We start from the raw sequence: 72089 nt of genomic DNA on the forward strand, positions 1-72089 counted from the left end.
GAGTGTTCTGGATAGGAGAGTTGAGACCGGTCCAATTGCAACTCACTTTGGTCCGGCTTGTGCACAAACTATGTCCTGTTTGCCGAAACTTTAGTCACATGCCCATGGCGAGCGAAGTTACTACAAAAGAGTTATGGCGGATAAATGTAATAAAACAATGATAACGGTAGTACGTTACTGTTAGGCAAAATAAGTAAGAGATTCTTAATTAAAAAACAAGTAAAAAGAGCACGTTATGGGTGAAATTGCAAAGACAAGAGAAGAAACAATAGCAATAAGTGGTAAAATCAAAGAAGTAAAAGATCAATTTGTTGTGTTCAATTGTGTTACGAGGCTAAGGCCAAGGAAGGAACCACTTCCTCAACGTGGATAACCTCACAGGATAATCCTTCCGTAAAAATCATCCACTTTGAGGGAATGGGCTTGAATGGCTTGTGCCTAAATGAGTTTTTTATCCTCAACAAAAGGTAGACTTTTAGATGGAGAGAATGGATTGGCCTATTGGTGCATGTCTGCTGTTCTACACTCTTTCTTTCTTTTCTTTCTCTTTTCTCTCCATTTTTTGTTACTTTGATTCTTTCCCACTCCTTTCTTTCTTTCTCAATGCTTGCTCGTGTGGTGTTATGGTGATGGTAGTGCAGTGATTTTCCTCTAAAGGTTGCTATGGTTGTGGTTGTGTTACTATCCACAACAAGGACCCTTTAGCCTTTAACCACTTTTGTTCGGTTTAGGGTGTTCCTCCTAACCACCCACTAGTTTGTCAGTTGTCCAACCACCACCACTTACCTATGTTGACTGTGCCACTCCCCATTACCAGACAAAAACGACTATTTTGTTTGCTTGCTCACCGTAACATTCTCTCTTACTATCCCTCATGGTATGCACTTAGTGGTTCTAACTCATCCTACTTTCTTTTGGGTGGTATGTCAGCCCAACAGGACATCACCTTTAAAAGAATATGAGCGAGAATCCCAGAATAGGCTTTCCCTTCTCCCCACCGCCAGACCATACCCTGTCTTACCTCTGGCCCATGATCTACTACTCTTGTATTGGCTGGGTATAGGTTGGTAGTGCCTAGGCCTAACGCGTGCTCCACTTCCTGTGTACATTGAAAGCTTGTCTGCTGCTCATGCATTTGCCATGGTCAGAAGGCTCATCTGTGCATTTTGCCACTCATCCTTGACCTCTTATGGCGTGAACTGTTTTCTGATCTTTCATTCTTTATTGGCTTGCTCCTTTCAAGAGCTGAGCCTTGCTTGATTGTGGATTTTTTCCCTTTTAGCCTATTTTTTGCTCCTTCCGTAGTCTTATTGCCATTCCTGCCATATCATTTTGCCATTCCTACTGTGCTATTATTTGACCCGTGTTTGCTGGGCCTCTTTGGGCCTATTGCCTTCTTTCAATGACTCAATATGGTCATTGGATTTATACTCATACTATTTTGGGTTCTCTTAACCCATTACATTACTCGTGGGCTCCTTTGTCCAATTTCTTTCTTCTTGAGCATCCTTGGCCCATTTGCTTTCCTTGGGCATCCTTGGCCCATTATCTAATTTTGCATTCCCATGGGCTTTTTACTAACTCTTTTGGGTTTCCCTACCCCAATTATTTTATTTTTCATCCTTGGGGCTCATAGGCTTTTCACTAACCCCTTACTTTCTTGCTTCATTACCTCGGGCTTACTGTGGCTCATTCTTACTTTTCTATATCTCATAATATCCATGGGTTTACTACTTCTCTCTCTAGGCTCCTTTAGGCCCATTTGCTTTCCTCAAGGCCCATTTATTTACTTTATGGGCCTATAATCCATTGTTCCTTCCATTTAGGCTTAATGATTTTTTCTATTAATCTACTAACTCTACTTTGCCCATATTGTTGGGCTTCTTCCTGCTACTGGTTTTCCAAAACGAGCATTAACAACTTTATAATTATATAATTGTTCATATAATTGACTTGATAATTATATGACTAGTGTAGCTTTAAGTCAAAAAAACAAATTAGTATCTAGTAAATATAATTTCAGTTGCTTTTGAGACCAACGTTTGAACTTTTAAAAAAAAAATGAAAACTAAAATTTGGGTAGTTTCTAACCAATTGTCTTTTGAACTTGTAAAGAAAGAATAAAAAAAGAGTAAATAAATAATATTTAAATGAATGAGAGTCTATTGATAGTGTATTTAAACAAGTAAGTAAGTAAAAGGTAAATATAACTATTCACTCTTCAAAAAATACTAAAAAATTTGAAAAACAGCTGGAGATACCCTTAATGTCATGACCTTTCAATACTTATCTTTGTATTAGCCCATTTTGTGTAAATAATCGTGTATTGATTGTGAAGATTGATCCATATAGAGAAGGAAAATGGGTAATGAAGCCTAATTCATATTGAAGTCCATTTCACGATAGCGATAGACTATCAAGTTACAAGAAATATAAGCAATAACTTCATTAATTTACAAAATTTTAAGGTTTTTTTTTTTTTTTTTGGAGAGAGTTTTGATTCATGACGTTCGCTTGTAATGATAGCTTTTTATCATTAGACCAAGATAACAATCAGTTTTTGGTGTAGGAAGGGATTGAACCCTAGATCTCTTATTCAACCATCAAAGACTTTACAAGTTGAGCTAACTAGAATCCACAAGAAACTTTTAGTTTTGCTTAAAAGATACAAATGATTTTTAAAGGTACCTAAACACAATGCTTGTAACTATAACATTATACTTAAGCGATTCTATATTTGTAAATTGATAAGTCATACGTTAATAACATGATATGGAATTATAATCCCAAGAGAAAATGGCTTCGCTACTAGTTATTCCAGTACAACTTAAAATAGAGGAAAATGTAAAAAGAAAAAGTAGTATTAAAATTTAAAATACCAATACAAAATATGAGATATTGAGACAAAATTATAAAATGACTTTTTTTCTTTCTTTTTGAGTTAAATGATAATATCATTGAGAGGAAAACCACACAAATAAATAAACTAACCCTCTTCTAAAAAAAAAAAAAAATCAACCCTTTTAATTTTTTAAAACATAAGAACAAAGATTTTTTAATGAATTATTTTCATTACTTTCTAAAAAAATTTTAAATGATTCTTCCATCCATTGGTGTTTTGAAAGCACAAGGAGAAGGGGTTCAAAAAAAAAAACATTGATTTTTTATTCACCAGAAAATATTTAAAAATTTGTATTTTTTTTAGAAAGAAAAATCAGTATTTTTTTTTTTTATTTTATATTTGAAAATCAGCATTTCATTTGAGACGTCATTTTGTTTTGGGTTTATATCAAAGAAAGTCACACGTGCAACGGCTAGTCTATATATAATTTATAAAACGGCTAGTCTTTTCAATTTCTCTCTCTCTCTCACTTTCCTTTTTTTTTTTTTTTTTTTTTTTTTGACTTTTCTCTCTCTGAAACGGACGGGTTCAAAGATTTTCCCCAGAAAATCTGATCATCTCTCTCTTCAAACGGGTTTTTAATTTTGAAATGCTTAATTTCTTAATTTTAATTTAATTAAAATTTTCCTGTTTTTGCAGACTACTGATGGTGATGAAGAAGAAAAGGGTTTGAAGATTTTCTTGGGTGAGGGGGTTTTCCATGCTTTCGCTGGCCGATGATGCCTATGTCAGAGAGGAAGACTAATGGGTTTTTTTTTTTTTTTTTTTGGGTGCTTTCACATGGTTTTTGACTAATGGTGTTTTTTTGTGCTTTCATATGGTTTAGACTAATGGTTTTTCTTTTTTGGATTCTGATTTGTTTGCAAGTTCCTGTTGATCTGGTTCTTGTTTGTAATGAAAAACTCCTTTTTGGATTTTCTTTGGTCTCTTGTTTTTTGGAATTTCCTGGTTCTTGAATTTTATTGATTTTTATTAACTAGACTTTTAAATTTTGTATAATTTTGAATGCCTTTCTTGGTTTTTAATTGGTGTGGAATATCCTTTCAAATGTATATGGACGTGAATTAATTTTCATGTTCCTGATGTATTAAAAGATTTTTCATTTACTTTCTATGTTTCCCCTCTGAAATTTGTGGCATGAACAACAACAATATTTTTCCAATACTAGTACTCTATACATACAGCTTTGTGGATTTGATGTATGGGTATTGGGTTTTTTTGGGGTTTACACGGAGAGTGGCTTTTGGGGCTTTGTCTTTGGTTTCCATCTTGATATTAGGCATGTTTTTTCATTGTGGGGTTTAGGAGTCTTACCATTATTGACAACATAAACATGATCTTCAGCTTCAATATTTTACTAGATTTTCTGTGATATATTCTGATGGATTCCTCAGATTTTTCAATAAAATTTTGTAGGTGATTTTGTTGTTGGTAGTTAATGTTTATTTGTTCATCACAATAATCAACTTAATTTTATTTTTGATTTTTTCTCTGATCTCTTACTCTCTTACATATTTATTCCCATTCTGTGCAAAAATAAAGAGAGATGCTTGTTGTCTACCGTCTTCAACTGATACGGAGATGCTGTTTTCTGTTGCAGGTTTTTTGTTTTCAAACTTCAACGGTTAAATAATTCATACAAAAAAGTTGATTTGTATATTGTTGTGTTTGGAACTTGAAGCTTTAAAGGTCACAAAAGGGTCTAGTGGTATGAATCCTTAAAAAAATGGAAAACAAATGTAACAAAGTGATCAGCAAGTTAAGGGAAGAAAATATAAATATATAGAGAAAGAGTGAGGTGGAGTCAGATTTGTGCTTGTGGGTGTTACTGATTTGAGAAATATTTTAGTGTTAATAGCCTGTTGGTTATGTCTCCTTGGCTAACTGGGTGCGCCCAGGCTCCGTGGGCTTTGCCGCTGACCAAGGAAACAGCCTCTTATTTGGCTCTCTTGGCATTGAAGAGAACCTTTTGTTTAAAAATTGGACAAACCCCATCTTGTGTTTCCCTTTATCTCTTTCTCTCTCTTACTCAGACTCACTTCTTTCTTTTGCCTCGGTTGTTGTCAAAGATTCTCATAGTCATACTCATACCCCCACAAGCATATATCCTCACCCCTCTTTGAGATCCTTCTTTGATCCCCACACTCTGGGAGTATTCCTTTCAATTTCTGGGACTTCTTTGATTGGGGTTGTTTTTATTTATGTTCACTTATTGGGATGTGTGGTGGTGACTCTGATGTATCTGATTTAGGCATTTAGTACTACAAGTTGAGCGTTGAAGAAGGTTAGTTTTAGAGGTATAAGAGGGGCTGTAGCAAGTTGATCTTTTTTTGCTTATAAAGATGAAGTTTATGAAACTTGGATCAAAGCCAGATTCCTTTCAGACTGATGGGAACAATGTCAGGTGAGAGATCATTTGGTGCTCTATTACTTTTCTTTTGAAACAAGATTTAAGAATTGCTGATGCTGCTATTTTATGTTTGATGCATTTCAGTTGGTCTTGCATAAGCCTGTTATAGATGATTTTTGGCTCTTTCAATTGTCTCTCTCTTCATTAAAATTTCTCTCTATGATCTCTTTTGTATTAGATTTACCATTATTCTTTGGTAGATTTGCGGCTTAGCGCGTATTGTTGCAGTTTTATGGAAAAGTTTGAATTTTGAGTTATATTCTCAGATACATATACTGTGTAGACAGTAGATATACTCTGCCCAGGTAAATAGTTGTTTGAGGTTTATTTTCTGCTCTCATTGGGGACTGCTAACAATTTTGTCGCCTAATTGAAATTAGGGCTTATTTGAATGTTGTTGGGTTTGAAAGTTCCTGTTAGTTTATTGTCATTCTTTTTGAGCTTTCCCATTTTATGGCCCACATTTGTACTCATTTCCTGTACTTTTGATATTGAAGTTGAATTTTGATGATATATTTCTCTTTGGCATTTTGAGGTTTGAAGATTGGTGCTCTATCTTCTTACTTCTAACTTCTAACTACATTAGGACATTAGAAAATTCGCTGCTTTTATAAATTTCTAAATTTCTATAGTTGTGCTAAATTTTCTTCTGAAGATCTTGACTTCACGGTTTGGATCGTTTGCTGCAGGTTAATGTGCAAGGAGCTTCACTACTAATGTTATTGCCATTTATCTCACACAACCACTAAGCCCCAAGTACACCTAACCTAGAACCCTCTCTATCCCAAGTAGACCTTATATAACCAGGTTGTTGCAACAGGAAGTAGAGTAGTACCTTTTAATCTAGTCATGCTATAATTGTTGAACCAATGTTATTGTCTTGTTTACTAAATAGGTATCTGACAAGCAACTTGCTCACTGGGATTATTCTAGGGTGGATCAAGGACAAAGATAGTTGCTAGTATGGGTTTTCATCCTAAATTCTAGAAGAATATATCATAATCTGGGTGTGTATATATATATATGTATATATATTTAACATGATGTTATAAATATTACTCTGGAGTCTGGACGGTGATTCATCTCATGATTTCTTTAGGGGTTAGTTGCACATCTCTCTCTCTCTCTCTCTCTTTGGATGATTAATTGGCTTGTGCTATGGATAAATAACAAATTTTACTGGCAGCTTTTATTTTCATCTTGTTGCCTGTGGCTCTAGTAAAAATTAGTTGCCGGAAAAATTACTTTCCAAGTTATGTTGGTTGTCTGATATTTGGGAAGATCATTCTGACGGATAAATTTCGAGCTGGCTACAGAAGCTCAGTGGAATGAGCTGAATTGATCTTGCGTTAACATTGACAAGCCAGATTTGTATTTAAAGGAATAGTGCAATATGGAAGATAGCTTGGAATGCTGATTTAGACTACATGTTTCATGTTTTCAATAAAACTACACTAAGGACGATATCAATTAGCCAAAATCCTTCATTTTGAAGCTAATTTAGTGAAGAAAGCCTAGATCGAAGGCATTGAATGACAGTTAAATTAGTTAAAATATCAAAAGGCCTTATTTCAAGGTTGTTTATGGATTATTGAAATGATTTATTTTAACAATTTTCTGTACATATCAAATTTTTTCTATTGAATTTTTTATGTTAAAGTACTCTTAAAAGGTACCTTTTTGTTCTTGTTTAGAGTTATGTTGAGTTATGATAATTATGTTTTTTGTGCAGCCAAATAGATCTTTCTTACAATAATTTGTTATAGAGCTCTGCACCACCTTGTCGAGACTCTTTGTAAGTCTGCCTGCTTGAGTTTTACAAACTTTTCTGTCTTTGTAACTGTATAAGAGTGTAGGGCAGGGAAAAGAAAGTAATTCCATCCTAATCACACATTTATATATAAATAATGGTTGTGTGTTAGAGTAATTAATGTAAATAAATGCTGAAAACACTTGTTGAAATAACAATAACCTTTCCTGTTTTCTGAAACTAGTTGGTTTTCATCATTGTTTCATAAATTTGTTCAAAAGCTTCTCTGGATGGGACAACTTGTAAGCTTCAAACTTAAGAAATTTCAAGGACCATTTTTCCCTCTTTTTCACTTTGGTTTCTGATAACTAAACTGATGCTCTTTACCTACGTCACTAATTAAGAAGACTTCATGAGTGCCTGAATGAATCTTCATGTTTAAAAGGTAAATTATATATCTATTCAAATCAAATTATGAGGTATATGCTGCAGTTATGTTGTTGGGCCCTCTTCTTGTACTTTATTTTTAAAATTAAGAAAAAAAATTTTTAAATATTCATCTTGCGCAAGATTTCAACATAAATGAATCAACAGGATGATGTCAAACTCATTTTTGTTTTATTGTGTTTGTTTGTATTTGATTGTCATTAATGTGTTGCTGCTTCTATGTAGATCAGTATTCATTACACAAATTGTGGTGGGAAAAAACCCACTGTTGCAAATGTAGAGTATGAAGATGTAGCTGGTCCTGTGAAATTTTATTATGTGGAGAATTGGGGATTCAGTATCACTGGATGTCTTTGGGATGTTGACACTACCTCAAATGACTATTTAGCAACTAATGAATCCATATTTACAATGGACAATTTCCAAATATGCACAAAGTGCACGACTATCTCCTCTTTTGATCACATATTATGCCCGCTGCTTAGTGAATGGATATTATACTGTGAAACTTCACTTTGCAGAGATAGTATTCACAAGCAATAGATCTTCTTACAGTCTTGGGAAGCGGATATTTGATGTTCATATCCAGGAACTCTCACATTTATTTTTCTCTTTAGCTTATAGTCGAGGATTTGATTGATTTAATTTGCTGCAGGAAAAACTGGCATTGAAAGATTCTAATATTGAAAATGATGCCCAAGGGCTTGATAAAGCAGTCATTAAGAATTTTACAGCTGTTGTTATGAATAAAATTCTAATGATTCGGTTTCATTGGGCTGGGAAAGGAACAACAGCTGCCCCCAAAAAGGAGGGATATATGGTCCTCTTGTGTCAGCCGATTTGTGGAATCTGTTAAATGTATTGGAGTTTGATAATCTTATTGTTTCCAGCTTCTTCCATGCTTGGATTATATTGACATACAATATAATCATAGCAATTTAGTGGAAGCAGAGCCACATAATTTTCTACAGTTAAAATTTATAAAGAACGAATAAAAACGAGGTTATAGTACATATAGATGGAAGACATCCAAACATTTTGTCATCTTCTTTTTAATCACTGTTCTTAGCTAATTTTCTTTTCTGTAGATTTCAGTCCCCCTGTTGATGGCAAGATTGTGGTTGGAGCTGTAGTTTCGGTGCTACTCCTCATTTTTATGATTTTAGGCATTCTTTGGTGGAAGAGCTGTATAGGAGGGAGGATATCAAGGGAAAAAGGTAATCAATTGTGAAATCTTGATATATATATTATAAAGGACAGTATTCATTTTCTCCAACAATGTGAAGAAAAATTTTCCTAGGGCTTATAAATTGTTGCTGTTCAATATTTTATTTTATTTTTGTCTACTTCCATAGATGAATCAGCATTCCAAAGTACACCATGCAAAGCAACTGAATGATTGCTGGATTATAAGCACATGACTTATCTTGGGATGAACTGCATAGTGCCTTCTAAAGGCTTTTGCTTGTCTTCTTATTCTTTAAGAAGATACCTAACTACTCAAGAGGCATGCACCTATTTGGTTAAAAATTTGTCTTGTTATACTGTAAGATGCAGCCTGACGTCTAGCTTTTACAGAGTTAAGAGGATTAGACTTGCAAATTGGTTTTTTTACATATAGACAAATAAGGCTGCTACTCTTAACTTCAATGCTGCAAAAAATTGGGGAAGGTGGTTTTGGATTAGTTTACTAGTTATCCGACAGCTATTTTTCTATTATAGAATGTGTGTGTATGTGTTTCATCTTTTGCCTTTTATTCTCCTCTTGATCCTTCGGATTTGGAGACATATTATGAAATACATATTTGAAAATATATATTTCTCAATTCCCAATGCAGGGTATACCATTAGATGGTACTACAATTAAAGTCATGATTTTGTGACTGAAATAGGCATGGAATCTGGTTTACAACATCTGAATCTTGTTAAATTGTTTGGATGTTATATTGAAAGACAACAATTATTGTTGGTGTATGAGTATATGGAAAACAATAGCCTTGCACGTGCCTTGTTTGTTAAGCTAATGTTTTATATCTACAATGCATTTTATGTTCATAATAGAAGGATGGGGAGAAAATGCTTTTGATGAATTTTATTGATTGGGTTCTGAATGTCATTTTCAGGTCCTGTAGGTGGCCGATTAAAATTGGATTGGCCTGCAAGGCAGAAAATATGTGCTAGCATAGCAAGAGGTCTGGCTTTCTTACATTAGGAATCAATACCGAAAATTGTTCATAGAGGCATCAAATCTGCTAATATATTACTTGATGGTGACCTTAATCCTAAGATCTCTAACTTTGGTTTGGCCAAGCTTTATGAAGAGGAGAATACCCGCATCAGCACCATAATTCCTGGAACCATGTGAGCTATCTTCCTCTTTTTTTTTTTTTTTTTTTCCTGTTTCATCACCTCTGCAGATCTTGATTATGAGTTCATGTGAATAGATATTGATCTTATGGTCTCTAGTGTGTGCTGCTGCGCAGAATATGGTAGTACTTATTTCAATGAAGTCCTTGCACAAAGACAAGTATGTAAAGAATGAGGTAAGTATGGGCCATGGTACATTTGACAATTTAATTTGTATGTGTTTGGTATCTACGTGTGATACATAACCATGCTTATAGAAAGTCTTTGCAGCATGGTTTCACATCAGATAGGGTTCATGCTTCTTTATCTATAAGACAAAGTGACACCCTTTAATTTATAGTGTTGAAGATTTTCTATACCACTTTACTCATCTACATAAATATATAAACCGAAGCTTTAGAAACTTTTACAATTTTCCATGTCAGCACAATATTTAAATAAAATCTATATATATAAATATAAAACCGAAGCCTTTGAAGCTCTCACAATTTTCCACGTCACACAATATTTAAATAAAATTATTTTTGTTTAGTCCAAACTTTTTTTTTTTTTAGAGAAACAAACACACACACACACACACACACACACACACACATGCATAAGGAAGAGGGAAAGATGTTCTATCACAAAGGCATACCGCAACATCACTCAAAAGCCATGGTAACTTTTAAGGGAGGGTGGGACAAGTTATACTACACACAACACATTCTCTTAAGCAATGTGGGACAATTACCTTTTTTTTTTTGAGAAACAAACGCACACACACGCAAAGAAGAGGGAAAGGGGTTTTAACACAAAGGCACACTACAACTCCACTCAAAAGCCATGATAACTTTTAAGGGAGGGTGGGGTAAGTTATACTACACACAACACACTCTTTTAAACAATATGGGACAATTACTCATTTTTTTTTTTAAGAAACAAACACACATACACACACATACACACACAAGGAAGAGGGGAAAGGAGTTCTAACACAAAGGCACACCATAACTCCACTAAAAAATTATGGTAACTTTTAAGGGAGGGTGAGGCAAGTTATACTATACACAACACTCTCTTTAAGGAGTGAAGCGCTATCTCTCTAACAAGTCCAACTTAAACTCAAACTCAAACCCAAAAAAAAACCCATACTTCTAAGAAAAAAAAACCAAAATCACAATAACAAAAAATCTCTCTTTCTCATATCTCTCACACTACCATCTCCTTCCCCCAAAACCCAAAACTCAGATAATATCTCTCCTCATATCTCTCAAATGCTATCAACTACTTCCCCCAAATCTCACCTTCAAACTTTTGAATCCAGCTTTGATCTTCAAAATCGGGATTAACATGCTAAACTAGAGTAGTGTACTGCTTTTCACTGATTTTCCTTTGTAGTTGTCTGCCAATGTCATTAAAAAAAATGGGTGGTTGTCAATTTCTTTACGTTTATAGGTTTATAATATTATAAGTTTATATTATTCTATTACTGTGTAGTTGATTTCTTTTTTTCTTTTTTAACGGAGATTTCCTATTGCCATGTTATTAAGTCATGAGAGAATGTTATAAATATCAGATATACGTGATAGTGTTGCTTATTGTAAATTAATGTATTTGTCTCTGGTTTTGAGATTTGCTTTATTGTTTTATTTTTTATCTCATCGTATTTGCTTAGTAGTTTAAACTATTATTGTTCATGCTTTTTTTTTTTTTTTTTTTTTTTTTTTTTTCTTTCTAAGTTGACTAAATAATTAGTTTATAAAAATCAATATAAAGCAGACTTTGTTAAGTTAAAGTTATTCATTAAAAAAAGTTAAAGTTAATTTATGAAATAAAGCATTTTTTTTAATCTAACCCAACTCATTATGTTTTCTATTCCAACTTATTGCAACTTTTTATTGCTCTCTTAATTTACTTGGGTTGGTTGAAAATTTAGTTCATGTTCATGTTGTTTAATTTGGTTTTGTGTGGAACTTTGTGGACCTTAAAACCCTATATCAAGACCAATTTTGGGGTGTGCTATATCCATAAAGGCATAAACGTGTATAACCAATAAGTCATTAGTTGAGATGCTATTGGTGTAAACATGTCTAAAAAACTGTTTACAATTTTACAATATCAGAATAAACAGTAAGATTGTCTATACATAGTTTAATTCCCAGTTTATACTCTGTTTGTATTAATTTGAGACCATTTTTTAGAATTCTCAGTTTATGCTCTGTTTGTATTAATATGAGACATTTTTTTTTTTTTTTTCATTTATTTGTGTTTGGATTTAATTTAAGTTTATGGGCTGTGTTTTTGTTAATTTTAATTTAAGTTTGATTAATATTTTTCATTTAGTAATTTAATGTTTCATATCAAAGATACAAATTTTTGAGACTGGAATCTTAATGTACAAGAGGAAGAAACAAAGAATGTTTGAATTTTCGTACAATATAACTTTTCCCTGCATTGCACGGGTTAATGACTAGTGAAATATAAATTCATGTCAAGTTTATTGTAGAAGAGAAATTTTTCAGGTTGCAATGAAGCATGAGGAAAATTTATAAAGTTACCCCCCCCTAAATGTTGCTCCTGCTCTGCCTCTGTATGCAAGAAGGAAAAACTATTTACAACATTCTTTTATTTATTTTTATTTTTTTTAAAATTTTTTTAGAACATGCTGGTCTAGTTACAACATTCCTTGAGTAAGCTCAAATCTTAACAAAGTACATTTTTTTAAGGAAATCTTCCCAATTATCAAAGAACCACCTGTATCAACATAATAAATTATTGGGAAAAGTATTGATTTTTTTATTGTTATAAAAATTATACTATTTATTGTGCACTAGATAAAACCTTTCTATGGCATACTTAGATATAAGATCTTTGCTGTTTGCTCAATTGCATGGCTCCTGGTTCATGTAACTCAAGCACTTTGATCTACTTTACCAAGTTTAGAAAGCATAATTTTTTCTATTTTAATTTACTTGTTATTGTCGCTTATATTGTCTTGTCATAATTTGTAGTACAATGAAGTTAAACTCAATTATGGTGGCTTTGTTAATTGCATGATTGCATGCATAACCATAAATTTGATAATCTGGTGCTTGGAAACTTGACTGATATTGCACTTGCTGATTTAGAAGTTCATAGGAACATACTACTGAACCAATTATCATAGCTTAACTTAATGTATGTCTTGCAAAGGCTATATGGCACCAGAATATGCACTGTTCAGATCAGTTTTCCTTGCATGAATTTTGTCTAAATTTCAGTTTGTTGAGGAGCTGTAATATCTATGGACCAATCCCTCCTAATATTTCAGAAATGAAACAACTTCAGATTTTGTATTTCTCCTGTCCTTTCTCTTTTTCCCTTTTTATTTTTTGCATCTTTTACTGAAAAATGTGTGTGAAGTCCTATAATTGGATAGAACCCACTTATATGACCCATATTAGAGCATTATATTAAGTTGAGTTGTAATATATGAAAGATTAGGGTTAAGCGAGAACAATGAGGAAGAAAAAAAAAATATAGAGAGAGAGAGAGAGAGAGTAGAAAAAAGGATTGGGTTTAATCAATCAGTCCCTCACATTAGCACATTTACATTCAATCTGGAGCCACACATCAAAGCCCAGCTTGAAAGCAATTATTGAAAGGAGGCATGAGCTAACAGTTTCGTGAGAATGTCACCCACAGGGAGTGATAATTTGTTGCTGCGGCAACCAATCCTGAATATTTCATAAAAAATAACCATGCCATTCAAGACTAATCATTAATGAATATGACAAAGGAAAGTAATCCATTTAAAGTAGAAATCTGGAAGGATCCCATTTATTCATGTGGGCTACCTTAAAGACCCAGACTGATGACTATGAAAACCACTCGAAATTGAACTATGATGATGCTTCCTTAACTGACATGCTTCACATTCTAAAGTCTAGACTGATCACATGACCCAGAATGTTAGAATGGGCAGGCCTGAGTTTGGCCAAATGAAAATATGCCTATAAAAAAATAAATATAAGAAAAGTTAAGCTGAAATGGGTGATGCGGTTTTAAAATCATAGCAATATTTATTTGAGGAAGTTATGGCCCTTCTGGGTAGACATCATTCTTCTGTAGAGTAGCAAATAATTATATGCTTTGTAGCTTAGTTGGCCAAAAATAAATTTAATCTCTACGGGCTACACCTTGTAGTTTTAGAAGTACAAGTAAGCATGACAGCTGACATCTATAAATGATGCCCACTTTGGCCCATTGCATCAGCTGCTATAAGATACCTATGAATGCTGCCCACTTTGGTCACACTGTTTGTGTGTCATTGTCTTGGCTAGGTATAGAAAAACAGTGGAAAAATTCTAAAGTTGTTAATAAAACCTGTTACGAGATGCACCTCCAATGATTAAATGAAAAATTTTGGAGTATATCTGTCTTATCTTTTTTCAGTTTTTATTCTTTATTAACACCTTCTACTTGTGCACATCTGGTGTTACAAGTTTTTTGATGTTCAGCAGTACAGTCATTTTGTAAACCTTCTTCTCTGCTATGATGACATCTATATTGTCACATTCTTGCAGAGGTCTCAGCTTCAATTGATTGGAAGGAAATATTCCAGATTTAAGAGGTCTATCAAAGTTGGACTACATGTAAGCTTCACAACAAACCCTCAATCAGGTTCAAATATAGAGTAAATTCACACAAACAAGCAAAGAGCTAAAACATAAAAAGATATGTAACACAGTTTTGCTTTTGGCTGATGTCCATGGGTTAATGTGCAAGGAACTTCACTAGGAATATTATTAGCATTGCCATTTATCTCTCTCCCAACCTTAAGCCTCAAATACACCTAAAACTAGAACCCTCTCGTATTACCTTTTAATGTAGTCATGCTATAGGTGTTTGACTAATGATATTGTCTTGTTTACTAAATAGGTATGTGACACGCAACCTACTCAATGGAAGTATTCCAGCCTGGATCATGAGCAGAAATGATCACTAGTATGGGTTTTCATCCTAAATTCTACACTTTTGCCTAGTCTGGAGAAACACAGTTTTTTAAGTTTTTAACATGACGTTATATACATCACCTTGGACAGTGATTCATCAAATGATTTCTTTTGGGTGTCGCGCACTCTTTTTCTTTTTGGATGAGTAATTGCAGATCTCAAAGAAGCACAGGCTATTGCAGAGATAACAAAATTTCTGGAAGCTTTTATTAGTGTCATGCTACATGTGGCTCTAGTAAAACTAAAAAGTAGTTGCGAACACATTTTCATTCCAAGTTATTTGGTTGTTTGATATATGGGAAGATCATTCTGACAGCTAAATTTCTAGCTGGCCAGAGAAGCTCAGTAGAATGAGCTCAAATTGATGTTGGATTAACATTGGCAAACCAGTTGTGTAGTTTTAGAAATTGTGCAATATGGAAGATAGCTTAGAATCCTGGTATAGACTACATGTTTCATGCCTTGAGTCATGCTACTACTTATCAATTAGCCAAAATCCATCATTTTGTAGCTAATTTAACTGTCATTTTTTAATGGCAAATAATTAATTACGATCTCAAAAGGAAATATTTTCAATATTATTATTTCTGGAATATTGAAATGATTTTATGTTGAATTATAATAATTATGTTTTTTTTGTACAGCCATATAGATCTTTCTTACAAAATTTTTTCAAAATCTTTCTCCCATCAAAATTTGATAGTTTTCATGTTTGAAGATTACCCATCCAGAATTTTTGTTATTTTCCATTTTGTATTGATTATATATATTATTAAATGTTTGTTTCTTCAACTACAGTTGATAGACAAGGATCCAAGCAAGGCAATTTCCCTGTTCTGGTCTGCCATAAATGCTAGGGACTGGGTTGATAGTGCCTTGCAAGACATGGCAATTGTGATGAAACAATTGGATCGATTTGATGAGGCAATTGAGGCTATCAAATCTTTTCGTCATCTCTGCCCTTATGATTCTCAGGAATCTCTTGACAATGTGTTAGTTGAACTCTACAAGGTAAAACTAAAACCAGTTTATCCAATAAATAGTTTCTTATATTTTACTTGCCATTCTTTGTCATTTGTTGTTTAGCTAGTTACATATATTTCATCACCTTAGAAAGGTTGGGTGGGTGAAATGCTTGTATCAACTATAAAGGTTTAGGGATAAGATACTAGATCTTGTTGTTGTAGAGATGGGAGACATATGATTCATATGTTGAAAACTCTAACTTATGATTCATAACATGACATGATTGCAGGTAATTAAGCTTACTGGAAATTATAAGTTGACACCTATTTATACTCATTTAAAAAAAGTTGATACCAATTTTTATAACGCTTACGGTTGATGTAACCTTTTTGGTCTTGATGATTTGTTAAAGTAAGTAATGAATAACAGAAAATTTGAATCATATAGTCATTATTATTTATTACTAAAAAAGAATACCGAAAATGAAAATTCCAAATGATTGTGATTGTTGAACTTTATTTTATTTTTTTATTTTGAATTTCAGAATTGTGATCTTTAAAGGTTGTGATTGGATGAAGAATTTGAGAAATTCTTAGAATTTCCAAATTGAAGGGATTTAAATTGATGGAAATTTTAATCCCATTAATCTAAATCTCTATTGTTTAGATAAGTATAATTAAGAATTTAGAAATTATAGTAGTATAATCTTTTCGTTGATGATCATAATGGTAGTGGCAGTGATTTGGTGATGATGGTAGTATGGTGGTGGATGTTATGGCAAGTGGCGGAGGTGGCAACACATGATGGTGGTGGCATTGGCGGTGGTGGTGATGATATTGGCATTAGCAACAGCAGTGGTAATGATTTGAAAAGAAACAATGGGTTGTTTGAGATAATTATGGTGGTAGAGATTTGTACAATGATTGCTTCTTTCACGATTTTTTCGTTTGAGGCTTTGTACATTCCTCCATGGAATTTGAACTTGGGCAATGGATATTTGAAAACCAAGTTTACTCTATTGTTAAAGCAAACAAGGGAAATCAATGTTGGAAATTCCAAAATTGCAACTGAGTAAAATCCTATATAAAAATCTCTCATTATTGAAATTCCAATTCTGAAAGTAACTAGACCTAAAAGAACAACCTTCAACACCAACACCACTATTGTTACATGTTTCAACTCACCATAATACTATCAGCCATACCACTCTGGCCCTACTGCCTTTATCATATGTTTGTACTCCACCTCTTAACTACCACATCGACTCCCTCTTGCCACCACTGCCTCTGCCTACTTTGTAGTGCCAACCAATCGGGCATCAATTTATAAGTGTGCTGAATTTAGGTTTGTTCTCTTTAGAGTGCTACTCCATGCTGGCTGTTCCAGTTATGTTAGAAGTTCTTGGAATGGACTCAATGGTAACTTGTTTAGCATGTTGCAGACCACATCTTCTGGTAATTTTAAGATCACCTTATTGTAACTATACTTTCAGCATTTGACATGTAAGTAGAAAATTTATGGCATTTGCTTCAAATTGAGTATTTTTTGCATATGCCATTGATTGTTTTTTTTTTTTTTTTTTGGGGGGGGGGGGGGGGGGGGGGGTGGTGTTGCTTAAGAGCAGAGCACTCTAATTTGTATTGATGCTGAGTGTTTAATTGTCAACAGTTCAACAGTTCAGTTTGAAAAAAAGATGGGAAAACAACTCTATGGCAAGGATAGGAGAAGAATTAATTCCAAATCTGGCTTACGATGTGACATGACCAAATAAAAAGTCAGATGACATATTACATAAAATTAAAAGACATAACATAAGAAAGTACTTAAGTTTAAGACACAAAAAAGCAATTAAAAGAAACCAAGATTGATCACATAATTGAACATATGGATGTCTAGGCTTCCTTTTAGTATTCCTCTTTGGATGATCAAGTGTTTGTAACAGGTCCTCTTCCATGTGCTTTGCATCAGATACCTATAAATGATGCCCACTTTTTAAAAAATAATGGGAATTCTAAAGTTGAGCTACAAAGCACTTGGTGAATGATGTCCACTTTGGTCACTAATTATCTAGACAAGGTAAGAAAATAATGGAAATTCTAAAGTTGTTAATAGGACCTATTATAAGAGACATCTTCACTAATTAAATTACCATTTTTGGAGTATTTGTTGTGATATATTAAGTTTTTCTGTTTTATTTTTTGATTAATGCCTTTTACTTTTGCACATTTGGTGTTATAAGTTTTTCGGTATTCAGCAGTACAGTCATCTTGTAAACCTTCTAGTTTGTAATTATTATTTTTTTGATAAGTAAGAAAGATGTATATTCAAAAAGCTACCTTTTGCAAAAAGAGCATAAGGCAGACCAAAGATTACAGAAAAAGAAACGAAAAGACAAAGAAAAAGCTAATTACAAAGGAGAGAACTAAGGAACAAAGGGAGAGAATCACTAGAGATGAGTTCCCAAGTCCTAGACCAGTCAAAAGAGAACCACTAAAAGAAGCAAGCAATTGGTCATCGGATTTTGCCATGTGCTCAAAAGTCCTCCAATTTCACTCCCTCCAAATACACTACATTAAGCACAACGGAACTAACTTCCAAATGCTAGAAGGGTGCTTTCCAAACCAATTCCATCAACCAAAAAGAGTATCTGCAACCAATCTTGGCAAGACCCATGAAATTTCAAAAGATCTAAAAACCAAGCTCTACAGCTAACAAGCTTTTTCACAATGAAGTAGCAAATGATCCACCGTCTCCCCATTACAACAACACATAATGCACCGGTCAACAAAATCAAAGCCTCTAACCTGCAAATTGTTGCCTGTAAGAATCTTATCCCAAGCTACAGTCCAAACAAAGAAAGAAACATGCCAAGGAGCCTTAGCCTTCCAAATACCTATCCAAGGAAAGATAATGGGCAAGGGACCTCGTAACTTATTATAAAAAGAGTGGATGTCAAAATCCCCATTCTTTGTCAACTTCTATCTCATACGGTCTCCATTCTCAGTTGGGGGTAAATTAGATCCTAAGGTACGAAGGAATTCATCCACAACACCCATCTCCCAATCATTTGGATCTCAAATGAAACGAACATCCCAACTTCTCCGTTCCTCTATCCCTAGCCGTTCAAGAGAAGAGTGCACAGATGTCTCATCATTAGTAGCAATCCCATACACAACTGAGAAGATCGGTTGGAGTGTTAAATCCCCACACCACTGATTTGTCCAAAACTTCACTCTATCCCCCACCCCTACCTCAAACTGAATATTTTTGCTAAAAACCTCCCAAACCATCTGGATACTTCTCCACAAACCACACCCATATACACCCCTACCCAGCTTGGAAGTCCATCCCCCTACTCTTCCCCAATCTTCAAAGCTACAACTCTTCTCCAAAGCCGTGTCTCCTCAACCCCAAATCGCCATAACCATTTCCCTAGTAAGGCTTTATTAAAAGTAGTTAATTTCCATACTCCTAAACCATTCGCCATAGGCACACACCTTATCCCACCCCACCATATGTGTCTTGGAATTCCCCCACAAGAAATCCCTTTGCAACTTCTCAATTTTATTAGCCACATGCGTAGGGATAGTAAAAAGAGATAAATAGTAAGTAGGAAGACTAGATAATGTGCTCTTAAGCAACATTAGTTTTCCACCTTTTGAAAAATACAACTTCTTCCACTCAGCTAACTTTCACTCAATCTTACAACCCAAAATCTCTGCCAAGGCATGCGCATTATTAACCTCCCCTATTGGAACCATCTCACTCTTCAAGACATTAACCTTCAAGCTTGTGACAGCCTGGAAACAAAGTAGTAGTATCTGAACATGTAGGATTTGCTCCACATCTGCATCACAAAACAGAATTGTATCATCTGCAAACAGAAGATGCGAGACATATTCCCCTCCATTCCTCTGTAATTATGACATCTATATTGTTACATTCTTGTGGAGATCTCAGCTTCAACAGATTGGAGGGAAATATTCCAGATTTAGGTGGTCTGAAAACACTTGGGAGTTCTTGTAAGCTTCACAACCAAACCACCACTAAGCAGGTTCAATTGTAGAGTAAATTCAAATAACCAACTAATAAGGAGCTACAAACACAAAGATATGTAACATGGTTTGGCTTTTGGATGATGCCCATGGGTTAATGTGCAAGGAGCTTCACTACTAATATTATTGGCATTTATCTCACACAATCACTAAGCCCCAAGTACACCTAAAACTAGAACCCTCTCTATCTGCCCCAAGTACACCTTATATAACCATTTGGGTACACCTTGTATAACCATTTCCTTGCAACAGGAGGTAGAGTAGGACCTTTTAATCTAGTCATGCTATAAGTGTTTAACCAATGTTATGGTCTTGTTTACTAAAAAGGTATCTGACAAGAAACTTGCTCACTGGCATATTCCAGGGTGGATCAAGGACAAAGATAGTTGCCTGTATGTGTTTTCATCCTAAATTCATGATTTCTTTAGGGGTTAGTTGCACATCTCTCTCTCGCTCTTTTTGGATGATTGATTGGCATGTGCTATTTCTCCAAATTTTGCTTGAAGCTTTTATTTTCATCTTGTTGCCGGTGGCTCTATTAAAAATCAGTTGCAGAAAAAATTACTTTCCAAGTTATTTTGATTGTCTGATATTTGGGAAGATTGTTCTGATAGCTTAATTTCGACCTGGCTACTGTGCAATGAGCTTGAATTGATGTTGCATTACATGTTTCATGTTTTCAATAATACTACTACTTTTAAGGACTATATCAGTTAGCCAAAATCCTTCATTTTGAAGCTACTTTAGTGAAGAAAGCCTAAAATGAAGGTGTTGAGTGACAGTTAAATTAGTTAAAATATCAAAAGGCCTTATTTCAAGGTTGTTTCTAGAATATTGAAATGATTTCTTTTAACAATTTTCTGTCCATATCAAATTTTTTATCAAAATACTCTTAAAAGGTACCTTTTTGTTCTTGTATAGAGTTATGTTGAGTTATGATGATTATGTTTTTTTTGTGCATCCAAATAGATCTTTCTTACTGTAATTTGTTAGAGAACTCTACACCACCCTACCTAGTGGTGCCAGCCATCATCATTAATAACTTGGCCTTTTGGCCAACATCCATGGGTGAATCTGTCTGCAAGGGGCTTCACTTTGTATGCACCCAAAATTAGAATCCAATCCATTTGCTTTGTCTTTTAGAATGAGGTAAAACTTTGGTACAGTTCTTTAAATGGAGTATATTAGGGTAAAACACATAGTTACATTGTTTGAATTTAAGTGTTCTTAGAAAAAATAACACCGTTTGTGCTTTATTGATTACGACAACTATCTATTTGAATTGAATGGGAGAACTTAATATATTGCTCCTATGGAATTCAACCTAAGTTTTGCCCTTTATAATGATCCTAAAATGACCTTAAATAACTAGGTCTTTACTAGAGAAAATAGAGTTGGACCCTTTAATATAGTGTCCGATTGACATCCTCTTATTTTAGCAAGAATATTTTATTAAATCCATTTTTTAGCTACAAATGAACTAGCTTTAAAAAAAATTAGAATAAGCTTCTGTGTGTGTGTATATATATTTTGTCTCACCTTTCAACAAATCAGCTTCCGGAAAATACTGCTAAACTCACTAATGGTCATGCTAAGTGTTTAACTGGTGATATTTTTGACAAGTAACTTGCTCGCTGGGCCTATTCTGGAATGGATCAAGGGCAAAGATTCTAATTAGTAAGGGTTTACATCTTAAATTCTACTTCAATTTTGCATTGACTTGTATAAACAAATAGATTTTTAAAGTTACTACCATAATATTATGAGTAATGATAGTTACACTCTCCTTATTACACACTCATCGTACACACACTATGACATGATTGAAATTGTTTTTAAAACACGATTTCACAATTTTAGTTGAAAAAATGCCCTGAAACCCTCTGAACTTTAAGGTAATGGCCATTACACCTCCTAAACTTTTAGTTTGGCCAATTTTCTCCTTAAACTTGCCAAATAGATACTTCCCTCACTTTGCTATTAAAATTTAACAGTCAACTCACATGGAATGCACATGAAAGAAAAAAAACACTAGAGGATCCGATTGAGAGGGAGAGGGAGAGAGAGAGAGAGAGAGCTAGGGTCCAGTTTTTTGAGAAAGAGAGAAAAAGTGAAACTGACCAAAGAGAGAGAGGATCTTTTGGAGTTGGCCACCGCCGTTTATGGATTCAATTTTTTCCTATTCTGCACAAAACTGCCTTGTGTGGATTCGTCGTCCCTCTCTGCAGATCTACCTTTATTTGTTTGTTATTTGTGCTCTCACCACTCTTCAACAATGAATGTGGTAGAATTGTTAAAGAAGATAGAGGAGAGGGGTGTGGCCATCAAGGCTTTTGGTTTATGGGAATTGTGGTATTTTGTGGTGGTGTAAAATTTTGGGTCAGTGACTAGCTTGCAATTCAGCAACTGCAAAACCTGCACTTGCCCAGTCAAATGGATCTACTCTCATTCCCTTCAGATTTATGTCCACTGTACAACACCAATTGAGGAGATGAAGTTTTGGCTATGTAGGTGGAGGTCTTCTTCTTTTGGTTTTGTCAAATAAATGTCCAAAATAATTGTGTCATTAAAACACATTAACAATGTAATTTGGAACATTCTTGGTCAATTTATCTAGAAATCTGAATTTCTATCTTTGGGATTTATTTTCCTGCCCTTTTTTGGTTACTTCTACATCTTTAGAAGTACTTACAGTTTGGTGGAGAGTTGTCAGATTTGTTGGGGGTGTGGGCTATAATCCTCTCTTTGGTCAGTTTCTCTCTCTTTCTCAACTGAACCCAGCTCTATCTCTCTTCGTACCTTTCTTCTTTCTATTTTTTCTTTCACATGATGTGAGTTTTCCGTTAAGTATTTAACAGCAAAGTGATAGAAATATCTATTTGGCAGATGTGTGAAATTCAAAGAGTAAATTGGCCAAATTAAAAGTTTAGGCGGTGTACTGACCTCTACATTAAAGTTCAAGGGGTGTGAAGTGGATGATGACCCACCCAGCTGGTGCAGCAATTTTTTTCATGTGAAGGAGAATTGCGGATTCAGTAGCTCTGGAAGTGACAGAACCACTTTCAACCTTACTTACTCAAACTCACTCTAAAACTCCGCCCTCTCTCACTCTCAAACTCACTCTCAAGCCGTTCGTAGCCTGCCGTTCGTCTGCCGTTCGTAGCCCGCCGTTCGTCTGCCATTCGTGCTCTCTCTTTTCAGGTTCTGGGTTCTCTTCTTCTTATTTTTCTTTATGCGATTTTTTGATTTGTGTGATGGGTATTGTAAATTTGAGTTGTTTTCTGTTTTGGGTTCTTGAAATTTTGGGTTTTTGTAGCTCAGTGTTAGTGGTAGCACATCTCATGAAAGAAATAGAGATTCACTGCACCTAATAATCTTTTCTCACTTTCTCCTCTAATTTCTTCTTCTGTTTCTTTTACTTTAATGTCTTGGCATTTCAGGATTTTTTGTCCCTAAAAAATCTGGATTGGGTTATATAAAATACCAATAAAGCTATCTGATTTCCATGGACATTCAGTGTTTCCCCCTTAAGTAACTGTCCTGTGTTAGGCAGATGATTTAAAAAGCCAAGGCTTGGCATGTATATTTAGAGAAATTTATTTTTCTTTTTTGGTGAAATATACAGGTGATACCTTGAATCATATTTGTTATTGAGGGCTTATTCTGAACTAATTGTTGATGTCTTTTTGCTGGGTCCATTTGTTGTAATTGTGTTAGAAGGCTTGTCCGTTCTGTTTATGGGAACAGGTTATTGAAGAAATTCTAAATTATTTAAGTAGTTTGTTCTGAGATTCTTCAAAATTTGGTGCTTATTAACTCTTTCCGTAGTGGTATATCTAATGACTCATTAAAGCATATCTTCCCATTTTCTAATGATAGCAACATCTTTTAAAGAAATAGAAACCTGGTTATGCAGTGATTCATATATGCATTTTTTTATGCTTGTTTCTTTTTACTTTATTGGGTATGCTATTTCCAATTTTGGTTAATCTATTGTGATAGTTTATAAAGTTTTTTGTGTGTTTGTTTATGTTATTAAATATGGGGTAATTGAAAAATGTTTAATTGGAAATGCTAAAAAGTTTTGGAACATTATGGGTGAGTTATTGTAGGACTAATGTTGTATAGGTTTTTTCACCTTTTAGTTGCTCATAGCTTGTTGAGAGAATAAGAAGGGTTAAAATTTTGGGAATTGGAATGAAAAATTTTGATGTTTAGCTTAGCTGAAATCATCACCCTTAGATGGAGCAGGTCCATACATCAAAAAGAGTTTCTTACTAATAAGAAAAATTTTGATGTTTTCCATTTTGACCAATGGGTTGTCTGGAATTCCTATAGTTTTTTACTGACTCTGTGCATTTGGTAATTCGTTGAGCAGGATATATGTGAATTAGGGACCATTTTTGCTCCTGCTTGTATCGGTCATAGTTGGTATTTGTTGGTCGGTTTAAATGAATGAGAAAAAGTCATTATTAGATGGTATCTGATCATATGAAAGTTCCAACACACCATTTTAGGATATAACGATCAAATCACTTAATGTGCTCATTGACCATGAGATTTCCATAGTGCAAAGTGGGTTCTTGTTAGCTTTGATTATTACTGTTGTGTTGTCGGTTTGCTTAGATTATAAGTTGTGTGATGGCTCTGCGTTGTGTACTTGTATAGTCTTGTCCGAAGGTACTCTCTCTTTCTTCTAAGTGCTTTCTCGTTTTTGCTTCTTAGACTCCTCTCTCTCTCTCTCTCTCTCCAATTTTAGATTTATGAATTTCATGATTTGACCTAGGGTTTGGATCTTTTTGGGTTTTTTTTATTTTTTTATTTTTTTATTTTATTAATTGTGTTTTTTAAAAAAATGATTGAATTTGATGTAATTGGTTTTGCATCATGTTTGAATTTGTTGGTTTGTTTTACAAGTTGATGATTTAGTGGTTTTGCATGATTTGCTATAGCTATTGTCTAAGTTTAGGTTTTGGGTTTCTGGGTTCTTTTCTCTCGGCCAAACTGTTGAACATATTAGAACATAATAAACTAACCAAAAGTAAAAGTAAGTTAACAAACTCAAATTCTCGGGAAATTACATGAGGTTACCCTCTGTTGGGGCGAATTGTAAGTGGTTCACATACCCTCTGTTTAAGCCTTACAGTGACATTTTAAAGCCCTATAGTGGTGTTTTCCTGCAAATTTTTTTTTATAAGTATCAGGTTTAGGGAGTCCTATAGTGGCGTTTTTAAGTCCTATAGTGACGTTTTAAAGCCCTATAGCGGCGTTTTTCTGCAATTTATGGAAATCGAGTCTTTAAAACTCGATTTTTATGTCAATTTTTTCTCACTTTAAACCCATCATCTTATAAATCGAGACTTAAAAACTCGACTTTTATATTGGAACTCAAGTGGAGGAACACTCGAGATGCTAATTTTCAACATTGTTTTGAAACGTGACAACTAACTAAATTTTTTAATATTTATTGTTATTTAGAAAACAAATTCTGTTCTTATCTAGTTTGTATGCACTTGTAATGTTTAACTGTTATTTGAATCTTCTATATATATATATATATATATATATATATATATATAATTTTGAAGGTGATGGAATAAAAATATATGAACTCTTATCAAACATTGGCACAGAGAAATTGGGGTTTTCATAACCTTTTTAATTGTCTATACTCTTTGCAGTATGGAGCCTCAGATCGATGAGGAGCTACAGATCTTGCACCTCGGTCCGCTTCAGCGTTCAGTGTTGACGCGACAACCATATCATCGATCAGAGGCCATTTGGAATGGCGAGGTGAAATTTCTAGTTTTAACAACCGCTTTAATTTTTACGTTGACTTTGACTTTTAGTTAGCAAGTTCTTTCAAAGTTGTATTTCTAGTTCTAACAACCGCTAAAATTTTTTATTGAATTTGTAGGACCCGGGCCCACTTGTGTGCCGTGGTCGCACTAAGGAGATGGCAAACGTTCAGATGGAAGATAATCAGGTGATTGACATTATCAAATTGCTAAGGTTGGAAGGATTGTTTAGAGCCCCTTCCAAAGAGATCGATCATTGTCTAATATCGGCCCTAGTTGAGTGATGGCGGCCGGAGACTCGTACGTTTCATCTTCCACATGGTGAGATGTCAATCACCCTACAAGTGTGGAGGTGATTTTCGGACTTCCTATAGACGGTGAGGTCTTGGTTGGGCCGACTGCTGTGGAGGATGGGACTTGGAGGCAAGTGTGCGGGGAGTTGCTTGGATTTACTCTGCCGGATGACAATAAAACTTTGGTGGGCCAAAGAATTCTCATCAGCCGACTTGTTGAGGCCGTTGCAACACCACTGCCTCAAGACGCAACAGAGATTCAGATACACCGGTATGCCCGGTGCTATATTTTAGCGCTAGTAGGGGATAAACTTTTCATGGACAAGTCAGGAGATAGGGTGCATCTGATGTTCTTGGAGTTCATGCGCAACCTTCGTGATCCGCGGCAGTATAGTTGGGGTAGTGGTTGCTTGGCCTGGTTGTACAGGGACTTGTGTCGGGCAAGTGAGAAAGGCGCATCGCAGATTGGTGGGGCGTGCACCTTGGTCCAGTATTGGGCATGGGCAAGGTTGCCATTCTTGTGCTCGGGGATAGAGCCCCCACCTGGATGTGATTATGGCCCATGGCCATATGCTCCACTTGCATTTAAGTAAGTGTTTTCCTAATATTTAGTGTGTTATGCAATGTACTCTTCTTAATAACTAAATTGTATTATCGTTCTTATGTTATTTGCTCGTAATTGTAGGTGGATGCGGGTGCCAAGCTCGAAGAGTAGGCCATCCGGCATGGCCTTGGTCCACTATCGCGAGCAATTAGTGACAATGCAGCCAAACCAGGTAATAATATTCAAAAATTCGGTTTGGTTATAATAATTTCCCTTAAGAATATGATTGCTTCATCCTTTAACATATCTTTTGTTAAAATTTTTGTTTTTCCCTTTATCTATGTATTCTCCCTTGTTTCACCTTTTAAGATGCTATGATAATTGTTTTTTGTTTCTATTGTAGATTGTGTGGCAGCCATACGAGGCAGACTTCGGCCACCTTCCTAAGTTCTGCGTTGCAGGGAGGGATACGTGGACAGCGAGGGTGCCGCTTGTGTGTTTTTGCATAGTAGAGAGACTACCCGGATCGTGTCCTTCGACAGTTTGGGTTGGCGCAGCAGCAGCCTGACGATGCTGTCTACGATGATAGACTGCATAAAATTGACTTACGTGGGAAGGTGGAAAAGAATTGGAGGGAGGAGCATGGACCGTATATCATTTCATGGGAAATGAGACGACAACAACTTTGTCATGCACCTCCTCAGATTGGTGAGATGCCCCGCGATCATGCCTATTACGTCTGGTACCGTCCGGTCACTCGAAAGTATGTCGACTGTAACAGCGCTAAATTAGATATAATGGTAATGTGTTCTAATTAGATTTTATTGCCTATTTCGTTTTACTTGAGTACATGTATGAACGTAGAATCAGTTTCTATGAATTATAAAAACATATCTGATTAAAGAGTTTCTGTTACATATAGTATTCTAATAAAACTGTTAGTTTCTAGTTGAGTATTTGAGTAGATTAGTAAGTACTATATTCTAGTGGGGAAATTTTTTTCAGCCAAATACTCTGTTTAGGCCGAGAGCCTACAAAAACAGAGGAAGTGGGGAAAAAAAAAAAATTTCCCAGCAGAACTCGAGTCTTTGAAACTCGAGTTCCTTTGGGCAAATTTTTTTCCCCCAAATGCTCTGTTTAGGCCGAGAGTCTACAAAAACAGAGCATTTGGGGGAAAAAATTTTCCCCAGTGGAACTCGAGTTCCATTGGGGAAATTTTTTCCAGCCAAATACTCTGTTTAGGCCGAGAGCCTACAAAAACAGAGGAGTTGGCTGGAAAAAATTTCCCCAATGGAACTTGAGTCTTTAAGACTCGAGTTCCAGCTGGGAAATTTTTTTTCCCCAAATCCTCTGTTTTTGTAGGCTCTCGGCCTAAACAGAGTATTTGGGGAAAAAATTTCACCAATGGAACTCGAGTTTCAGAGACTCGAGTTTCACTGTGAAATTTTTTTTTTTTCACTCCCCTGAACATACAAAACTGCTGATAGGTAAAGCAGAAACGGGGAAATTGCAGAGAATGTGATCTATAAACAGTCATTGAGAGGCAGAGAAGCCGAGAATGTAAATGCACTTAAATTACATCGAAACGTGCTCTCAATAGGGACCAAACTATAGAAAATTTTACAGTCTCTACATAAACAGGGTTTTACAATGGAAATGCACCTACATCGGAGCAAAAAGGCATTCTTAATATCAACATTCTAAACATGCCCAACCACGCTTAATTTGCAGTTCTAACCATACTACTCAAATCACAATCTTCATAAAGGTACATTGGATTAAGAATTACAAGTACATTCAACAAAAACCAAAAAGTTCACATAGTCAATACAACGTAGTCACTTTTCCTAAGATCGTTGGTCCGCATGACAAAAACGTCATCCATGGAAGCATGCCTGAAAAACATAGAGTAATCACGTTAGGAGACAATATACTAAACAATAGGTAAACATGGAATGAACAACAATTATTTAATCGATGCATAACTTTTTGCCATCTACCTACCTAGTCTGGAACATGACCGCTGGTGGAAGCGCCACGGGACTGCGGACATTTTCTACGGTTATGCCCGGAAACATGACACAGTCCACATGTCTGCTTGGGTTGACTCTCTATCAAATCTGCATCCTCCCTCCGCCATCCCGGTTCTCGATTCTTATTCCTCACCCCATCCATCTCATTCCTTATTCTCGACTTCACTGGTCGACCTTTAGCCCACAACAATGCTGGATTAGGCAACCACTTTGGCCCCATGGGATCCCGCCACAACGACTGCGACTTTGGAATCACAAATACATGCTCATAAGTGTTAAGGGCATTGTTCAAACCATAACATGGGTGAATATATGTGATCGAATCAATATGTAAATAGTCACATACTCTAATTGCATGTGAACAGGGGATCCTTATGTTTTGCCATTTCCCACAACTGCATGTTTTTTCCTGTAACCGAACTTCATAACTGTGGTTTCCCCCTCTTGCGCTACATGTGTTGAGTTGGGTAACTACTTGAAATATCAGCTCTTCATTGCTAAATGGCTTGAGATAATGTTTCTCAGATTTACACTTATTTGCATCCCACGTACGATTGGCATATTCACTCCATTTCTTACCCTCTGAGAACTCAAAATGGTATTCTTTGCGCCGGTCATGGAAACATTGAACAAGTTTGTTCCAAGTGAACTCAACTAATGCGGCAATAGGAAGACCTCGTGCACCTTTTAGTACACCATTGAAACACTCTGATATATTGGTTGTCATTGCCCCAAAACGTCTCCCACCATCATGTGACTGGCTCCACATATCCACAGACTCGCCCATTAGGTATGTGTATGGAAGATAATCTTGATTCTTTTCCTTGCCATCCTTCCCCGTCACCTTCTTCTTATTCCTAATGGCCTCAATTTCCACCTGCTTAATGGACTTCATTATGGCATCAAATTTCATCACCTGAGTAGCATATCCCGCTTTCAACGCCGTTGACTTTAAAGTTGAGTTCTGAAAATGGGTGTTGAAGTTGCTAACAACATGTCGAAGACAATATTTATGAAATACTGGTGTACTTCCATCTTCCCTTCTAGGTCAGTTTGCAATGGCGTTTTTGATACCGAGATGTCGGTCAGAAATTATGCAAATGCCTTCCTTAGGTATCACGTGGCCAATCGTATCTCGGAGGCACTGTAAAAATCACCTCCAACTGGACCCTGACTCACAATCCACAACAGCAAACGCGAGAGGGAATACCTTGTTGTTAGCGTCAGTTGCCATTGCGACCAACAACTTTCCCTGATATTTACCATACAGATGGGTCCCATCAATACTGATAACCGGCTTGCAGTATTTGAATCCTGATATGCATGGACCGAAAGACCAAAACACATAATGCAACAATACGGCGTCATCTTCATCGGTGGATGTGATACGATAGAACACTTGGGTAGTCGGGTCCTGATCAATATATGCCATTAGCAATTTTTGCAACCTTTGGTAAGACTCTTCCCAATTCCCAAACATCTTCGCAATCGCCTTTTGTTTCGCATCCCATACCTTGTAGTAAGAAGACTTCTGCCCACTATATTTCGTCTCTATCATGGATCTGAGATGCTTAACTGGGGTAGTGTGATCCTCACATAACTTCTTATGGATGTCTGATGCAATAAAATTACAACTTATCATTCTACCATCATTTCGCACCCCAGTCGGTATACACGTGTGAGGACTCACATACTCGGTGACCATCCATAGTTTGTGGAGATCGGGCTTCATAACTGCGCAGACATACCACTTGCATGACTCATGCACACATTTTGCACAAAGTTTTTTCGTCGTCGACCTAATGATCGTAAAATGTTTGTTTTCCTTAAGGGCACAAATTGTTAATACGTGCTTCACCTCCTCTTTATTGGCAAAAGTCAACCCTTTGCACAAATCCATCCCCTTTCTCCAAGTAGACACAAATGGCATATCAATATGTGAAGGATCAACCATATTTTTCCAAGTATTTGCAGAGAATGACAATGCAGGAGGTGCGTAGGCAGGGATTGTATTCGTAATGTTTTGGACACTAATGACATTGTCTAAAAGGAACATCTGCGAGCTTAGTAGTACAGCTCTTAGTTCTTCTCTCTACTTTCCTTGTTTTCCTCTTTTTTTCTGATCCCCTCTCTTAGTGGAGCTTCCTATTGATTGGTTCTATATTTTTTTTTTTCCTTTTATTTTACCCATGGGTGGCTCTGTTTTTTTCTTCGTGGAATCAAAATCTTTTGAGTTTTCAGTAGAGGAAGGTGGTATGTTTTACCAGCTGCGTATTTACGAGAGAGGCAGAGATTCTCTAAGATCAATATTTATGGGAAGAGGTAGTGCAAAGAGACTGCTGTTCTATGTGGAAGAACTGATCTCTGGGCAGTCTAGTGGGCAGTTTGAAAGATCTTGCCGTGAGGGGGACAAATGCTTTATTCTTCAGATGGGTTCCAACTCTCACGGAGCTTTCTTATTAATTTCGGAACTCACTCATGGTCGTCGTAAGGGTTTTATAGTGGTGCCTGAAGGAAAGACGGGGAGTGGCTGGAGAGGTTTTGGGTTACACCTGAGGAAGGTGTTAGACCCGGAGTCTCTAGCTCCCAAGCAAGCTATCACAGGTATTTTTACAGATGCCTCAAAATCCTTTGCGTCGGTGGTGGCGGGGAAACGAAATAACAACGGGGGTGGAGGTCATAAAGGGAAGAAAAAAAATGTATTAATTCAAAATACAAATCCTGAGCAACCTGGGGTGAAGAGTCTGTTAGGCTCCAGCCGTAATAACAGTGAGGAAAGTATCCTTGGACAGAGGGAGCCTCCTGGGGTGAAGATTTTGTCAGAATCCAGCTGTGTTAACCGGGTTACCTGTAAGGATAGTACTCTGGGTCAGAGAGATCAAATTGGGGCGAAGATTTTGTCAACGATAGATGGGATTGAAGATAAAGGCATTAAAGCTGAGTTGACTTTGGATATGTGGTTGCGTTTGGAGTGTGGGTTAGATGGGAATTGGGTTTTAGTGTGGTTTGAAGTTAAGGAAGTGGGCCTAAAAGTGGTGCAACCTAAAAAGCCCACTATTCAGAATGTTCAAAAGGTTAATACCTCCGGCCCATTCAAATATGTTAAGCCCAAACCTGTTTGGAGGCCTCGCCAAAGTCAATCTTTGGCAAACCCAGTCCACAGGCAGTGGGGTAATACTGAACTTGTAGCCTTGGGTGTGCGTGAGTCTCGGGTTCTGCCTTCGGGACAAGTGGTTGCAAGCTCGAGTGTCAATGGGTCGTCGCCGATGAGAGTTTTGGACACTCCGGTGACCAGAAAAGAGTCGGCGTCAAGGTGTAGTTCTGTTTTAGGCTTTCCTGACTCCGGCAAGGCTGTCTTTTCTGGGTTCTCGGGCTCCGGTGCCGAGGAAACTCAGGGATTAGGCAAGTGGGATGCTGGGTTCACCGGGGATTTGGTGATTACCTCGGCAGTGGCTGGTTTTCAGCCTCCGTTTATGAAAGAGGGGTCGCCGTTCTTGTGTCGGCAACCTTGGGTGGATCTCAATAGATTTTCCCCCCTCTCAGGCTTGGGTTTTGGTTTGGAAGCTGAGGTCGGGGAAGGGGAAGCTCATGAAGAAGAACGGAGTAATGGATTAGTGGATTGTGATGGGGATTTTCAGCCAGAGTTTGGGCTGCAAATTCTCCCATGGGAAGCCAGTGGGGTGGATGACAGTGGTTGTGACTCTAGTGAGAAGGATAATTGGGTGTTGGATTGTGAACCTTTGCCTCAATGTGAATCCTTGCCTCTAGACTCTATCGAGGGAACACAGGTGATGGAGTCTGGGCCACCTTCGTATTGGGTATCTCAATTGATGAAAAATTTTTGTAAAATGGTGCTTCCCTATAGTGAAACATGAAGCTCAATGTTTGGCTCTGTTTCACATCCTGGAACAGGAATGTCTCAAGGTGAATGATGCTGGGGTGTCTAAGCGATCTGCAAACTCAGGGACGAGAGGTCTCAGGGAGCTTAAGGGGCTTATTTCTTATGTTAATTACGACGGAGTTTCTGCAAGAAATAGGAAGGGGGGGTGCTGATTGTCATAAATGACTCTACGACTATTGTCTTGGAATGTAAAGGGGCTTAACAATCCCCGTAAGAGAGTGGTTTGTAAGAATCTACTAAGAGAGTGGAAGTTTGATATTGTATGTTTTCAAGAAACAAAAGTTTCTTCTTGTGACGTTGTTTTTGTGCGGAGTTTATGGGGTTGTCCTTTTATTGATTGGGCTGCTTTGGATGCTGTGCAGACTTCAGGAGGGGTCCTGCTGATTTGGGATAAGAGGGTCTTTGAGAAGTTGGATGTTATGGTTGGTTAGTTTTCTGTCAGTGTATTATTGAGAGGAGTGGTGGATGATTTTGTGTGGGCTTGTACAGGTGTATATGGTCCTAATGACAATGGTTAGCGGTCTACCTTATGGGATGAGTTATCCCAGGTGCGTGCTAGGTGGCCTATGGCTTGGTGTCTTGTAGGTGATTTCAATATTATCAGGTACCCTAGTGAAAGGATTGGCTGTGAGTCTTTTAGCCCTGCCATGTTCGCATTTTCGGATTTTATTGAGAATAATTCTTTAGTTGATTTACCTTTAGAGGGGGCCTCCTTCACTTGGTTTAGAGATTCTGGTGTCCCCTCTATGTCAAGAATTGATAGGGCATTGGTTTCTCTTGATTGGGAGGAGCATTATGTCAATGTATCCCAACGGGTACTTCCCCGGGTTCTTTCTGACCATTGCCTTCTTTTGTTGGAAGCTGGTATTGTTCGGCGTGGTCGAAGTGCCTTTAAATTTGAAAATATGTGGTTAAAAGTTGAGGGTTTTGTTGATAGAGTTAAGCATTGGTGGGATGGGTACAGTTTCGCGGGCTCTCCAAGCTTCATTTTGGCTCAAAAATTGAAGGCTTTGAAACCAAATTTAAAAAAATGGAACATGGAGGAGTTTGGTGATTTGGCTTTCAAAAAAAAGAACTTGCTGACTGAGCTGATGGGATTAGATGTGAGGGAGGAGTTGGTGGGACTTTCAGATGAAGATCAGATCTGTCGCCTTCAAATCAAAGGTGACATAGATCAGTTGGCTTCTCTTGAGGAGATTTCTTGGAGGCAAAAGTCTCGAGCCTTGTATGTGAAAGAGGGCGATAATAATACTTGATTCTTTCACAGATTAGCAAACTCTCATAGAAATGCTAATCAAATTAAAAGGATTAAGGTGGATGGTGTTCTTTATGAGGATGAGCCTGACGTGCGCTCTCAGTTAGTTCTTTTCTATCAAGGATTGTTTAAGGAAACTGAGGTGGGGCGTCCCACTATGGATGGGTTAGATTTTGCTTGTATCGAAGAGGGTGAGCGGTTATCGTTAGAGAAGGAGTTCTCGAAGGAGGAAGTCACCCAGGTATTAAGGGAGATGGAGGGGGATAAAGCCCCTGGTCTTGATGGTTTCACCATAGCTTTTTTCCACACTTGTTGGAGTGTGGTGGAAAAAGATGTTATGGATTTTTTCTCCTATTTTCACCAACACTCGGGATTTGAAAGGTCTATGAATGCTTCGTTTATCACTTTAATTCCTAAGAAGTGTAATGCCATTAACATTAAGGATTTTCGTCCCATCAGTTTGGTGAGTAGCGTGTACAAGTTGCTATCTAAGGTTTTGGCTAATAGGTTGAGGGTGGTTTTGGACAAGCTCATATCTGAGACTCAAAATGCGTTTGTTGGCGGAAGGCAGATTCTAGATTCAGTGCTTATTGCAAACGAATGCCTGGATAGCAGGTTGAAGAGCAGAAGTCCAGGGGTGATATGCAAGCTTGATATTGAAAAAGCTTATGATCACGTGAACTGGGAAGCCTTGTTTTATTTGATGGACCGGATGGGTTTTGGGATGAAATGGAGGGGGTGGATTAAGGCTTGTGTTACGTCTGTCCGTTTTTCTGTCCTGGTAAATAGATCACCTGAAGGTTTTTTTGGATGCTCGCGTGGATTGAGACAAGGGGATCCACTATCCCCGCTATTGTTTCTCTTGATAATGGAGGTTCTAAGTAGACTCTTGAAGAAGACAGAGGAGTGTAATCTTATTCGGGGATTCCATGTGGGAGGTGTGAACGCTGTTGGTGTGCATATTTCCCATCTGTTATTTGCTGATGACACTATCTTATTTTGTGATGCCTCTAGGGAACAGTTGCTGTCCATAAGGTTGGTGATGTCTTGTTTTCAATCTTTTACAGGGTTGAAGGTTAATATCGGGAAAAGTGAGATCGTTCCTGTTGGGGAGGTGAATAATATAGATGTTCTGGCTAATATTCTTCAATGTAGAGTAGGCAGATTGCCTATGAAATATTTGGGGATGCCGTTGGGAACTTCTTTTAAGACAGCTGCGATATGGAATCCTATTTTGGAGAAAATGGAGAAGAAGCTATCTGGGTGGAAGCGGCTCTATTTATCTAAAGGTGGTAGACTCATGCTTATAAAGAGTACTCTCTCAAGTCTCCCTACGTATTTTTTATCTCTTTTTACTATTCCTAAAGCTGTGGCGGCTAGATTGGAAAGTATTCAGAGGAATTTTCTGTGGGGGTCTTCTGAGGGGAGTTTCAAGTTTCCGTTGGTGGCTTGGGATAAGGTGTGTTCTCCCGTTGAGAGGGGCGGTTTAGGGATAAGAAATGTGGTGTCTTTTAGGGAATTGGCTATGGAGATTTGGTCATGAAGCTACCCATCTCTGGAGGAGAGTTATCTCCTCAAAATATGGTGAGGGTCAAGGGGGGTGGCGCACTAAATTCTACGGGAGGGCTCATGGGTGTGGTCTTTGGAGAAGCATTAATGAAGGGTGGGAGAGCTTTTCTAAGTATCTGTCCTTTGAAGTGGGTGATGGTACTCGTATCCGCTTTTGGCATGATAGGTGGATTGGTGAGAATTCTTTAAAAGATCGCTATCCTGCGCTTTATGCATGTTCAGCGGTCAAGGATGCTTGCATCTCTTAGGTTTTGTAGGCTCCAGAAGGGGGTTCTGTTAGAGTGTAGAATTTAAGATTTTATAGAGCGTTTGAAGATTGGGAGTTGGCTGCTTCTTACTCTCTTTTTCATCTTATCCATCCTCGTATTCCTCGAGGTGATAGGAGAGATACTCTTCGCTGGGGGCTGAAAGGGGATGGGAAGTTCGACACCCGGTCTTACTACCATGAGATTCGGGGTGCCTCGAATTCTTTATTTCCTTGGAAGGGTGTTTGGAAACCAAAGATTCCTAAGCGCGTGGCTTTTTTTCTGTGGACTGTTGCCCATGGTCGGATCCTCACTTTGGATAACCTAATGCTTAAGGGTCATCCTCTAGCTAATTGGTGTTGTATGTGTTGCTCTGATGGAGAGTCGGTAGACCACCTTCTTCTTCATTGTCCTATTATTCATTCCCTATGGGCTTTCATGCTTCAGGCTTTTGGTATTCATTAGGTTATGCCGGGTTCGGTGGCGGGTTTGTTATCTAGTTGGCATCAATGGCTTGGGAAGCATAATTCGGAAATTTGGAACTTGGTTCCAGGGTGCTTAATGTGGATTGTGTGGCTGGAGCGAAATCGTCGATCTTTTGAAGATAAAGAGAAAACGTTGGAGGAGTTAAAGATTTTATGCCAACGCAGTCTAATGGAGTGGTCTCATTGCTGGGGTTTTACTTAGTTTCCTGACTTCTCTCTTGCTATTGTGTTGTGTAGTGTTGTGCTGTGCTGCTGTTTTATTGATGTTGTGTTATGTTGTGTTGTTGTTCATCATCATGAACATCTTGTACTTCTCTTTTCTTTTTTTTCCTCTTTAATATAAGTTTTCTAATTACCTATCAAAAAAAAAAAAAACATAAGGTTCACTACCATCCAATGTCTGATCGTCATCAATGTCCCTCTCAAAGTCCCCAAGGTCTCTGCCGATCGTGTCTTCATACTCATCTCTATCCATAAAATCTTCACCGTTAATGGCAATATTCTCATCAACATAGTCGTCATCATCATTGTTAATGGCAGTAGTCTCATCAACATAGTCATCATCATCATCATCATCATCATAATCATCATCATCATCATCATCACCATCAACATGAACATCACCATCGGCATGAACATAATCATCCTCTACATGTGTAGAATACTCATATTGAGCATCTGGAACCGTAACCTGTAAGCTTGTAGTCGTTTGTTGGATATCCTCTTCCCAAACTGCACGCGGCTCCAATTGTATGTACAACTCAATGTTAGTTACTTCAGCTATTCTTTCCAACTTGTCAAACATGATCTTTACATGTTTGTCTGTTTCTATCACCATATACTTGTAATTAATCCGATGCTTTAAGATTTCGTTTGACATACGATAAGTAATTTGTATGTTGTGTATAACAGGATTCTCACACAACTCTTCCATGATAATCTTCTTCAATTCGTCAAGGGTCTTCAACCTACGATCAATTTGGGTATAATAGGTCTTTATACCCAGCCCTTCAAATGGCAATCCCTTGTTCGCATTGACATTCTTAAGCGGACCACCGTGGTATAGGATTATATCAATTTCAGGCATTGTGAACTTGTTCAAGTCAAGTTACTATGTTAGTTAGTTGATAACAAGAACACAATTTAACAAGAACACAATTTAATCAACTAACACACACAGAAAATTAAAGCTAACGAACCATCCAGTTATTTCACCAGTACATGCCCACAGGTCCAGACAACAGCAATAACCACCCAACCTTAGTTGCAAAACATTGGAGTCGCCTATTGATACTCAACAAACTAATTAAGGTAGATCTTATGTAAACATATGGTTCTGATCCAGACTCTAGAACAGAAATATAAGTTACCACACTCAAAACCTTAGACCATCGCTTGGCAAGTAATATACCATAATACAAGTTAAAAACATGGTATGAGCATTACTCTAAACTGTTTATGATTATTCATAAGGCTCAGTCATGATAACAATTCCAATGTTAAGATTTTCATCGAAGACAAAAAACAAATGATATCACCTAATTCCTTTACCATAGTCCGTACAATTCTAAATAAAACTTATATTTCTTAGCTTTCAAACAAGCCTTAGTTTTCCACTAACATGATCAACATAAAAAGATCAAATAATTCTCAAATGTCATTTCCAAATACCAAATCGTTTCCAAAATGACCAATTCTTATACTTTTTTTTATTTTAATAATGATCAATTCCTTATACAGTCATGTATTGTAGGTAACTACATTTTAAGAATTACTTTCAGGAGTATGATTATGATACCCATTCATTCCATTCAATCACTACCCATTTCATACCCAAAATAATGATGAATAAAGTCAAAAAAACTTGTAACACACAAAATGGGCAAATAAATACTCAAAAAATTAACACTAATAAAACAAACTTCTATAACACACAATATAGGTAAATTAACTAAGTTATGTCAACTATGTACAAAATAATTAGTCAAATTCTTTAACCCACACCCATAGACAACTAATACCCAACTACAATGACAATCAAATTATGCAAACCCTTACCTGAGATATCAATTTGTTGAGAGGGAAGAGCAGTGAGAGAGGCAGTGTGATGAGTGAGAATGAGAGGCAATGTGGTGTAGGAGTTATGGGTGAGTGAGAGTTAGTGAGGGTAAGAGTTAGTGAGGCTGAGAGACTCAGTGAGGATACTCTGTTTTTGGGTGAGAAGGCTGTGTAGAATGTTAGAAAGTGTGTTATACGGGCTGAGTGTTAAGAGTGTTCTGTTTTAATAATTTTCCCCCGTAGAACTCGAGTCTATAAGACTCGAGTTACTTGCATTTTTACCCACACTTACATCTACGAACGTGAAGTGCTGTAGCTGTAGTTGGTAATTTTATTTTTAGGATCTCGAGTCTTTAAGACTCGAGATCCTTGTATTTTTATTTAATTTATTTAGTACACTTGAAGTTGTGTAGTTATATTTAGTGGATCTTGAGACTTTAAGACTCGAGATCCAAGAAATAAAAATTACACAACTTCACCTGCACAAAATAAATTAAATAAATTTGGTTAAATAAAATTTGTTTAAAAATTCAAGGATCTCGAGTCTTTGAGACTCGAGATCTAGGTGGCAACTTTGTCCACATCAGTCGGAAGAAAATAACGGAAAGCGAGTATTTAAAGGTCGAGTTTTTAAGTGGATCTCGATTTTCCAAAACTCGAGATGCTATTTTGTAAAATTGTTTCAAACGTTGTCTAACTTACTACATAGAAAGGCTGAAGAAGGTTAGTCTGCTCAAAACCTCGTCAAGCTCAAGTTGTCCATCTGCATTTTTAACAGGGAACGTTCATTGTGACAGTCAAGCAGTCCATTTGAAAGAAGACCAGACTCATAAAAATACAGGAATGGCAAAAAATACAGAGAGAGCGGGAGATAGAGATAGAGAAGAAGATAAGATGAAATGGCGATTCAATCTCTTGGTATGACAACATCTTTGAAGCTTCAACAATGGCAGTAAGTACCCAAAAAATTTTGGGGAAGAGAGAGAGAAAGAGAAAGGCATCATACCTGAGTCAACAATTTCCTTCTCTGCACTGGTGAGATCAATCTCCTCCTTGCTGAAAAGAGAGAGAAACAGAAACCCACACAAAGTTCCAGTGAGCAAAGAGAGAAAGTTCTAGTGAGCAGAGAGAGAGAAATGCAGAGAGGGAGTGAAAGAGAGAAAGAAAGATGGAGAGTATGGTGGTTTTTTCCTATTTTATTTTCTGGCGAGGAAAAAGCGTCACAAGGACCGGTGAGGGTACTCTCTAATGTTAAAATTGTGTTAAAATTGTGGGAAAAAATATTAAGATTAATGCGTGAGTTTTATTTTTAATCTTTAACTATATATTTGCTGAAATATTAAAATGGCTATGCTGATGTGAATGCTTTAAGTTGGGCATTAGTGAGTATTAAAGATGGTGAGGTTGTAAAGAAGTGTTGAGACTTGAGATATTAGAGTCCAAAAGTGTGGTTATGACTTGTGAGCCATTCTATGTTTTTCGCAAAAGGTTTAGAATGTGGAGTGATTGTGACACTCGGAGTGAATGTGGAGGAATGTTAACCATTGGCCTTGGAGTTCTCACCATTATTTGATGGGTCCACTTGACTTGGTTCCCCTGCCACACCTGACCTGTTAGTATACCAGCCACTAGAGCATCATGCATCTCCTTCATTATTTTTGGGTCCAACTCCTACTCCACTACTTTGCTGGTTTTCTCAAGTGTGGTTCCTTGTCTGACAAGTTGTATTTATCTTCATCAACCTACGCTGCTCTAGCGTGTTATGATTTTACATCTTGCTCCAATTTGTTCTCTGCAACTTGTACGTTCCTCTACGATAATTGCATGCATTTGTCAAGCCTTGCTCTCCATTTGGAAATTCTACCCATTTTAATCCAAGCTCTTTCAATTTTACACTGAAGTCTTTCGTATGACCAATGAGACCACATTTTTTACGTAGCTTAAAGCAGATTCTTTCATACATACCCTGCATGACGCTTATATACACCTTCCAACTTGAATTGTCTTTTTTATTCTTATCCAATTTGGATTTGTAAGATAAGCATGAGTAGAGCTTGTATTCTTTTTGCATGGTCTTTTGCCACTCTAATTTCCAAACATATTATGAAAGGAATATATCATTCAATTTCAATTATATTTCAGTATTTTATAGACTCCGAAGCCTTGTATATATAGTAGTCCACCAATAGGCCCATAAATGTAACGGGTGAGCCCATAATCCCATTAAGCTAACCATTTTAGTAAATAGATAAGCTAGTTACCATTAAGCCCAATAAAAGCCCATTTGGGCTTCATGAAATAGGTGCACAATTGGAAAGAAAGTCTGAAATTTCAATGTGGACCCATGCAGTAGCAACGATCCAAGTTGGGCAATGCCAAAAATATAGGTTTTGACTGTGGCCACTCTACAACAATTCTCTCGTATACTTCTACCTACCCTAAACGGTCAATAAGAAGTCCAAAAGATTTGTTATACAAAGCTAAAACCATTTTTAAATTCAAAGAAAAAAAAAAAAAAAAACTATAACCATTTTTTTTTGTTTTTCTTTCTTTTTTTTCCTAGAAATATTGTTTTAAAGATGGAAATTTTCGTCACTCAAATTTTAAGGTACTTTAAATTTATCCAGAAGGATAACATATATATTAATTATGTTTTTGTTTCCGAACCATTTCCATTAAACTTTATAAGCAATTCTATGGAAATAAAACATTTCATTTTTTTCATAACTTGTTGGGTAGTAAATTATGATTGATGTAAGATATATCGATATGCGTCATTTATTGTCGTATTAACGGGTTCTCTTGTAGCTTCCAACTAAATAATCAACTCATTAACTAACTATCCAACAAAAAAGGAACCAGTGGCTAGACAACTGTAGCTTAAAATTAGACGACAGTAGCTTTAGATAACTTTCCAGTTGCTTCAGCTCTTGTAGCTTCATCCTCATGTAAACGATTGTAGCTTTAGATAACCTGCCAATTGTTTTAGCTCTTGTAGCTCCTTCCAATTGTTCTAGCTCGCTTTTAAGAATTAACATTTTAAACAGAATAAAATAACAGCACGGTATCTACCATAATTAACTGTACTCGCATTTTCAAGCAATAATACCCTTACCTTCAATAACAGCAACCTCAGCAAGAACCCATTGTATGAAGTTTGGCTTCTCTAGGGATTGAATTACGAGAGCAGTACAATAAGCCACTAATAGAGTTTGTGAATTGATAAATTCTGATCTTCATGGATGGAACCACAACCTCATTCACCAGCTATTCCTATTCCATCGAGAGGATGTTGTTGCTATTCTTTGGTTACCCTTGAGCTACAACTATTCACCGAATGTTCTGTTTTGGCTCCATACCAAGCACGTCTAATTGGTTAGGTCTGGCTATCATGTAGCTAGGCAATTAACGAAGGAAGATCGTTGGGTGGGGTTCTCTACAAAAATTTTTGGCAGTTTTATATGGAAGAAGATTTGGAAGTTGCGGCTACCAAACAAAATGAAGGTTTTCCTAGGGAAGGCTTGCCAAAATTTGTTGCCCACAAGGGATAACCATGAGAAGACAAGTGGTTGATGATGCTCTGTAGGCGATCTACAGAAACATGCCTCCATGCCTTATGGAAATGTGGTTTGCAGAAATTTGGAACTTATCAAGAAGACTTGCCTATGCTTGTGGAAAAATTGCTGGATCGACTGAGTATTGATGATTTTGAACTCTTTATAGTACAAGCATCGATGATGTGGCATAAACGAAATGGGGTAGTGTATGGTGGCCACTGGCCAACTTCTTGTCTAGGTCATATTGTTGGCAATATACAGTCCTTAGTTTTAACTTACAGAATACAATTAGACACATATATACTCTCAAATACTAATCATATTATATAGTTTACGAAATTAATGACACTTTACTCATATAAGGCTTAATTGTATTTGTTTTTTAATTGATAAATTTATTATGTTCGTATCGTATTTACTCATATAAGGTTTAATTAATTGTATTTTCATATTATTAATAAGGTTATTACTCGTATAAGGTTACTGCATGTGTTCATAGCGTGATGAGGTTCTTATTGTTTTTTCAGTTCACTTTAAAAACTATGATTTAAACATGCAATTTTTCTTAAGCTTCTTGGGATAGTTTTTATTAAGGAATTATACCTCATGCAGTTTTTTTTTTTTTTTTTTGGTGTGCAGCTAAAGTGTAACATTTTAAAACTACAAATAATTAAAGTGTGTATCTCTGTTGATTATCCTTTCATAAATTTCTAATTCAGTAACAGTTGCTTCATTCAATGTTTTATACAATTATACATTGTTTGAAATTTCATTTAATGTAGCCTGTACTTAAGGGGTGTTTGGTTTGTCATGATGTTATGTTAAATCATAATATTACATTATTGTAATTTTATATTAATGTAATCTCAATATAAGAATACAACATTACATTGTTTAGGAATGTGATGAGATTAAGATGACGTGATATATTTTTGTAATTTTAGATTGATGCGAACCTCAATCGATACGCTTTAAGACTCAACAAATAATATTAGAATATTTGCCCAAGAAAGCTAAAATTTAGATTTTGATAGAAACCCCGACCCAACATTTACAAATGAAACGCAAACCAAAGGTATAAGTACACCCAATGATTATAACAGAATCACGAACCAAATGTATAAAATTTGAACGTCACAAGAAAAAATTCCTGATAAGTTCACAGTTCTTGAAGAACCAAAAGAAGAAGCAAAACCTCACCTTTTTTTTTTTTTTTTTTTTTTTTTTCTGATTTTTTATTCAGTAATCCTCCCTTACAATGAGTGCATGCTATTTATAAGACATGATTGAAAATAGGAAAATATAAAAAATAAAAAATAAAAAAAGTACAAAATAATAGAAGCCTAAATTAAAGTTGATTTGGTTTGAAATTAGCAGCTCCAATATAGGAAAATAGCTAAAAAAAAAAACGTTCTAATAATAGAAGCCTAAAATTAAGGTGGATTTGTTCTGAAATTAGCAGCTCTAGAATAGGAAAAATAGCTATTAATTAGTATGGAGTTGGAAAGTCAATCAGTCCTTAATCCACACCATAAATCATGCTTAATTAAGCCATATTAGCCCTCAATAACTTGGATTAAATTTATTACGCCTTCATCTTCCTTTGGGCCAAGTTTGGAATGTCTTATGTTAGAATTAGCCTAGATCTCTTGAATCAGCCCATTAAGTGTTTCTTTGAACTTCTTGGATCTTGCTTTAGTAATAGGCTCAACTAGAACATGCAATGGATCCTTTAATGCTTGTTGATTCTCATCATAGATTAAGATAATGTTAGAAAAAAAATTAAATAAACCAAAAATTTTAATATCACATTTTCGTAATGTGCATCACATCAATGGTACATCACAGCAAACCAAACACCCCCTTAATATAATGCCACTATATTTATATTTATACATAAATAGTAAAATTTCCTCTTGTTTTAATGTGTAAATCATTCAATAATCAACTAATTGTTACAATATAAAAAAATAATAAGATTAGTGGCACACAAAAAAATCATCTTTATTTGGCATGTTGTGATTGATTTTTAATAAAATTAATATTAGAGATAGAGTTAATTATATGTAAGATATATTGTACAAATTACAATTCGTCACTTCAACCATTTTTTCTTCTTTCCACTTACTACAAGTTGGTAATGGAATTCAAATCCAAGTTCTCTTCTAGAACTAAACAACAATATTGAATCACAAATTTCTTACCTTATCATATCAACAAGTTGTGAAATTTTTTTTACTCTAACAAGTTTGTAACCAAATGGGTAGGAACAAAATTATGCCACTTTATTTGGGAAAAAAAAAAAGACTCAATTTAAAAAAAAAAAAAAAATCATTAGATTTTATTCTCACCCCCCTTGAAATTCGTAATCTGCATGTTGGGACCATTTTTACCCACTTGGTTATTATCCTCTCTCTCTCTCTCTCTCTCTCTCTCTCTCTCTCTCTCTCTCTCTCTCACACACACACACACATAGAGCACTAATTTTCAAATAAAATGAAGAGATTTTTTTTGGTTTTATTAACTTTAATTTTAAACCTCTATTAGATGTCAGGAGTTTGAATTTTATTACTCACTCAATTTTATGTAATGAAATCATTGCCATATACACTGACACGGTTGCTTCAACAATTAAAATCTAATTGGTATTAAATTCTAATTTTATTATTTATATCACCTTGGTCGATTTCACAAACTAAAAAAAGACTCAATTTCTTTTGTATTTGTTTTGAAAAAAAAAAAAGACTCAATTTAATAAAAAGTCTTTACATTTTCTCTTTTATGTGTATAGCATGGTACCCAAAAAAAAAAAAAAAAAAAAAGAACATGGATGAACATAATACTTTTTCAATAGCTTGCATGTGTTACAAGTTTATGTTTAGATAAATGTTTATTGTAATATTTTCACCAATTTCTATAAGTTGAATGTTATCATTATTTATACTAGTTTTGGCGGCTATAGCAAACCTAAGTGGCTTGGCTATAGCCGTCATAACCTCTGAAATCTCATTGAACGAGAAGTCTGGAAACAAACAGCACAAGGATGCAACTACCTTCATGAATTTACAACTCCTCTCCACATTTGCAGGCACACTTTTGACGGCAAGGATGCTACTACCTTCAAGAATTTACAACTCCTCACCACATTTGAAGGCACCCTTTTGACTGGAGTTCTTTTTGAAAAAATGGGACACACATGCTCTATCCTTTTAATGAATCTCATATTCATAGTTGGGTATGTAGGTGAACTACAAATTCCAGTTAGTTTTGGAATCGGCATGGGGAGCACACTAATCCCCTCTTTGTTGCAGCAAGCTACCCGTCAAAGATTAGAGGAGCAATTATCAAAAAGTAATAAAAAGTCTTTACATTTGGTTGACTAACAAAGTAAAAAGAGACTCAATTTCATTGGTATTGGTTTTGAAAAAAAAAAGAAGAAGACACAATTTAATGAAAAGTCTTTACATTTTCTCTTTTATGTGTATAGCATGGTACCCAAATAAAAAATGAACATGTATGAACATAATTATTTTTTCAATAGCTTGCATGTGTTTACAAGTTTATGTTTAGATAAATGTTTGTTGTAAAATTTGCATCAATTTCTATAAGTTGAACATTATTTGTTTTACTCAATTTTAAGTGTGATTTGTTCCCCTCAAACAGTCAACTTAAAAAGAATTTCAAACTTTTTAATATAGGATCAAAATTAATCCAATCAAATAGTCGGGTTTTAGTCAAAATCAACACTCAAAAGTTTGACCATTCAAACCATATAAATGCTTAATTTAAGACTCGAATTTCCATCAAAATCAAAGGGCAAACAAAAATTTAGTATCTAAATCCCTTAATCCCTAATGCAAACTAAATACAAGACTTTATTTGGAAAAAAAAAAAAAAAATCAATGTTTGTTGTAATATTTTTGTCAATTTCTATAAGTTGAACATTATCTTTGTTTATACAAGTTTTGGCGGCTCTAGCCAGTCTGAGTGGCTTTGCTATTGCTGTCATTACTTTTGAAATCTCGCTGAAGGAATCTACAAATGAAAAGCATAATGATGCTGCTACCTTCATGAATTTACAATTGCTCTCCACAATTGCAAGCATCCTTTTGACGGGAGTGCTTTTTGAAAAAATGGGACGCACATACTCAATCCTTTTAATAGATTTCGTATCCATAGTTGGGTATGTAGGCAAACTACAAATTCTAGTTAGCTTTGGAATCGGCATGGGGAGCACACTAATCCCCCTATTTGTTACTGCTAGCTGCCCCCCAAAGATTAGGGGAATAATCATCAAAAAGTAATAAAAAGTCTTTACATTTTCTTTTTTATGTGTATAGCATGGTACCCAAAGAAAAAATGAACATATATATATATATATATATATTTATATATTTTAATAGCTTGCATGTGTTACAAGTTTATGTTTAGATAAATGTTTGTTGTAATATTTGCGTCTATTTCTATAAGTTGAACATTATTTGTTTTACTCAATTTTAAGTGTGATTTATTCCCTATAAATAGTTAACTTAAAAAGAATTTCAAGCTTTTCAATATAGGATCAAAATTAATCTGATCAAATATTCGGGTTTTAGTTAAAACTTACCCAAATTTGAGAAATCCAATAAAAAAATTATCAAAATCAACACACACAAAAGTTTGACCGTTTAAACCATATAAATGCTTAATTTAAGACTCGAATTTCCATCAAAATCAAAGGGCAGACAAAAATTTAGTATCTAAAACTCTTAATCCCTAAAGCAAACTAAATACAAGACTTTATTTGGAAAAAAGAATCAATTTCATTAACTATAATTTTTAGAAATTGACACAAATATTATAACAAATAATATTCAACTTATACTACACATAATTTAAATTTTTATAAGTAATATCAAACAATAAAAGAATCTACTTGCACTTAATTATTTGCCAAAATTTGAATATATTTAACAAAAAAATTATAAATATAAACATAATTCTATACATAAACATGTTGTTAAAAACATACTACAGTAACAATTGGGCTTGATCTTCTTTCTAAAGAGATTCTATTCAAAACTATTTTATGTCCAAGGTCCAATATTGAAATAATTTCATAGGTTTGCCTTGATTTTGTCTATATTTACAAACAAATAGATTGATAGGTTAAATAAAAGATTTATCACGCAATATTGCATATGCTTTTTGAATCTATTTTCAAAATTGGATTATATCAATTCTTCCTTTTATAAATAGAGTATGGTAAAAAGAGTCATTACTTTTCTTATTAATATTCAAATATAATTTTTTGCACAGAAAGTGACACCTCTTACCCTTCCACATAAAATGTTCCTAATGCCGCACCAACCCATTCAGTCAAAACAAAACAACATATTTCCCTTTCAGTTATCTTCTACAATTTCATCTTCTTCCACTTTTGTACTGTTCCTTCCCTGCAATAACAAACATTCCATTCTTAATTTATGCTCTTTCATTCTTTACGTCTTATTCTTTCTATTCCATTCACTATTGTTTAGATTTCAACTTCCGAATTAATTTCTGATTTTTTTTTCTTTTTCTTCTATTTTTCTCTACAATTACAGAATGCTGTTTCTCTGTGACAGATAAAGCGTCTTCTGCAATAAGAGAATTAAAAGGTCTATTTAGATGCTACCCTCATTTTCGTACTTCAATGTGTTTGGCTGGCTTAGTAGAGGGTTATCTTTTTGTCTATGTTCATCTAAATATTGTATTGTTCTCTTTACATTTGAACTCATTGGGCTCAATTTGGATTGTGAATTAAGAAAAATCTATTTTGAATTGTACATAATCAATATTTGGATTCACTATTACTATTTGTCTTTCACTATATGCTGATTGATGTTTCTAAATTCATGTGTTAATATTTGTGGTCCATTGGTATGCTTTTGAGAACCAACATATGTGTGTTTAAAATCAAGTGGAATTGAATAAGGCTTTACGGTAAGGTGTTTTAAAGGCATACTAGAAATGGAATGCGATAAAATACAACATGAAATCACACAAAGTTGGGTTGTGGCAAGAGAAAAGTTTACACAACAATGTTGAGCATTTTGATATCTATCATTGTACTGAAAATTCTAGGATGGTTGAATTCTCAGTATAATTCTTCGTGAAAAAAAAATTTCGACAAACTTATTTCAAATAAAAGAAAAACTGAAAATATCATCCTTAAAATAGTCCTTCTCACTATAAAATATCATTAACAATGATTTTCAACATACATATTTGATAGAGAAGCGGAAAATAATCCATCTCCAGCTCGTCCAAATGGATCGTCCAGAGCCTACAGTGCAGGCTGATCCAAGAGTTAACCCAGAAGAAGGAGAAATGTTCATGGACAATAGCACCACTCTATAATTTAAGTCTCCCATGGACGACATTCTCGTCCATGAGGGTCGTCCATGAACAATCGTCGGATATCCTTGGACGACCAAACCGTCCTACACCAGAAGGACGAAAGCGCAACACTTAGAACTTTCGACTAAACCCGCAACTATCTCAACAAATCCTTCAAATAAGTTAACTTCCGTTAGCGGTTACAGTTTTATAGCCGTTGAGGAAGTTAACTCCGGACTTGTTGGCTTCCACAAATCCTGGGGAGGTTATTGGACAAATAACCGTCCCAGGCTCCCTATATAAAGGACCGGTCTGAACCCGACAGTGGTAAGATTTTTCTGAGACAATTTTCCCAAATACTTGGAACATCCTTCTCTGCGAGACTAACTTCTCCATTGGAGGGGGTTCGACCGGTCTTCTCCGGTCTCCTCTTTGATTGTGTTTTGTTCCTTGTAGGCCTTCAACCGTTTCGATAGCCCACCGAAGCCAGGTCATCCACCTTACTGATTCGGAGCGATATCAATATTAATTGTCTTTTGCTTTGTTATATCTCATTAATTCTTTAGGCTTTCACAATTTTTTGTACTACTTAACTCTTACTTTCTTTAAAAAATATTAAAATACTACATTTGCATCTCCTAGAGAAATGCATATATGAGAATGTGGATGAAAATATAGTAATTTTTCGTTGAAATTTTGTCCTTCCTATTTTTCGTTGTAATTTTATTGTATTGCATAAACAACAAACGTATAATTGACATATTTCTTGCAAACAAGAATATATCATTTAAGCATAAAATAAAGAGATTTTACATTTATTTTTATTTTTATTAAATATTATCTTTACATCTCTATTAAATGTTGGGAGTTTGAATTTTATTACATGCTTAATTTTATGCAATGAAATCATTATCAAATATGCTAACATGGTTGCTTCAACAAGAATCTTATTGGTATTAACCTTTAATTGCACTATTTATATCATCTTGGTCAATTAAGAAAGTAAAAACAGACTCAATTGCAATGGTATTGGTTTTGAAAAAAGTACCAAATCTAAAAGATCTTTACATTTGCTCTTTTATTGTGTATAGCATAGTACAATAAAAAAATGTATGTGGAATGAATAATTTAAAAAAAAATGAATTGTTCAATAGCTTGCATGTGTTGCAAGTTTATTTTTAACTACATGTTTATGTATAAAATTATGTTTATGTTTAGAAATATGTTTGATAAATACATTAAAAATTTTCAAATAATTAAATGCATTTTTTTTAGATACAATTAAATGCAAGATGAAAATCTTGTTGTTTAATGTTACTTGTAAGAGTTCAAATTTAGTGGAGTATAAGTTGAACATTATTTGTTGTAATATTTTCGTCAATTTCTAAAAAGTGTAGTTAATGATTTTTTTTATTGAATTATCATTTTTATAAAAAAATAGTAACATATTTTGTATGCATTACAGATTAAGATTTGTAGATATTAAATTTTGACTACACCGCCAAGATTTGTTTTTAAAAATTGAGTCTTAAATTAAATGTTTACATGGTTTTAATGGCAGTTCCTTATTTTTTGGTGATTTTTTTAGGACTTACCAAATTTGGGTGAGCTTTAACTAAAATCCATCCATTTGATTTTATTAATTTTGAACCTATAATAAAAGGCCTGAATTTCCTTTTAAGTTTACTATTCAAAAATCACTATTAAAATTCAAGTGAAATATTGTGAAAATAGGAAAACTTGTCTAACTGAAGTTTATTCTATTATTTTTTGAAAAAAAAAAATCAACTTTGTTAATAGAACACAATGATATAAGTATTGCAACTTGTGGTTAATGCCAATAAGATTCTTATTTGTTGAAAGAACCATATTGATGCATCTAGTAATTTTCATTACATAAAATTGAGCTAGTAGTAAAATTCAAATTCCCGACATCTAATAGAGATTTAAAATTAAAGTTCAATAAATCTAAGAAAAAACTCTTTTTATTTTATAAAATTAGTTGAGAGAGAGAGAGAAATCATCTATACTACTATTAAAGGAGCTTCTCCTATTTGGGGTGGACATGTAACTGGCTCAAAAATATCCCTACACCCTAAGTTTAAGTAGAGACAAAATTGAAGGCTGACCCAATAAAAATAGATCTTTAACTCTCACGTACAATATTGCCTACAAAATAATATCACTCTTTCGTTGGTTTTCAAATTCAAATTAAGCTTCAAATTTATTTGGTCAACAATTACACACATATTGGAGTTCAAATTATACTTGGTGTAAAAGTTACACATTTTTTAAGCCATAGATATATGCTTGAGTTTTACACTTTTTTTTTTCTTTTTTCTTTTTTATGGTTGAGAAACTACTCTCTCTTTTTTTCTTTTTCTTTTTTCTTTTTTCCTTTTGATATACACAAGTTTACTCTTTTTTTATTGGGTTTTTAATGATTTATTTAAATTAGACTTTTTGTCTTTCGTACAACATTAACCCACCTATAACAAAAATTAAAAAAAACTTAGACAGGACACATGACGCAAAATTAGACAACAATTGGAAACTAAATTAGAATCTAATTGGATTTTCTCTTAACTTTAGCTTTAATTGTATAATCATCAATCATCAATATATATAGTGTGAATGTGTGAGAGAGAGAGGGTGAGTGTTAATAGAGAGGAGTGAGAAACACTAACTAGACAGTTGTCATTTCAACATATTGCCACATGCACCTTTATATAAAAGCAGAGACCTCACGTGGGAAAGCATGAGGTCTTGCTATGTGGCGCATTGTTAGAGTAGTTTTTTATTTAACCTTCCACCTCACCTAAATATTTAATGAGTGTCATGTGGTCATTTCTCTCTCTCTCTCTCTCTCTCTCTCTCTCTCTCATTTAAGGGTTTGGTTTACCTTCAGTACTTTTTTAACTGGACATGTCCTTTTGTTTTAAATATACAATGACAAGTGGTAGTGAGTTTCAATTTCCACCTTTTATTTAGTTGATAGGTGATGTGATAGTCTCTCATTAAAATAAAAGGAGATTTCAGTCTAAAAAGTATTGAAGGTAAGCCACACCCCTCATTTAAAATGGTGAATGTCCTTATCTTAAAACGAATTACAATGCTTTTCATTTACCCAGCCTTGATATCAGATTTAGACTTTTGGTCTCCTCCCACACACGACTCTTGCACTCTCTAACTTCTCCTATTCTCATTCTTCTTCTATAAGTACTAGAAAATAGAATACGAATGCAAAAGCAATAATGTGAAGAAGGCAACTTGAAAAGTATATCGAACCTTGTGGGATGTGAACACTCTCTTACATCTCAAATTGGGACCACTGTTCGTATTTTCATCCTCAACTTGCTAGATGGCACTTGCTTTGGTATTCTCTCCATAGATTTTGAAAAGCATTTATATGACTAACTAAAATTATATTGAAAGCTAATACTCATTTTGACCAGATAATAGTTGTTTTCTTTCTTTCTTTTTATTGGTGTATGAAGATACGAAGCTGATGAATCACAACAGTCGAAGATGCATGAAGCTTGCATTGAAGAAGAAAGTAGGGGTGGCAAATGGGTGGGTTTGGATGGGCATAGTTGGGTTGGACATATAAAATCCATTTACCCATTTAAAACTCATTTAACTAATTGCTTCTAACCCAAATTCAACTCAACCCAATTATTATGGGTAGACCCCAACCCACCCAATTACCCAATTATCAAAATTACCAAAATGCCATTAAATGACCTATTTTTTGGATCAATATAAATAAATAAATAATGCCATCAAAATAATAATAATAAAAAATAAATAAATAAAAATAGAATCATTTTCATTTCCAGAATTTTCTCAACAACCAATCAAAGTGATAATTTTTAGACCCCTTAAACAATTGATTAAACCTAGGTAATTAGCCAAGTTGTTACTTAGTCCAATTAAACAAGTCTAGGCTATCACAATATAAAAAATCAAATCATGCAAAGCAGCGGAAAATAAATAACACAAGATATGATCACTCAGGAAACCAAACCGGTAAAAACCTGGGGAGGATTTGACCTAGCTATCCTCAAGGTAAACTTGAATCCACTATCTTGAAAGAATCGAAGTTCATACAATAAGACTTACAAGCCCCCACGCTCGACTTCTTATTGCTACCAACCAGTAGAACTTACTGACACGACCACGTGTAAACTCCGAATCCATAGACTTCTTCTTTCTTGGATTCACCACGAGCTACAAGCACACCCGCTTGTGTTTTCTTTAAGCTTCAATGGTAGTAACTGAATTGATCATCAAGGCATAGATAAATCTTCTCCTTGAAAACCCTAAGTTTATGTAAAGGAAAGCTCATCTAGATCTCACAAGAGATTTACACAAACCGCAAATATGAGCAACACTAAAACATGGCTAAGGTTTGCCTTTTATACTTAGGACAAATAAGAAACCCTAAAAACGTTTTAAAACACTTAGGGCTGAGTTGGACGAATCTGCAGAAAAACATTCTGCCCGAGCTTCAATCGATCGAGCCTGTCTTTCGATCGATTGAGCCAGGCCGAAAGGCACAATCCTTTCCTGCTTAAACTCGATTCCAACTTTACATAGACGCACAACTTTGAACTAGACTTAAACACTTCTAAATACATTGTTTTGATCATGGTTTGCCAACAATACAAATTATAGTTCTAAATACATAAAATCCTAAGACCTTAGAACTTAACAAACTTCCCCTTTGGCAATCCGTGACAAAACACAACTAGAAGCTCAAAGTTAACAAAATAAAAAGCCCTTTACAAAATAATGCTCATAAAAAAAATTCAATCCTAACTACTATCCATCAGTTGCAAGTGTAGACAGCAGCTCAATTAAATCAGCCTGTATATTTCCTGAAACACTAAACAAGATGCATAACCGCATGTGTGGAAACAATACAAGTAAACAAAATAACTTCTTGATTTCAAACACCACACAAATAAAGACATATATCAATGAATAACTCATAAATATAAATCAATAAGCAGTTTGAAACAAGAAACATATAAAGTACCAACAAAACATAAAACTCCCCCTAACATGAATATCCCATCAAAAACAAGGCAAGAGCTAAAAATGTTAAGTACAAAGTGAAGCACCTAGATACAATCTAAACTCCATAAGTTCCAACGAAAAATAAATAAACTCCCCCTAAAAGCAAAAACTCTACAAAGTACTCCCCCTTTTTATGACAGAATGCCAAAGGGCAAACAAGATATCCATCATCAAAAGGGAGGTGGTCTAAACTGCGCCAACTCCGCACGCAAGGCACGGATCTCATCGAGCACGTCCATCAAAATCTGTCCTTGAGTTGCCTGAATGGTCAAGACATGATCCAACGTGCGACGAATGTCTGAATCATCCGAAGCAGTCGGTGGAGGAACATCAGCATCAGCAGCAGCACCTGAAGTCTCAGCAGCAGCAGTACCTGTAGAAGAGGGAGGAGGGGGAACACTACTAGATGACGCACCTCTAGGATGAGAAGGAGCAACTCTTAACTGAGCAGCCCTCTGACGAAGAAAGGTGGCACCTATGGGAGTAATCACATGAACAGGCTCACCAAACGGAAAACCATCTAGACCTAAGAAGAGCAAAATCCTATGAATGAAAATAGGATAAATCAGCGCATGCCTTACGGCAGAACTCCTATGAAACTCGTTCAAAGAACGAAGGAACAAGTGAGGAAAACTGATAGATGCTCCAGAAACAAAGGCATACAGAAACACACATCGCTCTAAAAGGATGGTGTGGAAGTGAGAGATAGGCCACAACGAATGACACGCTATCCTAAAGAAGAGATAAGCAGTCTCGGTAAGCTCAGCGGACGTGATCCGAGGATCAGAACCCCACTGGATAGATGACCCGGTGATATAAGACATGACAACATCTAATGAAGGTGACTCATCATAGGGATAGTCAGCCTCCCGAACAACCGGCACCCCAAGAGCCTCAGCCACTACCCAAGGAGTAATGGTGAACTCTACACCTCGTATCCAACTCCTAACAAGGGTGTTGAAATCATAGATGTGGCAAGAGAGGTTCTAGAAGAACTCTCTAATCAGGGCGGTCGGGGGTGGATGATCTATTTCTAAGAGAGTCAACCAACCTCTAGACTCAAAATTGGCCCTAATGGCCGGATCAAGCTCATCCAACACAACAGCTCGCTCAGCCCATATCTTACGCTTACAGTTCAAGGAGTCAAAGGCTTCTCTACACTTATCATTCTTAAACAACTCAACCCTAGTATGAGACTCAGAGGAAGTGGAAGTGGTCCTATGGGCTCTAGTTTTCCTAGGCATGGTGCTAGGATAAGGACCAACACACAGATAGAGAAAAAAAATACAAAACCAAGGGCAGACTGCAAGTTAGCAAAAACAGAATATAGAATAAAAATCTATATGATGCATGAACAAGTTAAATGACATGATGCATGTTCTAATGCAGTGAATTAAGTCCAAAAGGTTCAAATTCACAAAATTGGCTTGAACATTAAGGTTTTAACACAAAAACCCCAAAATTTGGAAAACCACTTGATCAATTTGAAAAATATTGATGAATTGATCATCACACATGATAGAATAACAAAAATAATGACCAAATACATCAATTTGATAAGCCAATTTCATCAATTTAACCCAATTAGACAAAATCCCCAATTTGGATCAAATTCAAACCCTAGAATTTCCAATTTTTCAAAAACCACAAAATTGATCAAATTAAACTATAAGAAACATCATTATAGCATCATAGAACAAAAACCCATTGATCAATTTCACCAAAATAGGTTCGAATCATCCAAAACCCCAATATTTTGAAAGTGCCGAAAATAGCCACAAGAATGCATGAAAAATGCATGAAATCATGAAATAAAATGGAAAAGGAATAGCAAAAGAGACTTACCGGCCTTCAAGGACAAAAACCTAGCAAAAAACTTGAAGGAAAACGACAAAAAATTTGATGGTGGAGCCTATAGCCAACGCGGAGAGAGAGAAAAGTTGAAAAACTATTTGAAAAAGTGACTTTGAAAAGTCCAATCTGTCTTTTTAAAAAACCTGATACACGAGTTTAGATCGATCGAAAATCAGCCTTGATCGATCGAAACAGACAGAGACTCTCTCTATCAAATTTAAAAAATTTCGATCGATCGAAAAACAGAATGGATCGATCAAAATAGGCAGAGGCTCACCAAATTTTGAAAAAAAAAACACAGTTTTTGAAAAACATTTTGAATTAACTCAAAGCATTGAAATTTAAGAACAAAAATGCATAAGTATGTGATGATATGATTTTCAAAACAAGAATTTTAAGCCCAAATTCCCAAAAACAAAATTTCTTGCATTCTCCACAAATTTTCAAGCAACAAATTAATTTTGCACAAAATTCAAAGTATTTGCAAAACTTGGTTGGTCAGACCATAAACACACACAATAACAAGTACAATGTTTAGCAAAGAGTAACTCGTATAGTGTGTGCAACTAACAAAAACTTGAGATACATGTGAGGTGATATGTGAATAGCAATCAATCACAAAGTCTACAAAATTCATCACAAAGAATTTAAAAAAGACTATCACCTAAAGAGTTACATCATATAACTCCCACATCTCCTAGATCATAAGCTTGCAATCATGTAAGTTTCTTGTATTTATGCCTCATAATATACATACCAATTTTAAGTTATGTGAGTTTGGCATCAAGCCTAATAGTACACACCAATTTTGATTTTAAGAATTAAGCAATTTAACCCGAGGCTTCACCTTATGTTCTTTTTGTGCATGTGCTACACTTTCTCGAGCACAAAATCTTATGATATGCACTAAGGTGTTCATGATTGGCTAGTGAACAATGGTGAGATGATTATTTATGCATTTCTTTAAAAGTTCAAGTCAAACATTTAAAAAACATATGACTTCAAGATTAAGACATAGTAATCAAAAGCCATAAACATCTTTCCCACACAACATGCACTACAAAGTTTCAACTAGTAACGTGTAATAAATAAGCTCATCAAAGCTAAACAAGGTACAAAAGACATGTTATATGAAAATAAATTGACCAACCTTGTTCTCAAAAACCAAGAAGAATAGTGCAAAACAAAATGTGCTTCCTTTTTCTTACCTTTTTTTTTTATATATATATTAAAAATAAAAAACACCTAGAATGAAATGCATGAATGTTATGCTATGCAAATCCTAGAAACAAAAAAAACAAAACAAAACCAAAGAACAATGGTCACAAAGGGTAGAGCAATGAAGCACAAGGACCATGTCAGAAAGACTCAGTTAGGTCGAGTCTTTTGCATCCAAAACCTTTTAGATGCACCACGAGCATTGGAGTTCTTATTCACATGAGAATGATTACCAACTCCAGGATTGGAATAAAGGTTTAAAGTCTTTACCAAATCACCAATAAGTACCATAGGATCAAGTGCTTGAGGCACAGGTACTTTTGGTTTGTTTGCTCTCTTAGCAGCTTGCAGCTTATAGCAGTTTGGACGGATGTGTCCAGACTTTCCACAAAAGTGACAAACTTATTCAAGCTTATCATGTGTCTTGTCCTTAGATAGGGTAGGCTTTTTAGGCTTAGAATCTTTCAGATCAACCCTAATCTTCCTAGATGATGAACCTTCTAAGGGTTTAACAATCTCACTCACAGGGGGTTTGACAGTTTCACTCACTATCTCACTCACTGAAGGTTTAGAAGAAGAAGATGAAGGAACAAACTTTGTGGAATGGGACAGATATGCTTTCAACATAACCTAATCCAGTTTTGTCAGAAGAAGACTTTTGAACACTCAGCATTTGATCAAGTTTAGAACTAGCAGATCTAGCAACAGATAAATCAAGTTCCAAAGATTTAACTTTATCATGCAAAAGCATATTTTCAGTTTTCACATTGTTCAAAAGATCATTAGCATCAAACAGTTTAACAAGCAAATTTTTCTTTTCAAGCTCAAGATATTCAATTTTATTCAGGCCAAGTTCAACATTCATAGCATCCTTTGCAGCAACTTTGCAAAGTTTATTATAGGCCTCTTGAAGATCTGCATCTTCAGAGAGTTCCCCATCAGAAGGGTTCTCTTCAATAGATATGCTCTCATCAACTACAGCAGTAGCGGTGAAGGCAATGAAGTTTCCATCCTCATCACAATCAGACTCATTATCAGAAACTTCACCATTACTAAGGGTTACAGCCATAGCCTTACCTTTAGACTTCAAATAGGTTGGACATTCAGATTTCATGTGTCCATACCCTTGACATCCAAAACACTGAGAGCCCAAGGAATTATTGGAAGATTGACCTACTCTTTCTCTAGGTTTATCATTGTTGTTAACCTTAGTGGGATCATGCTTCCTAAAATTTTTAGGTTCAGCAGTGTTTGTGCCTCTTGCCTTTCTATTACTATTCCTGAGAAAGTTTCTAAAGTTCTTGGCAAGGTAGGTAATCTCTGTAGCAAAGAGCTCATCATCAAATCCACCACCTTCAACATCATCAACTGACTTAAGAGCCATTGATTTGGATTTGGTTGTTTTGGGTAGATCCAACTCATAAGATTGAAGAGATCCTACAAGTTCATCAACAGGGATGGAGTCCACATCCTTGCTTTCAGTAATGGCAGTCACCTTGGGTCTACAGTCTTCAGTCAAAGATCTAAGAATCTTCCTAACAATTTTAGGTTGATCATAGATTTCACCCAAGTTAAAAGCAGATTAACAATATCATTCAATTTAGCATAGAATTCATTAAAAGATTCATCATCAGACATCCTAATGCTTTCAAATTTAGAAGTTAATTGCTGCAATTTATTGATTTTGACAGCCTTTGTGCCTTCATGCACAGTCTGAAAGATATTCCAAGCAGTATGAACGATCTCAACATTAGAGATTCTCTTAAATTCCTCCATAGAAACAGCGTTAAAGATCGCATTCATAGCCTTGCTATTAAACGAAGCTGCTTCTTTTTGAGAAGTTTCCCACTCACTGACAGGAGTAGTGGGCTTCTCCCATCCGTATTCAACGGAGTTCCACACCCTCTCATCAATGGATTTCAGGAATGCTTTCATCCTTACTTTCCAGTAAGCATAATTATTCCCATCAAAGTGAGGAGGAATAACTAGAGAGTGTCCGTGTTCCATGACAACAGGGGTCAAGGATCAGCTCAGTGATCAAAGGATCAACAACAAAAGAGCTACCCGCTCTAATACCACTTGTTAGTTTTTAGACCCCTTAAACAATTGATTAAACTTAGGTAATTAGTCAAGTTGTTACTTAGTCCAATTAAACAAGTCTAGGTTATCACAATATAAAAGATCAAATCATGCAAAGCAGCGGAAAATAAATAACACAAGATATGATCACCCAGGAAACCAAACCGGTAAAAACCTGGGGAGGATTTGACCTAGCTTACTTCTTATTGCTACCAACCAGTAGAACTTACTGACACAACCATGTGCAAGCTCCAAATCCACGAACTCCTTCTTTCTTGGATTTAACACTAGCTACAAGCACACCCGCTTGTGTTTTCTTTAAACTTCAATGGAAGCAACTGAATTGATCATCAAGGCGTAGATAAATCTTCTCCTTGAAAACCCTAAGTTTGTGTAAAGGAAAACTCCTCTAGATCTCACAAGAGATTTACACAAACTGCAAATATGAGCAAGACTAAAACGTGGCTAGGGTTTGCCTTTTATACTTAGGACAAATAAGAAATCCTAAAAACGTTTTAAAATACTTAGGGCTGAGTTGAACGACTCTGCAGAAAAGCATTCTGCTCGAGCTTCGATCGATTGAGCCTACCTTTTGATCGATCGAGCCAGGCCGAAAGGCACAATCCTTTCTTGCTTAAACTCAATTCCAACTTTACATAGACGCACAACTTTAAGCTAGACTTAAACACTTCTAAATACATTGTTTTGATCATGGTTTGCCAACAATACAAATTAGAGTTCTAAATACATAAAATCCTAAGACCTTAGAACCTAACACAAAGTATAACATTCACTGGCGAAGCTGGCGGAGCAAGCCGAGCGCAACGAAGAAATGGTACAGTACATGGAGAATCTGGTCACTGGATCGACGCCAGTGTCGGAGCTCACCGTGAAGGAGTGGAACCTCCTATCGGTGGCCTACAAGAACATGATCGGCTCGCATAAAGCCGCTTGGCTCATCATGTCTTCGATCGAGCAAAAAGAAGAAGGGCGCAAGAACGAGGAGCACGTGTTGCTCGTCAAGGAGTACTGCTCCAAGGTTGAGGCGGAGCTCTCAGAGATCTACGCCGGAAAAACCGAAAATTCAAAGTTCGAAAATTGAAAGAGAAAAGAGAGAATATCAGAATTTTGGCTGGGAAGGAGGTTTGGAATGGAGGAGGCAAATATGGTTAGACTCGGTGGTCTCTGTGCTGTGTTTGCTGTGCCTCATTGTTTTCTGTGAGATCTAGAGAGAGAAAAAGTGAGAGCAAGAGAGAGATAAGTGTTTGGAGGCCGAGAAAAGAAGGAAAATGAAAATTGAAACACTGAAACGTCAAAGATGAGGGCTTTTTTTTTTTTTTTTTTTTTTTTATGGGAAGGGTTGGGTTGAATTTGGGTATATTATTTTTGGGTTAAATGGCGCTCAATGGGTTTTTAGTTAAAACCCAATAATTATTGGGTCTAATTAGGCTGATACTCATTTAACCCAACTAATAATTGGGTGGGTTTGGGTTCAATTAGGATGGGTGGGTTTGGGTGGACAAATGGGTTTGGGCTTATTTTGCCACTCCTAGAAGAAAATGAACGTCATGGATGGAGCAATCCAAGATGGATCATGGTGATATCACACGGAAAATTTTCTCTTTTTTGGGTTAATTACGGAGTACATGAACTGGCCATCTATAGTTTTATTTCTATATTCCTTAAAAAAATTTCTTGTGTTTAAGATCAAATTACCACAATATGCACTTGTACAATAAAAAACACACATCGAGGATTAGTAGACAATATTGGAGATTTGGTATTTGCTAAATAAATCTAATATGGCATGTGTCCTAGATATTATTACGAGTAATGGACCATTTATTCTAGACTGATTGGAGTTGGATAATTGAAGTCAGAATATGCCTAAACAAAACGAAATTCAAAACATATAAATTGTGCAAGGGAGCTTAATTATATGCATTAAAAAAAATGATTTGTCCTTAATTGAATGGACTTAGTGTGGAATGTGTAAGATTTTAAGAAAACTTTATGTGGCCCACATTTAAGTGATAAATGAAAATTCATGTCTTAAAGATTTTATTTGTGAAAGACGTTATGATGAATAACAATTTCTAAGTAACTCTTGGTTAATAAACACCTTGAAGTTACTAGTTTTAAACTCCTTGATGGAAGAAGGGTTATGAAACAAATCTTAATTTAAAAGGGTCCCTAGTCTAGCCTCTATATATAGCCTGTCTCCATCAAAAGAAAATATAAAAAGTAAAGGTCATAGACTAGAAGACACCTTTTATAAACACTATTATCGTATAATGAGTCTTCTTTTTCTCTAAACACTCAAACAATTATGGTTGAAGGTATGTTTATGTTGTTTTGTTTCTGCTGCACTCTGAGTTTTGCCTTACAGAATGAACTATGAAGGAGCCTGTACTGGGAGAGAACTCTTATCACATTTAATATCATTAGTTGGAATTAAAAAAATTGGTTGGAGGAAAATTCGAATATTAAAATTTTCCGCTTTACCGTTTCATAAATTAAAAAAAAAAAAAAAAAAAAAAATCTTTCGATAGTTTCTCTTACTCTGTGATTTTTGCTTTAGTGAAACAAGTTTGTTTTCTTCTCCAATCCTTCACCTACCAAAATAAAAGGGGAGAGCGAGAGATACAATTTTTTTTTTTTTAAACCTTATATGTATATGTATTATAATATATACCATAATAAAAATTAAGCTCTATAATGACAATGACAAAAAAAAAAAAAAAAAAAAAAAAAAAAAAAAAAAAGGTTTCGTTGAGCATGCAAATGTGTATGATTGCTTATGGAATTGGAATTTAGAATTTGATTGATATTTATTTGGAATTTCTTTTTATTTGTTTGTTTTATTTCATTATTTTGGAATTGATACTGATTTTTGTAGAGTAGAACTACAGGAGATCCTGATTCACATTTCATATTTGGTTTTTGTTATATCATAATGGTTTTGGAAGTTAACTTTAAACATTTTCAACCCTAGCTTTCATACACTTTTGAAATAATATATAGGAAAGAGAAGCTGAAAATGGGAGCATGTATAGTGGACCAACAAAATTCCAAGGTACGGACAATTAGTCCACTTTGGTCTCATTCGGTCCAATTTGGTCCACTCGATCAGTTTCAATCCCTTTTTAACAAATTGGGACTTAAATTGATTCTTATGAAAGTTGCCTTTTCAAGTTTAGCTGAAAAATTCATATTTTTTTCTTAATTTTTGGGTTGAAAAGTATGAAATTTCATTATATCTGGGCTAAACTCTTTATTTTTGAATTAAAAAATACAAACAAAATAAACATTAGAAATTAGAAATATGAGCCCTAAAAATGCAATAAAAATTATAAATATTCAAAAGTATATTCAGTCCACATCGGTCCTATTTGGTCCACGTTGATCCATTATGACCACTTTGGTTCTATTTAGTTCACATTGGTCCTATTCGATCTACATTGGTCCTATTCAGTCTAATTTGTCCACTTAGTCCTATTTATTTGACATCGGTCCTATTTGGTCTACTATGATCATATTCAGTCCTATTTGTTCCTACTCAGTCCACATTGGTCTACTCTGTCTTATTCAGTTCACTTTGATCCTATTCAATCCTCCTTGTTCCCATTTAGTCCTATTTTGTCCATTTGGTCCACTTTGTTCCATTTGGTCCATTTGTGTTCACTTCAGTTCATTTAGACCACTTCAATGCATTTTGGTTCACTTTAGTGCATTTTTGTACACTTGCATACAGGGAAAAGACATGTTTAGGCTGAGGTTGAGAGTACCTATTCTAAAACCAAATTTATTGTATATATATATATATATATCTCAAACTCGTACCATCCAAAATCTTAAGCATAGCATGTATTGTTGCTATACTTTTATTGAGCCACATTAACATAGCATTTCAGTCCACTTCGATCCAGCTAAATTTAAGTGAAAGTCTTTCTAAATATTAAGGCTATGAATATACAAATCTAATATGAATATATATATATATATATATATCTCAAACTTTTCATATCTAAAATCTTAGGCGTTGCATTTATTATTGCTAAACTTTTGTTGAGCCACATTAACATAGCATTTTAGTCCACTTTGGTCTTGATTAATTTAAGTGAAAGTCTTTCTAAACATTAAAGCTATGAATATACAAATCTAATATTTATGGCAGTTACTCATTTATTTTAACATCATTACTTTTAAATGAATTGCATGAGGTTGATTATACATTTAAGCAAAAAATAATAAAATAAATAAGTAAACAAATATGTGTGTGTGTGTGTGTGTGTGTGTGTGTGTGTGTGTGTAATTGGACCGAATTGACTGTATAGAACAAATTGGATCGAATAGACTTAACTAGAACAAATTGACCAAATTGGACTAAATACATCAAAGTACACTAAATGGACTGAATGGACCATATGGACTCAATTGGACTGAATGGACTGAACAAGACTGAATGGACCAACTGGATTGAATAGACCTAACTGGACAGAATTGGCCAAAGTGGATTGAATAGGCCTAGGTGGACTGAATAGACCTAAGTGAACCGTATGGACTAAATTGGACCGAATAGATCGAAGAGGACAGAATGGATTGGATTAGACCGAATAGACCTAACTGGACCGAAATGGCTAAGTGGACCGTATGGACCAAATTGGATGGAATAGACCTAACTGAACCGAATTGGCCAAATTGGACCGAATAGACCTAGGTGGACCGAATGGACCATATTAGACCGAATAAACCTAAGTGGACCGTATGGACCAAATTGACCAAACTGGACCGAATTGGCCAAATTGGACCGAATAGACCTAGGTTGATCGTATGGACCAAATTGGACCGAATAGATCGAAGTGAACTGAATGGACTGTATGGACCGGATGCGACCAAATGGACCAAAGTAGATCAAATGGACTGAATGGGATTAAATGGACCAAATAAACTGAATTGGACTGAATTGACCAAAGTAGACCGAATGGACCTAATTGAATTGAAGTGGGTTGAAGTAGACCGAATTGGACCGAAATTGACCAAAGTGGACTGAAGTAGACCGAATCGGACTGAATTGATGAAGTGGACCGAATGCTGATCTGTTATTTGCATAGCCAAGATTGTGTTTTGATATAAATTCAAATTCTTACTTCCAAAATAATCAAGTATTAACTCAAACAAAAATCAAACCAAAACTATAGGAGAGAAAATATGCCACTTGTAATGGGAAACTAAAAAATACAACACCAAAAGGTATGAATCCAAAATAGAGTTTTAAAAATCACAATGATTCATCAATATATAGAAGAGTTGTAAGAAAGAATTAAAAAAAATGAAGAGAGAGAGAGAGAGAGTAACCACGTTTCAAGAGAGAATGTGAGAAAATAATAAGAAATTTATAGAAAATAATATGAGAAGAAAAAAGTAAAAATAAAAAATATTGTAATAAACACCAAATTATCCAAGTCATGTTATGTTATGTAATGTAATAAAAGAACATATATTCTTATATACTATCTTTATATATAATGCAATAAGATAATATCTATGAAATAAAAGAGAAGAAAAAAGATAACAACTTAAAAACATAACTTAATCACATCAACCCAAGGTAGAATTTCAAATAATACAAAAACTTATCAACTTAAAGTAGAAATGCAAGAAAAATAATAAAAAAATCCACCAAAAAAAAATTTGAGAGAGAGAAATAATCTTACGTGTGTGGGAAAACTATGTATAGAATGAAATTGAGAATTGTAAATTTATAGTAAGAGGGGGAATAAGAAAAAGCCAAAAATAAAGGAAGATAAATGGATTGAAGAAAAGTGATATTAAGATAGATAGTAGTGAGGAGATGAAAAGATAAAAGTGAGGGGAAAAGTTAGTGAAAGTATAATATTAAGTTGGGAAATTAATAAGAGAAAAAAAAAAGAGTTAAAAAAGAAGAAGATAGAGAACATTGGAAATGGGTGGATAATATGGCTACTGATGTTTGTTTATTTATTTATTTATTTTTAATCCACGTCAAACGACTACTAATTGGAACCTAAGTTTGCTAAACTCGATTTTGGGTTGGAAATCGAATTTAGCAAACTTGAGTTCCGAAAATAGCCTACATAACTAAACAACTTCAAACACATGCTATTCACCTAAATTAAAAAAAAAAAATAATAATAAAAAATAAAAAATAAAAAACACTATTCAGCAAATTTTTCCATGAGTGGGGGGTTCTCTTTAACCTAAGGGCAAGGGGGGCACGCTAAAAATTAACTCCATAGTGGAAAAACTTTGACTAATCACATCCACCTTAACCAATTACAATATACATTTAACTACTTTAATGCCCAAACTTGATTACAGAAGAGGAAGAAATAAGGAGGCTTCCTCCCTCACCAGTCAACACACACAAAAAGGAGAGGACCCGGCAGAGAAAGCAAAGCTAAAGAAAGAATTTTGAGGCATCCATTTATCTCCAAGATGACTTGACTTGTGGACTTTTATATTATGATATTTAACTTCAGTTAATCTCTCTTTCTTTCCCACGTGTCGGTGGTCTTTGTTTTATGATCCATTTGTCGTCCTTTTCCACAACGCGGTTACTACTTTTTTTTGCTACACATAAGAAAACAAATGAAAAATAGAATTCTGGTTTTCTCTGTAATTAATGAGCACCGGCTTTCCAAGACTATGAAAAATATATATCTTTACAACTTTAATTACAACTGTAATGCATATTCACCAAAAAAAAAAAAAAAAATCGACTGTAATCCACATGGAGGTTCGTCGGCAACGTACACATATATATGCATGATTTATTTATCTTGCCAATTTTCTCTTTGTTTTATTTATTGAATTCTTTTTTCATTCAATTTAATTATTATATATATATCCATATAATTTTTTTTTTGTTAGTTTAACACTTTAATATATTCTTAAAAATATTTTTGCACATCCTAACTTAAATCTTCCACATCTTAATTATAAGTATTTATGATTCTAAGAATAAAGAATAAGTATTTATAAATCATAAGTGTCACTCTTTATTATAAATTTATATTATATGTGTGTTGAGTGTGTTTAATATTGACTATGTAAATTACTTTTTGTTATAATGTTATTTCTATGAATTATGACATGTGTGAATGTTTGTCTGTACAGTATAAATATAATATAATTTTATATAATTCAATAATTAGGAAAGAGAGAGGGTTTGTTACATGTTTATATATTGTTATCATATGATAACTTTTTCTTATAACATTAGTAAAATTCAAGAAAAAATTTGTAAATTTAGTGATTGTTCAAGCATTTGATTGGTTAAGTAGGCACATAGTGTATAATTTTAAGTATGAATGAGTGTAGTCGTGTGTGTCATAGGCTCATAGCTTCCCACATTGGCAATAGATACTCATAGAACTACCATGTAACAATTCAAAATTTGAAAACTTTTAAGAAGAAATTGTAAAACCTCATGTATTATTTATTATTTATTTTTTTGTCAATAACTCGATATATTCAAGTTCTCTTTTTATTAAAATTTTTTTAATTTAAGTTTTTTAAAAACCCCTTTAAACAAAATTCTTGGAGCTGCCACTATTTCAGTTATTTTAATTGGTAAAATTTATTGTTGTAGAACAATTAAAAGATCTAAATTCCGTCTACACCTTGTTATAGGGTTTGAACTCCACCTAACACCAAAAATTAATTAGTGTATTAACTTGATAATAAATAGTAATCATGATAGAGTGAAAGTAATAGATAGAATTTTTATCATTTTAATTTTTTTTTTTTGTTTTAAAAATACCTTTAGAAAAGTGAACATTAAATCAAAAATTGAATTCAAACCCAAAAAAGAAGGAATGAATATATCACTGTACCACGCCACCATTATTATCTCTATTAATATTTATAATTAGAATATAATTTTTTAGTATTCATTTTTTGTATTTCTTAAAGTAATTAAACTAGCTATTTGAAAATGATTTAACAATAAAATAAATTAATAACAATAATGTAAAAATTGAGAAATTTAAATTTGTCCATCAAATTTGGTCCCACTAACACAACCTCAATATATATATATTCGCAACAACAAAAAATTAAAAAGCTGTAAAACTTGAAAATGTTATTTTCTTTTTATAAAAATAATAATGACGTGTTTGAAGAAACAAATTATTGTTATCTTTATTATTATAACTAGCTTCTAGTTTAAAGTTGATATCACATATGTTTAAAGTTAGTCTTAATGGTGGGTTAGAATTGAATCTCATCAAAGAACTTAGATCATTTTGCTTATGTCGAACAGCTAGTCTTGATTGCACGTATCAAAATGATTGTATATGCATAATGATATATTTGGGTAGCAAAAATAGTAGATGGATAGCAGCCATAAAAGGAGAAGGAAACAAATTACTAGGTGTAGCACTAGCAGGGGAACTTCAAATGGTATTAAGTATCATTTGTGTAACAAATTGAATATTTTTTAAAAGTTTTGATGTTATATAATTAACCCAAACTTAGAGTAATTTTTATATTTTATCCGAACTTATATAATAAGGTAAGGAGAGAATGCTCAGCGTCTTGTACAAGTTAATTTCATATATAATTTCAGCTGGCATGCAAAGCAAAAGTAGTACATGATTGATTTGAAAGCTAGGTCATTGTCGTCAATTTGACGTAAACAACAAATCTTTATAGATTATAAATGTTACAACAATAATATATTATTGCCACTCAATTTTTCTCAAAAAAAAAAAAAAAAACTTTACAAAACCAAGTCCCCATTCACTCATTCATTCTTAAAAATTAAAAAAAAAAAAAAAAAAAAAAAAGTCCCCATATATTCATTAATCTCTTTCTGTCAAAAGAAAGCTGCACCTTCATCCTCTTCATACAAGACCTGCATACGTACAATGCAAACCTCAAGGAACACCAATTAAGTCTTTGAAGTAGAAGATGCCAAGGCAAGCTCAAAATTCAAGAATCAGTTTGACACTCATTAAGCTCCTTCTTCTTCTATGCATGGTAGTAATCGAAGTCAAAGCACAAGTAGGGTATCTTGCTGATGATGAATGTAAGAAGACTCTTCTTCTTTCATTTTCTCGTTTCTATAGCAGTAAATTGAGGCTATATATTATGTATTAATATTGAAGAAAAGGTATGTCTATATAATGCATTGATGGTCTCAAATTAGTGCAAGTTATTTAAGCGTGGGAGCATGGTCTTTTTTTTTTTTTTTTTTTTTTTTTTTTTTTTTTTTTGAGATAGTTTCAACCTATGATGTCCACTCTTGATAATATATTTTTATCATTAGATCAAAACACCAATCAAGATTCCACTAATTATATGTCCATGAATTAACTTAGTACTTGAAAAAAAAAAAGATTAAAAATAGGGTCAAATAATCGAGAACCATTTTCTTCTGTTAAAAATGGTTTGAATTTTTTCTTTTTTAAATGGCTAATTAGGGAGATAATGTTATCCCAGAGAATTTACAATTAAGTTGTAACACTTGTAATAAGTTCGAGTTAGCTCAATTGGTAAAGTCTCTGATGGTTAAATAAGAGATTTGGGTTCAATCCCGCCTATATTAAAAACCGATTAATGTCTTGGTCTGATAATAAATAGCTATTATTATTAAGTGCGGACGCCAAAAGTTGAAACTCTCTTAAAAAAAAGAAGAAGTTGTAACACTCTAAATAATAAATATTTTCCTTGCATGTGGATATGAGCTAAGTTTCTATACTCCACAATCCCATCCAGGATAGGATATTTTGAGGTAAAAGAAATTTATAAGAGTATCAACACTGGTGGTAGCAAAAATTTAGCATTACAAAAAGTTATTTTATCTATTTTACCACCTCACTGTACAAAACACTCAATATCAATGGTTTTATTTTAGTATTCAACACAATAAATTAATATATCCACTACAATAATCATTTAATCATCTAAGCTACAGTGGAGGACCTAATAAAACATTTTTTTTTTTTTTGTTTAGCATCTGAGCTATAGTGCACACGTAAAGATGACTATGCACTATAGCTCAACAACAAAAATTTTTGGCTTTTCCTCCACTAATGCAGCCAAAAATCTTGGCTTTTTCCTCTACTGATGTAGCCCACTTTTGTTATATTTGGTTTGTAAATTTAACATTTTAGTAATTTGCCTCCACCGATACTAATGCTATAAAACGTAGTTGAGGAAGCGCAGCATAGGAATGGACCCAAGGGGGCCAAAGGCGGCCTGGGCCCCCCTGGCCCAAAGAATTAAAAGAAAAAAAATTGGGCCCCCTTGGCCCAAAGAAAATGAAAAAAAAAAAAATTTATGGTTATATTTTTTTATTTCTAGAGTTGTCTCCCTCTTCCAAAAAGCTTAGACCTCCTCCATTTTAATCAACTTAGCCCAACTAGTAACTACTCAACTAAAAAACTTAACAAAAACAAAACTTTAAAATAAAAAATAAAAAATCATAATCAGCCTAGTATTATAGTACGAGCATCAGAGGTTCTAAATGCTAAATATTTAATATTTAGAACACTAAATACCAAAAATACTCTTGTATAAGACATTTCAAAGGCTATATTAAAGTAACAAAAGCAAGTTTTGATATGTGAATATATATATATATATATATATATATTTATATATATTTTGGCAATAATTGGTGCTCTTAATAAACAATATTATTGTGCATTTTTTTTGTCGTTATTGGTAGATGATTGCATCTTAATGCATTAAGAAATAATGATTTTGTGTATGTATCTTGATTGATATTTTTTAAAAATTATATGGATACCTATTTGTTTTTTTTTTTTTTTTTTTTTTCCCCTTATGCTTTGGCCCCCTAACTTGAAATCCTAAGTCCACCCCTCCCTAAGTGCACGTAGTCTAATTTCACCCATTCTTTGGTTCTAAAATATCAGACTCATTGCAATCTTGTAAAAGATGAACAATTGATTCCATGTCTCCATTACACTTGGGCGAATCAGATAACTTCTCTCCTTTTTATTTTATTTTTATAATTAATTTTTTTTAATGTGAAGATTGAAATTGCATTTTGAGAAGGATAAAAACTGTACAAATTTAAGTTAAAGCAGGCTAAATAATTTTGAATTCTAGAAATGTATGTTTTATAGTTGATACAATACTTTCATGTGTATCCAGAAAAGGAAAAAAACAAAAAGTAAGTTGTTTTCATATTCATTAGTATTGTATTTTATTAGTTCTTTTGGGGACATTGGAGAATGTGTCCTATTCTCAAATGTTTCAAATTTCATCCACAACATTATTGTTCTACATGAGTTTCAAGGTGTTTTATGGACAGAAAATAGAATATATATTCACACACTACACCCAACTTAACATAAAGTATTAAAATTTATAAATTAAAATATTACAACTTTTTTTTTTTTAAGAGAGTTCAACCTATGATGTCTATTTCTGATAATGACTATTTATTAGTAGACCAAGACTCCAATAAGTGTTTTTAGTGTAGACGAAGATTGAACTCCAAGTCTCTTATTCAACTACCAGAGATTTTACCAATTAAGTTTCATATATATGTGATATATTCACTTGACTTATTGTAGTGCAAAAAACAAGAAAAGAAAAAAAAAAAATCCCTAATAGACATTTATCAACACCCCAATCTCCAACCATAATGCCAAAGATATTTTTTCTAATGATTAGTACTATATAATTAGATAGACAGTAAATTTACATTTATTTTAAAAAGTATAGGTTGTTAGTCTGACTCATAGGATTATAAGTGGCAAAATATACATGATACACGATATGAATATGTTTCATTCAGTTGAAGATTTTAAATGGAAACGAAAAAAAAAAAAAAAAAAGATATGAATAAAGATTTATATGTGAATTACAAAATTAAACAATATTTTGTTTATTTAGACAATATTTAGATAATTGACACATTTATTTAGATAATTGACATGTTAACAATATTTTTACAATAAATCCTAAGTGGTAAGATATTATTAGTTATAATTTAAATCCACCACATAAATTATTATTTTTGTCCACTAATAACAACCTATTACTTAAGAATTGTTGTAAAAGTGTTGTAAAAATATTTTGGACATAACATTTTTTTTATCAACTTTATAATCTCAAATTTGTCTTAACAATTATTTTCAAGGATTTTTTTTTAACTTAATGCTAAAAATAAAAATAAATAAAAAAGAGTCAGATTTGATACTTTAGGAATGAAAATTTTCGAAATTTGATTTTGAGCTAACTACGGAAGGCATCTAGTAAGATTTGTGATGTGAATTTGTATTAGAAACTATTTTCTACCACCTCATACTCTCGATACGATAGTTACTCCACAAGTATAAGTGATTGTGGGGTGTTGGAGGCAATAATTAGAGTTCAAGTTTTTAGAAAAGAATTTCACACATATATACACTTAGATTAGACTAGAGTAAAATTTATATATCGTAAAAAAAATAAAAACTATTCTCTACCCCTTATTTGTGTTTGTTTCTAAAATGCTGGTTTAGATAACTGGGCTGGCTATACCAATAGGCCCAATGCAGAGTACATATCATATCAAATCCAAAGCGTCAGATTATCAAAAATAAATTGTGGCGCTTGAGCTGTATAATGACGGCGGTGATCGGCTGCGAACGACAGCACCATGAGCCCCCTCAATTACAATCGCACTCTTTTTGTTTGATTAAAATTTTAGAGATTCTACACTGCTTGATGACGGTTAGTTTAACTTTATGCAGTTAGAGCCCTTAGTGAAATTGCTGATCAATTGGGAAAGAGAGATTGGAATTTCTGAGTGGACCCATGCACTAGTAATAACCAAAGCTGGACAAAAACACAGCTCAATTCAAATCAGCCATTCTACTACAACAATGCTCTCATCTGCAATTGCAACTTCACTAACGATGGAGTTGCTTAACCTCTAAGAAATATTCATGTGATTTTAAATTTATAGTATTTATATCTAAAGAGCCTGACAGTTATTGATGATGCAACTCTATTCAGACGAATTAGTGATTTATTTGGAGAAGGTTCAAAATTTCCGTCCTTGCCTGGCATGACAAACATGAGCAGATTGTATGTCATTATTTTGTTGTAGACTGTATAAATTTGAATAATACACTGTTCAGATCAGTTTTCCTTACATGAATTTTGTATAAATTTCAGGTTGTTGAGGAGTTGTAATATCTATGGACCAATCCCTCCTAATATTTCAGATTTGGAACAACTTCAGATTTTGTACTTCTCCTGTCCTTTATCTTTTTCCCTTTTTATTTTGCATCTTTTACTGAAAAATGTATGAAGTGCAAAGTGCAGATCCCTATGATTGGATAGAAGCCAGTTATATGACCCTTATTAGAGCATGATATTAAGTTGAGTTGAAAAAAATGAAAGATTAGAGTGAAGAGAGAACAAAGAGGAAGAAAAAAAAATAAAGAGAGAGAGTGGAAAGGATTAGGGTTTAATCAATCAGTCCCTAGAATTGAAAAACATCGAAAATTTTCAACCAAAAAAAGGGGAAAAATCACCAAAGTAATCAGGGACTGACAATCAAACTCTGTGATCATCGAAGTTTGGTGACTGTGCCTGTGCTGGTGTCAGTGTTGATGTCATCAACGGGTGCTGAAGTAATGATGCGCACTTTTACCCATTGCATCAGCTACCATAAGATACCTATGAATGATGCCCACTTTGGTCACTTGTCTGTTTGTGTGGCATTATCTTCACTAGATAAAGAAAAGTAATGGTTATTAAAATATTTTTGGAGTATGAATGATGCATCTACAATGTTTAATGAACATTTTTGGAGTATCTCTATTTGGTTATTAAAATATTTTATTTAAAAAAAAAAAAAAAAATTTATTCATGC

General features: G+C 34.6%; 2 protein-coding genes and 2 long non-coding RNA genes across 6 annotated transcripts; 3 read left to right on the forward strand and 1 right to left on the reverse strand.

The window, feature by feature from the left end:
* Positions 1-3751: 3751 nt before the first annotated feature.
* Positions 3752-10344, forward strand: LOC126728946 (uncharacterized). Of its 3 annotated transcripts, none has more exons than XR_007656424.1 (5): positions 3752-5306; positions 6002-7107; positions 8598-8726; positions 9633-9870; positions 9954-10344. It is a non-coding gene; the product is annotated as an uncharacterized LOC126728946 (long non-coding RNA). The 3 variants fall into 3 exon arrangements; XR_007656426.1 differs by having other exon boundaries at positions 9976-10344; XR_007656425.1 differs by having other exon boundaries at positions 3753-5306; positions 9993-10344.
* Positions 10345-13109: 2765 nt separating this feature from the next.
* On the forward strand, positions 13110-15880 carry LOC126728947 (uncharacterized). The gene is made up of 4 exons (XR_007656427.1): positions 13110-13190; positions 14424-14492; positions 14779-14844; positions 15651-15880. It is a non-coding gene; the product is annotated as an uncharacterized LOC126728947 (long non-coding RNA).
* A 10119-nt stretch (positions 15881-25999) lies between these two features.
* LOC126728948 (serine/threonine-protein phosphatase 7 long form homolog) lies at positions 26000-27354 on the forward strand. Its single transcript, XM_050434715.1, has 3 exons — positions 26000-26553; positions 26650-26740; positions 26912-27354. Exons 1-3 carry the CDS (start codon positions 26282-26284, stop codon positions 27074-27076), a joined length of 528 nt encoding a protein of 175 aa, XP_050290672.1. The 5' UTR covers positions 26000-26281; the 3' UTR covers positions 27077-27354.
* A 2340-nt stretch (positions 27355-29694) lies between these two features.
* On the reverse strand, positions 29695-30597 carry LOC126728365 (uncharacterized). Its single transcript, XM_050434204.1, has one exon. The coding sequence runs from the start codon at positions 30595-30597 to the stop codon at positions 29695-29697; it is 903 nt and encodes a 300-aa protein (XP_050290161.1).
* Between the last annotated feature and the right edge of the window lie 41492 nt (positions 30598-72089).

The sequence above is a fragment of the Quercus robur genome, chromosome 5 (assembly GCF_932294415.1).
Source record: "Quercus robur chromosome 5, dhQueRobu3.1, whole genome shotgun sequence".
NCBI classification, from domain to species: domain Eukaryota; kingdom Viridiplantae; phylum Streptophyta; class Magnoliopsida; order Fagales; family Fagaceae; genus Quercus; species Quercus robur.

Bases quoted from the DNA above. Each gene is read 5' to 3' on its own strand.
- LOC126728948 (XM_050434715.1), top strand. From the start codon at position 26,282: ATGGACAAGTCAGGAGATAGGGTGCATCTGATGTTCTTGGAGTTCATG. The intron at 26,554-26,649 runs GTAAGTGTTTTC...TCGTAATTGTAG, and splicing joins TATGCTCCACTTGCATTTAA to GTGGATGCGGGTGCCAAGCT. The intron at 26,741-26,911 runs GTAATAATATTC...TTTCTATTGTAG, and splicing joins TGACAATGCAGCCAAACCAG to ATTGTGTGGCAGCCATACGA.
- LOC126728365 (XM_050434204.1), bottom strand. From the start codon at position 30,597: ATGTTCCTTTTAGACAATGTCATTAGTGTCCAAAACATTACGAATACA.